This window comes from Terrapene carolina, unplaced genomic scaffold, assembly GCF_002925995.2.
Source record: "Terrapene carolina triunguis isolate 2854851 unplaced genomic scaffold, T_m_triunguis-2.0 Scaffold141, whole genome shotgun sequence".
Classification (NCBI taxonomy): Eukaryota; Metazoa; Chordata; order Testudines; family Emydidae; genus Terrapene; species Terrapene triunguis.
In genome coordinates this window covers 6,571,098-6,642,749 of record NW_020664492.1, presented here as the reverse complement: position 1 = coordinate 6,642,749, position 71,652 = coordinate 6,571,098, and the positions used below count along the sequence as shown (strand labels likewise).

Below are 71,652 nucleotides of genomic sequence, written 5' to 3'. Positions count from 1 at the left end.
GTCAAGTCCAAACTCCCCTGTTCCCAGAATTTTGTTTTATTAACAAAGAAAAGAATAGTAAGATGATAGAAAAATCAGCTCCCTTACTCCACTCCAGCATCTTAGGGCTCTGCCAAGCCCAAGTGCTGCTCTGTGAATTCTTCTACTCCAATATGTACTTGAGCATCTTTTTTTTTTTTTTACTTTAAGTATGTGAGATAATCCAGTAAACAAACCTCTTCTTTCTTTAAACTACCAGTGGAATCACTCTGTCAATGCAGGTGTGTAAAATTAATTGGAGATAGTGATGGGAAAGTGGACCCTGTACTTTGTTTTATTTATTCCTTTAGTTGTCAACTCTGGGCACTTATACACAATTGATCAAAAATGCAATAACCTACCGATCCAGCCTGGCTCCAGAATAGACGGACATGACCTGAAGGTTAGCAAATTCAGGCTATTTTAGCACAAGGACAGGGGTATGTGTTCCAGAGGCAAGAACCCCACATGGAAAATGTTTTGAAACAGCCCTTTTAAACCAGGGACCCATTAGCTCTAGTAACTCTACCAAGTGCAACACAGGGAGAGAGAGGTGAATTCTCAGTTAGGCAGGTTCCAGGCCATTTAGGGTTTCATAGATCAAAACACCACCAGGCCTGACTACAGAGTTCTAGGGTGCTCCTAGCATGAAACATTGCTTAAGAAGCAGGCAAACATATTCGGCTCCATCTTAAATCATTCAAAATAGGCTTATCCCTGGTCTTGTCTGGGTTGAGCGTCAGCCATTTTGCCCTCATCTAAGCCCAGTCTCAACCAGACACTGGGTAAGACATTCAAACACACCAGCTGGGGTAGGCAGAAATAGGGCTTATCTTCACTGCAACGCTAACTCAAGTGATAGCTCGAGTGTTGCTTCTAACTACTCCCATCCACACACACAAACCCTTAATTTGAGTGCAGCAATGTTTTTAACTTGAGTTGGCTGGCCTGCCAGGGGGTAGAGTGTAAAGCTGGAGTTAGCACAACTCATCTGCTGCTAACACAACTACTCTGCAGTGTGGATGCAGGCCGCTTGAGTGCTGCTAGTCCTCCAATGCCTTCCCACAATTACCCCTGTGTGCCCAGAAAGGACAGACAAGTTCTCCCACAATACACTGTGAAAGAATTCATAGAGTGTCTCATCTTACTACAGCGCTAAGAACCATGGGATGGGCCCCCAGAAGTCTTAGTGTCATAAATGAGTGAATGTAGTGCCAGTGTGGACACAGCAACTCCAGTGTTATTTCACAATGTGGCTGCTATCACTTGAGCTAAACTAACTTGAGAGGAGTAACTCAAGTGTAGATAACTCAAGTTAACTCTGCAGTGAAAACGTACCCATATACATATTGAACAAGAAGGGTGACAAGATGCCCTACCCATGAAAACGTTAATCACCCAAAACACTTGTAAAGCGCTCCAGGGAATTCTTACCTTTGTGTCCTCTCTCCCAGATAGCCAACAAAGTACTTTTGCCTCACAAACAAGTATATCAATCCAGCAAAAGCAGCAGCAGCTGAAAGGAAGATAAAGCAACACATATTACAAGCTACCATCCAAGTCTCCCATGTAGGCCTCATTATCCATAGAGGTCCGTATTGCTGTTCATGCTGGATGGGAAAACTGGGGAAAGTCTGCATTCTGAGAAGCAGGACGAGCGGTGGGACCCAGAAATTGAAGAAAATAAATTATGTGGAGAATTGCACGATATTTCCCGCCACCTTTGCAGAAAACATTGTGGGCCAAATTCTGTCCTCAGTTATACCTTAAAGTCAATAGGAGTGCTCCAGCAAAGCATGAGGACCAGTGCTGGGCCCACACGCAGGGCCATGCTCTGCTCTTCAATGAGCGCTGCACTGCATGCGCCCAAGAGCACAATCTGGCATATGTTCTGGTTTCCCCAGAAGCCCTGAGTACAGGGCAGCAGGTCACTGCACTACCCCAGCAGCAGGCCAGGCACCGTACTGTGGTCCGAAATTCAGTTTTCAGCACAAAAAAGGTTTTCTTTGTGTTTTAACGCTAGCTTTTCCCAGGCCAGCAGGCCAAGCCCCTACTTGAGCCCAGCCAAGAGTCTTCTGTCACCCAGAAACAATGACTTACCCTGGGGTTCAGCAAGGCACTCAAGTGTGTGCCTGACTTTAAGCATATGAATACTCCCACGGAATTTAATGGGACTGCTACTCACATGCTTAAAGTTAGAAATGAAGGCTAGTCTAGAAGGCAGCAATGAGCAATGCAGCTTTCGCAAACACCCCTACACGCTGGGCACCATTTCCCAGCAGCAGTCTGACAGCAGTAATCTCCTTTGGCAGTGTCCTTCCAATCTGCCACCAGTGGTGGATTATAGGAGGTTGAATGGATTGGCTACTTTGGGCCCTGTGCTCTGAAAGGGGTCTCCCAAAATAACCACGCTTCCATTAGGAACCCTCACTGCCTCGTCCACCCCACAGCTGGGAACTGGTGCCCCGGGTTCCTGACCAATCTGAGCATGTTTAACCATGAGCCATCCCTGTCTGTAATGTAACTCACAGAAGAGTGAGCAGCGAATACATTAGCAACTCGAGGCTGCAGGCCTTGCCTCTCTGCAATCTGGCAGAGTAACCTCAATCTGTCCCTTGCTGAAGCGTGGGGAGGAGGGGTCAGGTCGTGAGCCTTTTTAAGAGACAATATTAAACTGAACCTCAGAAGACACACAAATTATATATATAGAGAGAGTTGAAGTACGTGTTACCTTGGCTACAAAGCAGCCCAGCACACCAAAGCACAACAAGAAACGTCGGGTATGCATCTCTGCAGTTTTGGCTAGGAAGGAATTAAAAAGGGGGAGTTAAAAACATACTGAGAACAGGAAAAATATCCTTCTGCCTTGAAAACACAGTTACCAGCTTACATATGGAGCATCTGGAGATTTACCTCCCTGTTACCTCGGGACAACGAGGGGTGGCATCCATCCACCATGTCAGAAATAGACAGCAGTGCAAAATGGATGGCGTGTGTGAAATCCATCTCCTGAACTGCCGCGGTTAATCATGTCTCATATATTAAATGCCTGATGCACTGTATCAGCTTGGGCAACTCTTGTAGCCCCGGTCCATATTAATCAAATTATTGACAGTCAAAACTCAATAATAAGGCAAAAGAGAGGATGGGAATCACAGCAAAGACGAGGCTCTTGTAAAATCTGCCTGTGGTTTTTTTCTATAGCTTACTAAAAAGGAATTATTTACGCCACTTTGTTCATAAGGGAATGTTGCTGTAGAGGGAAATATTCCTTTATAGGGCCTGGGATACACACCCATGCAGGGGAGTATATTTATGTATTGCAAAGTACAGAGCACATTGCCAGTGCTTAACAAATAAATAATTATTTAATTTTCTTTTCTGTCTTGGGTGGCAGTGAAATTCCCCTTTTCAAAGACAATCACAAGTGACCGCAAGAACAAAGCAGCCTGGTCTAGTGGCTAGAGCACGGGTCAGGGACTTGAGAGACCAGAATTCTATTCCCAACTCTGCCACTGACCTCCTGTTGGTCAGTTCACCTCTCTGTACCTCTATCTTGCCTGTTTAGACTGTAGACTCTTTGTGGCAGGGACTCTTTCTTACTATGTGCTTGTGCAATACCTACTATGATAGATTCCTGATCTTGCTTGGCGCCCCGAGGCACAATTATAAAATAAATAATAATGATAATAAAGTACGAGGGCCTGAGCCGACATCAGTGAGGCCTTTCCATTGACTTCAGTGGACTTTGGATCAGGCCACAAGCGAAGGCAAAGATTAAACTCAACAGCGAAGGTCTTGCTTTCTTCCCTGCCCCTCCTGTGTGGTTTGCATACTCACTTGGCAGTGAAGACACGCTCAAAGGCCGAAGATCCAGCCCGCTGGAAAGTCTTGCCGTTATAGTTCTTGCTTTCATGCTCCACTTTGGTTGCAAAAAAGGCTGTTAAAGAAAGGCAGGGTTTGTTTTGAGGGTTAAACTGGACACGTTGTGCATGCTCAGTATAACGGGCTGCGTTCTTCACTCGACAGCCCTGTATCCCTCTTGGCACCAGAAGGGTGTGCTGGTGTAAACAGAAGCAGAATTTGGGCCAACACAGTCTCATCTAGGTTTAACCAAGCACTTTAGTTCACAGATGTGACATGTAGTCCCTTCTGAAGTGCTTACATGTTTTTCTGGGGGGCCTCACTTCTGAGCCCAGTGCTCACAAAGGAAAAAGTTTATTTGCTATCTTGTCTCCACATCACACAGCTCCATAATCAAACTGGGGGAACATGCCTCAAACCCTTCCCTGAGTTACCTTTCACATTCCTGACATGTTGTGTTAAGCCCAACTGTCACCCCTCATTGGAAGAGACATCAGATTTTACTGAGCTCTGAGAATCCGTCCTCTCCCCGGTGATATGGAGGGTGTTTTGCCCTTTATCTCATTGGCTTCCATATGGGATTACTGGTCACAGCACCATCTCAAGGCTGGATTAACAACACAGCGGATTTGGGCTGGTTTTGCTAGGGCAGGCACCTGCAGATGAAACGGCCATAACTGATGGAGTGAAGATCAAAGCTTAGCTATATCACAGTGACCATTGTGTGGTAGATTCCCATTTCCATTCATTTGGGTGGAAACAGGGGTCTGGGTGGCAGCTACCCTCAGCTTTTACTTAGCCCTTAATTGGGAAACTTCCACTTAAAATCAGTGAGAGTTCCTCTGAGTCAGGGGTGAAGAAAAGCTGAGAAGGAACCTGAGGATTTGGCTGTTAGGTATCAGTGATCTGTGTTGTACATCTATGGTACAGAGATCTCAAACACACACCCCTGAATTGTTTTGGGCTTGTGTTGGATCTCAAAGGACCTCTACCATGAACCCTTGCAAAAAAGTGGAACAGATTTTTCTTTTGCACATCCTCACCTGTCCCACCCTTATAATTTTGCTAATTTATAAATGGACACAGATTTAAATTTACTACTAGACACTAGAGTCACATCTAGCCTGCTTTCCATGAGGATCAAAGACCCAACTGGTTTTTAAACACTGACGCTTGTATATCCTGGGAGGGCCATCCACTACCACACTTTGACCTGAGTCATAAGAGTAGTTCAGCAATGACAAATGGATGTAGTGTTATGCCAAAAAGGTGCTGCTGGCCTGCCATCAGGAGTCTTGTATGGAATCACAGACTTCTGAAAATAAATGGTTGTGCTAAAGCACTTCCCTTTGTGCCCAACAGTAGGTGCATCTGAAATCCTGGAGTAGTGCACAACAGCAGGACACAAAGCAGGGAGCTAGGTCCATGTGGCCAAGGGGAGGGTGTGGTGCTAATGGGGGTTCCCAGGTCAGAATGAAGTGATGCTGGCTGGAAAGATGAAACACTTGGCCCAGACATTGTCTCCATTGAAGGCATGCAGCTCCTATTCACGAAAGTGGTGTGAAGCCTCTGGGTCCTGGCCAACTCCTTGCTAAGTGTGGACAACCAGGTAGCATCAGTTGCCAAGAATACTTTCTTTCACCTCCCAGGTTGCTGGGAAACTTCACCACTTCCTCGTGAACCTGGCCACAATGATCTGTGCATTTGTCATCTCCAGGCTGGATTTCTGTAACTCACTGTACATAAAGTTGAATATGAAGACAATATATAGGCTCCAGCTGATGCCAAATGTGGCTGCCCCCCTGCATGGCTCAGGCCACTGTAAGAACATCAGGCCTGTGCCCACATTTGTCCACTGGTTCCCAGTTAGCTTCCAATGACAGTTTAAGGCTGTGGTCCCAATTTTCCAAGCAATTAATGGATCAAGCCCCAGACACATCAAAGAATTAATTTCAATCTTGAACCACTGTGACTGATGCACCCTTCTGGGACAGTGCAGATCTCAAAGCCCAGGATGAAGCATGGGAGAGCTGGGGTCAAAGCTCTCTCTGTTGTGGGGATTCATCTATGAAACACTTACAGAGGTGATCAGATGAATCCAGAGTCTGACCATCTTTAGGAAATACTGCAAAACCTCTCTCTTTGAGACAGCCTTTCCACCTCAAGTGACACTCACAATACAAATACCCTTAACAACCCATTAAACCCTCTCCCTCTCCTCCCCAAAAAGTCCCACCCCAGCCTATCCCAATTAAAATTCTGACCCCGTAAAGGCAGAAATGCCAGAGAGACTCCATTGAAGTCCACTCGGGACTTCATTATTGATATAAATTTTACATGGAAGGTGTTCAGATGCTGTGGCGATGAGTGGCAGTATAGATAGCTAGATACAGTTGCCATATGACCTTGTTAAGAAGCAGAGGCAGAGAGACTGCCTCTGCCTGGGCACAGCACTGGCTGGAGTAGCTGGCTTGGGATTTCTGGAACAGCCTGTGTAATGGATGTTTCTACTGCTGTTCAGTGAAACAGGACTTTGGGTATATTTCTGTGTGAAACTGATTTCTCATCCAAATGGAACCACCCAAACATGCCTAAGAACTTTGCTGAACTGGAACATTAACATAACTTCTCCCAGGTGTGTTGCTTGTTTTTTAATCTCATATTCCTATAAGCTATTTTTTACTCCATTTATCATCACTTTCATTATGGGGCTAACACCATAGATAAAAGACTTTGGGGGAGGAGGAAGGTATACAAGTCTGCCCTTACACTGCCCTTGATTGGTGGCAGAGAGCCGCAACAGAACACAGAGACGGGACCATTGTGAGTTACACACAAGGGTCAAGTGCAGTGTGTTGCATGCCCTGAGTGTGTGCTAATAACATCTGAACACGTTCCAAGGAATCCCATTTTCCTTTGGGTGACCTCGTAGGTAAATATGGGGTAGTGCTGGTTCCGGGTATGAAATGCAAATTCAGCTCACTTTACCACTTTTATGATTATGCATTTATTTTTATACACACACACGGGTTACACACCTTGGTTCTTGCTACGTCTCCTTTGTGCCACTTCGTGGAGCAAAGAAGATATAGGAGAAGACTCACCTGTAGAGATCTACTGCACATCCCCACACCATATAGCTGTACTGGGGTGTGCCGAGGTGTGACCATAGCACCCCTCAGGCAGTTCTAATTTGCACCAGGAGCCAAATTAAACCTTGCTGCCCCCAGAAGCAGGGGAGGGGAAAGATGGCTTTCAAACCACATTTCCCCTTCCCGCCCCCCAACTTGTCTTACCTGGATCCTGTGCCAAGCATAGTTCTTGCCAGACCCAAGGGTTTGGATCAATAATCTGATGGTCAGGTTTCAATGCAATATAAAATGTGCATGGAGTGGAACAAGAAAAGACAAGTTTCCTGGATGGATTAAGTAAAGGAATTGTATTGGAAATATAGGTCTTTGGACTATGTCTCCCCAAACTCCTCTGGTAAAATAACTGGAAACATACCTGGGCACATCTATTAATGGATGTGCCTTGATTACCAGGGGCCAAATTCTGCCATGAAAGGTGAATGCACAACACAATTGATGATGGTTATTTACTTGCCAGTGCTGTACAAAACAGAGTAAGGCACAGTCCCTGCTCCAAGATCATCATCTCAAAGCCTGTTCCTGCAAACGCGTAGTGCCTTCATCTGAAGGCAGAATTTGGGTATAAACCACAAACACATTGCTTTTGTGAGAGATAAGAGCTCTCTGTCAGACTGCTCAGCTGCATTTTCACTCTGAATGGTGCAGCTCTGCTTGTGCTGCACCCACCCCCGCTGCCAAACTAAGTAGCCCAAAAATGATCTACCCCTACATGAATTCAGTTCCTAAAACTGCACGTGGTGCCTGATCCAAAGCCCATTGAGCACCAGGGTCATCTTCCTACTGACGTCACTGGGCTTTGGATGAGGCCCATAATGAGGAGGTCAGGTATCCATGTCTCAGGTTGCCATCTCACAATTCTCCTGGAACTTGGGGCAACATAAATGAAATCATTTTTTTTTAAAAAGTCACCCATCTGTGTGTCTCCTGTGTCAAGTTTTAGGGGATCGAATATGTATAAGACATGAGTGCCAAGTAAAAAGTTTGCAGAAGAAAAACATTTAGTTTGCCTAAGGAACCTTAAAAGAAACTGAGCTAAAGAGATAGCATAAGATAAGTTCTGAAATATCAAATTCCTCTGATGAAGGATGTTTATAACTTTCTCAGCCATGAAGGGGTTAAAACTAGCAAACTGAAAGACGGAAGAATGAGTTTCAGGAAAGTAGGATAACTAGTTAACCTGAAAAAGTAACCAGGCCAGAATCTTTGCTGGTATAATTCAGTACAGTACTCTTGATCATACTCGTTTACACCCGCTGAGGATCTGATCCACGTTTCATGTCAGTCGCTCAACTTCCCAACCTCTTTCACATCCAAAACCAGGTCTCTGCTCTTGGACATATTTACAGAGGTGCAGATAGTGGCTGCTAATACTGACATATATTTAATAACCTTACTATAGAAAATCAAAGATCAGTATCATATCACCGCTAATATAGCCAGCCACTAGTACAAAAAACCTGTATGCTAAAAAGGGAAGGGGATCAAAGAAGTTCTGAAACCAAGCTTCCTCATATATGCACACACACATATATACACACAGAGCCATATACAACAGGAGAAAAACGTATTAAAAATAGGTCAATTTACATTTCATATTCAATGCACAATAGATACTAGGAATTCTCTACCCTCTTTCTCATCTTCCTCTTTCCCCCTAAAATAAATGGTTATCTTTTCTTACCATTTTGGAGAACACTGATAAGGCTGACTATTGCTAGGAGGACAATGCTCCCCAGCACTTCATGGTCCATTTTGGCAGCAGGCTTGTCAGAGTGGACTCTGTAGCCTTTTCAGCAGCGCAGCCCCAGAAAGCACAAGAAGAGGAAGTGACAATCTATCTTATCTTGCATCATGAAATCTTTCTGATGGCTTCACAGCACGACACCACAGCCCCTCTTATTTAGAAATATATCAGTGCAGCATGGCTGCAGTCCATATCTCACAAGCTCTTTGGCTGCCTTTTCCTCCGTGTGGATTAAATTTATCTACAGATATTGCCCATAGCAACCTAAGGCAATTTGTCCATGATCCATGAGGATAAATACTGTAGAGAGACATCTCCTCTTTCAAAAAGCGGGGTAGTCACGATACCTAAGGTCATCTGTTTGATTAGCTGTGACAATTCTAGGAAATCCAGTCAAAAGCAAATGGAGCTCTGGGCTGCAAGAAAGCAGCTGAGGTTGCCATGTCAGTGTCTGCAGGCATCCCAGTACTATACGAGATATTAGGAGAAAAAGTGCATTATTGAACAGTCAGACCCAGTCATTACTTCATTTTCCCTTATACCCACCTGTACATATTGGGGCAGTTACCCCGCTCCAGAGAGAAAAGGCTAGGCTGATTGGGGAAGCAGCCACAGCTGGGGCCATGCCCCAATCAGGCCACAGCTGGCCCTATAAAAGGGCTGTGAGCGAGGGGCTCAGTTAGTCTCTCTTTAGGTGTGGAAAGAGAAAGACCTGGCTGCCTGGAAGAAAAGGGTACCTGAACTGCAGCAGTGCTGGGGAATACGGCAAGGGAGATGGGGAGCTCTAGCCTGGTAAACCCCTGGGCTGCAGGCCTAAAGAAAGGTACTGGAGATAGGCAGAGGCAGCTGGTCCAAACCCCCTTTTCCAGTGATGAGTGGTTTACAGACTCCTGTCTTCTCCAGTGAGCTGGGGCTAGGTGATGACTGGCAGTAGCCACTGAGGCAAGGTGGGGATAGGAGGGGAGACCTAGAGTGGGGGTACTGTCAGGGCAGAACCCTGAGGTAAAGGGCACTGGGGTCTGGGTGGGACATGGAGCCTGAGGCAGGTGAGCCACTGGCCTGCAGAAGGCACTCTGGGCTGAAGTTGAGCTAATTCCCAGGATCACCAGCAGGAGGTGCTGTGCCAGTGAGTCTCTCTCTGCAACACCACCTCACCAGCCTTGAATACAAATCCAGCAGTGGTGTTATGCATCTCCTCACTCCAGGGACATTAATGGGAATAACCTATAGACCTCAGAGTCCTAAAGCTAGAGCAGGGTGGATTTTTTTCCATCCACATGCCCAACCAGAAAGGAGGCAGGTTTGGTAAGCACAGGTGTAAGAAAGGAACTACAGTGTTCTCAGAAAGAGATTCTTGGCAACTAAAGTGTCAGAAGAAACAATCTGAACAATAGACACTTAAGCAATTATGCAATAGAGTCAGATATTCTGTGTCACTGTATAAAGCAGGGGAGGGCAAACTTTTTGTCTGAGGGCCACATCTGGGTGGGGAAATTGTATGCAGGGCCATGAATGTAGGGCTGGGGCAGGGAGTGTGGGGTGTAGGAGGGGATGTGGTGTGCAGGAAGGGGCTCAGGGCAGGGGGTTGGGGTGTACAAGAGGGCTCAGGGCAGGGCCTTGGGTTGCAGGAGAGGGTGCAGAGTGTGGCAGGGAGTTGGGGTGCAGGAGGGGTTTAGGGTGCAGGCTCCTGCCCAGCACCGCTTACCTGGAGTGGCTCCAGGGTGGCAGTGGCATGCAGCGGGGCTAAGACAGGCTCCCTGCCTGCCCTGGCCCCGTGCTGCTCCTGGAAGCAGCACATCCCTGGGGGAGGGGGGGCAGAGGGCTCTGCATGCTGCCCTCCTCTGCGGGTACCTCTCCCGAATCTCCCATTGGCTGTGGTTCCCCATTCCCGGCCAATGGGAGCTGCAGAGGGCAGCGCCTGGAGGCGAGGGCAGTGCACAGAGCCCTCTGTGTGCCCCCCCATGGGCTGCAGAGACGTGGCGCTGCTTCCAGCAGTGGTGCAGGGCCTGCAGCGCCACGGGGATGGCAATCCTGCTGGCCAGATCCAAAGCCCTGACAGGCTGGATCCAGCCCACGGGCTGTAGTTTGCCTAACCCTGGTATAAAGCAATAGTCGTGTTTTTGGTTTGTACTGGCAGCCTCCTTGCATGAAGAGAACCCCATAACTGAAGTAACAGGTAATGGGTGACACTCAATCTTTTAAGAGTGAGTAAAAAGAGAGAAGATGTAGATCAATGCCATAAACATGATGGCTGTGCCCAGAAACACCCAGTTATTGTTCGAACCTGATCCTGCAGCCATTACTGTGTAAACAGCCTCTGAAAAGCTTCTTTTAGCTTCTGTCAGATTACTTTGACTCCTTCTCCTAAAGTGTTAGCCTAGAAAGGCTGATGTGATCTGACAGACACTGTCTGTAATGATTCTGATACCTTCAAATTAACAGACCTATTCTCATGGGAAACAATTTCTTAAAAATGTTCACCCATGTAGGGATTTAACACTAATGCAGACATGACTTTTAATGGATTTATGCCAGGGATAAATCTTGCCCTGTCTTTCTATATATATTCTTATATGATCCTCCTCACCATAGGAATCATAAGATCTGAATGGCCAAAGCCATGTTGGGACTAGCTAGCTATGCCTTTCTGGTGATGGCACAGCTGTGAACCAGCTCCCAGTGGAAGCATAGCTCAGGGCTGGTCTATACTACACAGTTAGTTCGACATACGGCCGCTTATGTCAACCTAACTATGTCAGTGTCTATACTACAGTCTTCCTCCCAGTGATGTAAGTGCCCTACTACACCGGCATTATAACTCCACCTCTACCAGAGGCATGAACTTATGCCGGTGTAGTTAGGGCAACACAATGTCTATGCAGACAGAGTCCCTTAAATGGGCTTTCTTGTCCATTTCATGGCAGGAGCTGTGAAATGGACAAGAAAGCCCTTGCTCCCCTGAAGAGCTGGGTGGCTGGACCCTGCTCCCAGCTGGGAGCCAAGGTGAGAAGCAAGGGCGGATTTGGACCCCTGGGGTGAGAAGCCTGAGTGGCCCCCTGCCTATTCCCTGCCAGGAGCTGGGCAGCCTTGTCAATTTCATGACTAGGGGAGTGGGCAGGGAGAGGCCGAGAATCCAGGGTGGCTGGACCCTACACCTCAGTGGCGAGGAGCCCTGGGCAGCTTCCCCAAGCGCCGGGTGGGAAAGGGGGGGTGGGCAAGAAGCCCAAGGGCAGCCAGACTCCTGGCAGGAGCTGAGACTGGGCTCTCAGCTCCCAACGCTGCTGCTGAGGACATGCACCACCGACCCAAGGAGCGTAGGGTGGACATGCGCTACCACAGTAATTACTGCTGTGTCTGTAAGTCAACCTAATATAGGTTGACTTAGGTTTGTAGTGTAGACATGCCCTCAGATACTTTTGCTCTACTCTGACTGTAGAATTATAGGATCCAAAGACTAGCTAGGTGTTTTTATCCAGACTAGTTACTCAAATTCAAAGTATGAACAGGCACTTCAATAGCCTCCCTCATACAAAACACCACGGAGAGCCTCAGAATGGTCAGGTATGCAAATGATCAGCTCTGCTGTGGTTTTTGCAGCCAGAGCTGTGGTAGAGAGGGAAGAGTTGTACAGTACCCGCCCTGAGGCAGTCACACCACTTCTGTGAACAGTGTTTTTGCACCTCTTTATAGAGGTTCAGCATGGGGACGATTGATGTTGTCATCCCAGTTTTCCATGACAACAGCCCCATTAACTGTCCTGCACAGTAGGGCACCCAGAATGTTCACTGATCCCTGGCTTGTGTGGGTACCTTTGGAAATCAGACCCATTATCTGCAGTGAGCTGGTGCTATCAGGGCCGGCTCCAGGGTTTTGGCCGCCCCAAGCAGCCCAAACAAACAAACAAAAAAAGCCGCGATCGCGATCTAAAAAAAGCCGTGATCGCGATCTGCTGTGGCAATTCGGCGGGAGGTCCTTCACTCCCAGGCGGAGTGAGGGACCGTCCGCCGAATTGCCGCCGAATACCTGGAACTGCCGCCCCTGTCCGGAACCGCCGCCCCAAGCACCTGCTTGAGAAGCTGGTGCCTGGAGCCGGCCCTGGGTGCTATGCAGAAGGAGTGGATCCTGCCAACAGATGGGCCTAGGGTGACCAGATAGCAAATGTGAAAAATCAGGACAGGATGTGGGGTGTAATAGGTGCCTATATAAGCAAAAGCACCAAATATCGGGACATCTGGTCACCCTAGATGGGCCACTCTCCCAGGACCTGGTTGATGGGAGCATCCTGTGTTATACCTAAGCAGGGAACTCTTTCCTGCAGACAGAAGGAGCGCTAGATCCTGTAACACCATCTCCCTGAATGGATCATCGCCAGCAGGCACTGAATCTGGGATCTCTGGATCTAAAGCCATAGGCCTCTATTGGCTGAGCTAAAAGACCTCTCTTAGCCAAGAGTTCTGTAGGTTCATTCCCCTCTTTATGTGGCTCAGAAGGGGATGGGTGCCACATTGAGTTGCTATAGGTTACACAGTAACATAGGTGGTCAAGGCCTTGAGGTACTTCCTGGAGCACCATATACCTTGATCACCAACCATGGGCCTCTGGAATGGCTGTAAATGATGGAGACCAACCCCAGCTGACATGGTGGTATATGGCTCTGCAGCCCTATGCTTTTTCAGTGCACCATACGACAAGCAGAACCCACAGGAGTACAGTCTGTATTTCCCAGGTTGAGGGAGGCTTGCTGATTGAAGACAGTCAGGGCCATCTTCCAGCGGGTGGGGAATATACACATGCCATGGTAAATGCACTGCAGCCTGTGAAGGGTTACTATATTGCTGCCTGTCACACGGTGCAGTGGAGAAGGGTATATAAGAAGGGGTCATAGATGAGGGTGTATCCTCTTCCCCTATTTATGACAGGGAAAGTCTCTGGGGTTTGTTACCCTCATTTCAACTGAGTTTTTTGGTTGTGCCCACTTTTTCTGGCCAATAAACAATGCCCCTTGGAAAGTGCATTACTAAGGACTTGGGTGTGGTGTTTGATCCCCTTCTTTGATTTATCTGTTTGTTGCGTGTGTGTGTGTTGGTGGGGGGAGTATCAGCGTTGAGTATATTTTTTTGATATGGTGGAAAGACTTTTTTTGAAACTTTTTAAAACCTGAACTTCAGATCTCGACTCCTGAACACAGCTGTGCAGGGAGCATGCTGCAGCATGGCTGGCACTTGTGTCCTGCTCTGTGTTGTGCTGCGCATGCAGCACATCGACCATGTCTCGCTCCGCTGCTCCTTGTCCAGTGGGCAGTGTGCCAGCCGGGCTCTGCTCTACTGTGCTTCGGGCCATGAGCAGCATGCCAGCTGGCTCCTGCTCTGTGTGCAGCATGCTGCTGGGCCCTCATCTGCCACCGGCGGCTGAAACCAAGGCAGTGGCTCCTTGTGGTGTCAGGGACAGTTGGTCCTGGTAAGCAAGATGGATCCATCAACTGAGGGTAGGGTGACCAGATGTCCCGATAAAATCGGGACCATCCCGATATTTAAGTATTTGTCCCGTGTCCTGATTGATCTTCGGTCGGGACGCTGCACTCTGCTCTGCTTTTTTTTTTTTTCTTCTCCTCTGACTGCCGGCAGCATTCAGCTGTTCCCCGTTGGTTTTTTCCCCCCCCCCTCCTGAAAACCAGAGGCTGAAGGTATGCATAGCTAAGGGAGGGTGCATAATCTCCTATGACTGCCCGCAGCACTCGGCTGTTCTCAGCTCCCGCCCCTGGCTGCCGGCAGCACTGGGCCACAGTAGGGAATTGGGAGAGGGAGCTGTTTGTGTCGTTACACCGGCAGCACTCGGTTTTTGGGTTTTTTTTGCTCTGCCAGTGGACCCCCCCACCCCCCCCATGTCCCGATATTTTCTTCCTGTCATCTGGTCACCCTAACTGAGGGCCAAGATCTCACCAGCAGGGAGGTGAAGTGTCATGTTCTGGGGCGCAATGCAGAGCAGTGAGGGGTTGTCACCACCTGCCCTGTAACACTGGGAAGCCTGAAATGCTCTGCTGCTGTAGTTCACAGTCCGGACACCAGCAGACAAGCATGCCAGTCACCAGCGGCGGCTCCAGGTACCAGCGCTCCAAGTGCGTGCCTGGGGCGGCAAGCCATAGGGGTGCCCTGCCGGTCCCTGCAAGGGTGGCAGTCAGGCAGCCTTCGGCGGCATGCCTGCAGGAGGTCCTGCGGATTCGTCAGCAATTCGGCGGCGGGTATGCCGAAGCCGCGGGACCGGTGACCTCCCGCAGGCATGCCGCTGAAGGCAGCCTGCCTGCCGTGCTTGGGGCGGCAAAAAAGCTAGAGCCGCCCCTGCCACTCACACTCTGGGAGCAGCAACTCTGGCCCCAGCAGCCTGCCGATAGCACAACAGGGCCACTGGCTTAGTTACTACTCCAGCACACTCCCCCTCCTGAACTATCCCAGAACTGTGTGCCCCGAAGTGTCCAGCCTCTACTGGATCACTCAGAGAAATAATAAGGTTTGCTTGCTCCTTTAAAGAGATAACAGCACATCCCAGCTTATTAACTTAACTGGGATAAATACACCCTTCCTTTTAAACACAGCACTGGCTTGGTTTATAGTAAAAATAAAACAAATTTATTAACAATGGGATATAGGTTAAGTGATGCCAAGTAACAGGACTAAAGTTAGAAAGGATACAAACAAACACAAAAATACACTTTTTAATGGCAAAGACCTAACTTAACACGCTACAGCCTTGGTTCAAGGTAGATTTCTTACCACTCTGTTTTCTTTCCACCCATGGCTGACTTTGTCAGCCAGGACCCACCACAGAAGTACAAGGTGCTGGCTTCCCTCTTCTGCCTAGGTGAAAGATCTTTGCCCAAGCAGGTTTCTCACCTATGTTCAGTTCCAGAGCCCCCTTCTTTCTCAGCTTGCAAGAGCTCTGGCCCCTTGTCTGTCTAGACATGGATGCCAGGTACGGCTTTTGTCTTTGCTTGTATCTTCCAAAGTTCAACGCCCTTGTTTCAAGAGGCAGGGTGATCTCGTGCTGTTCTTCTCTTCCTGTGGCCTTCCCATTCCCATGCTGATTTCAATGTAAATGCGGCTTCTATTGTTTTTGGTCACACCTTGCTTAATTTCTTTGGAGACAGGTAGATAGCTGCCTTCCTTCCTGTCTGGGTAAAACCTGTTTCTCCCTTTGTTTGGTCACAGATTGTAAAGTATAATATCAATAATACATTTCCTTATGTAGTGTTAATATGTACGTTTCACACTGATATTAATCAGCATTATTCGTAAACCAGCTCACTCAATACCAGGGGTGAAAGTAACTTAAAGGACTTACCAGTACACAGGGCGTCTGGTGTAGAACCAATGTGAATGAAATTGTTTTTAGTTATCCTGTACCATTGTAACTTCTGTTCACCATTTCATTACACTTGCCATTTTGCCTACATTGTAACTTTCATTACACTTGCCATTTTGCCTACATTGTAACTTTCATTACACTTGACATTTTGCCTACATTGTAACTTCTGTGCCATATTGTAATTCAAACCCCATTTTAAAACGCTTACTCCATTTTGTAAGGGCTTGCTGCAACCTTCATTGTTGCAAACCCTGCTGTAATTTTATTAGTCTAGTTGAGATGTGTGAATGAGGGATGCATGGGTGATAGAATCAACCTCCAGCACCAGCCCGTCCTGATGAGATAAAGTTCAAATACCAACGGCTGAAGAACTAGACAACAGCCCTAACTCAAGCAAGAAGCATCCACCCTAAAAAGAAACAACAGAAGGAAGATCAAAGCCAGGTCCCAGGCTGACAGTCACGCCTGCAATTGACGGGTGATCAAGCACCAAACCCAGAGGCGGCGTGACACAGCGAGACCTAGGAACTTTGAATCCAAACTAAACTCCTATAAAAAAGGAAGGGTGAGAGGAGAGACTTTGGGTAACGTTCTGCTATCAACATCAAGGAGCATCGGTGCGCGCCCGACAGAGACCCGGCTCCTCCTCGTGCTCAGCTTTCCTGGCCAGTTAGCTGTCACGAGCTACGATCCCAAGCTGCGAACTCAAACTACAATCAGGACTGGTAACTATCCAGCAGCTGCAGAACATTTTGGTGTGTGTGTGTGTGTGAGTGTATGTGTATAAGCATTAAGGTATTTGCTAATAGTTACAGATTAATAATAAATGTGGCATCTTTGTCTTGACCCCTAAAACGATCCTGTGTAAGTTTGTGGGACAACACTGGGGTACCCTGGGCAAAGGGGGAGGGTGGCTCTGAGCCCCTGGAAGGGGTGGGGCCTCAGGCAGAAGGGGTAGGCTGAGGCCAAACTCCCCCAGCCAGCCCTTCAGTGCTGCCTAGCCCGTGCCGCCTGGGGCTTTGTTGGCAATTTAAAGGGCCAGGGGCTCCAGCCACTCTGGGGAACCCCAGGCCCTTTTAAATTGCCGGCCCCAGGGAAGCTGCCCCTTTTGCCCCCTCCCATCAGTGGCCCTGCTGGTACAGTTGGCTGTGTACCAGCGGTCACTTTCTTACTGGTATACTGGACCAGACCGGACTGGCTTACTTTCACCTCTGCTCAATACACTTTTATAATACAGTAGTAATGTAGACCATCAGTTGATTCAATTGCTTATCACTTGAGGTTCAGCGCCTGTCTTTAGGCCAGTAAACCTTTGCAATATATTATTGGAAAAGTAAAACCCAGGCCAAACTTCTCTCTCCCTGCTGGGGTGTGGACATCAAGCTGTCTCCTCCCCCACTTGTTAGCATGATAGCTGTTTTCTGAATATGTAAATGGCCTTCATTGTCTCTCTCTGATGACCAGGCTGGTCAGAGAAGCAAACACATTCCTTTGGCCTGGTCTACACTACGGGATTAATTCGGATTTAGCAGCGTTAATTCGAATTAACCCTTCACCTGTCCACACTACAAAGCCATTTAGTTCGAATTAAAGGGCGCTTTAAATCGATTTCTGTACTCCACCTCGACGAGCGGAGTAGCGCCAAAATCGATTTTGTTAATTCGAATTAGGGTTAGTGTGGCCGCACACCACTGAATTAATGTGGTTAAAATAAATGGGGTAGTGTGGCCGCACACCACCGAATTAATGTGGTTAAAAACCGAATTAATGTGCTTAGTGTGGCCGCGCACAATCGAATTTATACAACCTGTTTCCCAAATTCGAATTATATAAATTCGGATTAATCCCGTAGTGTAGACATACCCTTTGTCTATGGCAATCCTGTTTATCAACTCCCCCTGACATGCCTTGCTTAAACACGGGGCATCTTATCTCCACCTGCTTTAAAACTGTACATTTCTTTAGTTTTGTCCCCTCCAAAATGGATTCTCTCCCACTCCCCATTTTGGTGATGGTGCAGAAGGGGAAGTATTTCCCCTTGTGTGTGTGTGGAAAGTTGGGGAGCAGGGAGAAGTATGGAGGTGGGAAGGTGTTCCCCTTGCCTTCCTCCTACCCCCCAAATATAAAGTTGCTTCAGGGAAGAGCAGGAACTGGTTCAGTTGCAAACACTGGCAGATCAGGGAGAGGGAAGTAGAGGGACACTCTCTAAGCACTCACGGCTGGCAATATAGCAGTCTGAGGTGCATGTGCACTAGAGCCAGGAAACAGGCACAGGTTAGCAACCTTTGGAATAAGAAATGAGGTAAAGTTACTGAAATAACATGGATTGATCACATCTATTCTATTGGGGAATCAGAAAAAGGGGCCAAATACATTGAAAAGATGTCAAAGTAAATTTGACTTTTAGGTTTCAAGTTACATCCCTCATCACCTGAAGTATCTATCAGATCATCTTATTCTTCAGAAAAGTGAACTGGTTCTGAGTCATAGGAGCCGGAGATGGTAAGGCTGGGAGGTGGGGTTATTGTATTGGGAGGGATTTAGCTTTAAATACTGCCTCTTTTCATTGTACTTATTAGAACCATCATGTCGATTTGTGGTGATGCCCATTGAAAAGTGAAAACCGTATAGAGCTTTGTGCCCCGTCAATCCACAGTTATTTTTTAAATATGTTATTTTAGTGAGTGACTTATTTTGTGAAAGCGTCTTCCTAATTGCCGAGTAGTTCTTAGTATAGGTTTTACTGCTTCAAATGTTGTATAGCACTGGCTGAAAATTAAAATATGGGTGTTTTGTTTGCTATATAAGCAGATTCCACTTGGAGGATCTTCACAGTAAGAACACTACAATTTAGCATCATCTTGTTAACTTGCTTTAAACCATGCATTTGCATTTGGGGTTATCAGCAGAAATAATTACAGTAATAAGATTAGGTGCAATGTATAAACTGTATCTCCCTTGCCGTTTACTGTGACAGCTATAATAGAAAGCAGTGTTACAACACGGTCAATATTTCATTTAATTCTATTTTTCATTTGGGATTTTTTTTTGGCAAGTCTGACAAGGAAAATTAAACAGCAGCAGATTGGAGAGTCTTCATCCTTATTATAAATGATAAATCACAGAAAAATAGACAATAGCCAAATTTTACTTTTTTAAATGCCTAAAAATCCAAGATTTTTAAGGGTCTAACTAGCCCTTGGACTTCTGGAAGGTTGTTTTTTTTAAATAGTAACATTCAGAGCCCCCAAAATACCCACTTCCCCCTAATAATGGACCCTAGAATCAGCCTTGATGTTGGTCTATGCATAATGTTGTGGCCCAGAACAAATTTACCATGGGATGATATTTTTTGGATGGCCTTCAATGCAGACAGGGAGCTAAGTCTAGATAGGTGTGCTAGTGTAAGCAGCTGGTGCATAAAAGTATTTTATATCTAACTGGCCATCTGTTTTGTTTTTTTCCAGGTTTTCTCTTGTTAAATTTGGGTTTTAAAAAAAATCAGGTGAAATAACCCAATAGCAATTTGAGAGGGTTTTTTCAGGCTAAAATTCTTTATTTTTCCCAGGAAATATCAGCTAGATTAGGTCTCAGGAGTTATAGTTTGTAGCCTATAGACTCCCAGACTGCAGATGGTATTTGGGGATGGAACAAGGTTGTTAAGCAACCTTTAATCTTAGAGTGAACAGACAAACCCATTGCTTAAAATGGGTATGAGATTAAGTCAAAAGGATAGTTTTGTAACCAATATATTGCCTAAGAGGAAACCAGTGCAATGAACAGGAGGCAAGAAGTGTATATGGAGATTTCTCAGTATTGTTAATTTAATACTGTAGGAAGTAGCTACATATCCTTAACAGGGGAGGAAGCAAATAGAGTTACAATAGTTACGGAACACATTCCATGACATACAGCAAACATTCATTCGAGTGCATTTAGTTATTCAGTGAGCAGAACAAGAAACTCATCTGTTTTTACCATACGTGGACTTTAAGATCAGCTGATGTGAGCAGGATGGGCCTTGGAATGCAAAGAAAAGTCCCAGAGTGCAGGAAAGACTTAATGGAGTCAGTTATGGGACCTGAGAGAGGGTTTCTGTGTCTCACTGCTCCGCATTCTGCCACTGGCTTCCCATAGAATTTCAAATCAAGTTTAAGGTTGTGGTTCTTATCTTCAAGGTGCTCTATGGCCAGATGGACTGAAGCTCTGAGATTAAGACCGTGTTCAACAATGTCCCTCCTCTGGCACAAGATAACTCTCAACAATAAGGGTAAAGCATGTGTGTGAGAGACAGAACTTTCTCAGGGGCTGGTCTGAGACTACAGAATAAACTCTCCTGGGAACTAAGGACCATCACAAACCTCACCACCTTCTGCTCTAAGTACCGGGCACATTCCTTTGAACTTGCACATAGCAACATGCATATTAAAAAAACAACCCTAAAACCCTATCAAACAAGAGGCTGAGAGAACAACCAACATGTGGCAGGTGTGTCTTTATGCCCTACTGGAAGGTGCTCAGATACTATAGTGATGGGCTTGGCATAAGAAGCTACATTGAACAGTATAGAATATTGGGATGGGGGCGGGGAAGGGGGAGAGAGAAGCAGCTGCCTCCACAACCAAGAAGCTCCTTCAGATGAGGGTTCCCATGCTGTGGAGACCTAGTGCATTTTCCAGGAGATGAGGGAGTGGGCCAGTTAGCTGCTCCCTGCAAAGACTTTGGGCTATGGTAAATGTGGTGCTGGGAAGAGAACTTAACAAGCCCTTTCTGAAATTCAAGAAGTGTTTGGTGTGTGGGATTGGCATCAAGTAGATTCTTAGTCCCCAATATTTGCACTGAAGGGCATGAGCTTCTTTATCAATATTATGGATGATTCTCAGAGGTATGGATGGTGTCTGGCAAAGCAGGGGGGGCCCGTTCACCAGAATCAAGTCAAACGTTGCCTTTGTAACAGACTGCAGCTCAGCCTGTCTTTACTTCAGATCACAGAGCTCAGCATTGGCAGTGCTCTTTCACCATCCCCAGCAGCCCTTTGGCCCCTTTCTGTGCTCCCTATGATTTCACTTCATGGGCTAACCAGAGGAATTCCACACATTGAGCTGGAGGTGTAATTTCTAGCATGAATAACCATACCTGCACTAACTTGAATGGAGCTAGCACACTAATAAGAGAAGTGCAGCTCTGGCATCACAACCTGCAGCAGGGGCTAGCCAGCCGGGTATGATCCTGTCTGAGACTTTAGTTAAGTGCTGGGGCAGCTAGCCCCTCCCACAGCCCTGACTGCACTTCTGTTTTTAGCATGCTAGCTTGACCAGAGGTAGGGTGGGTGTGTCTACTTGAGCTGGACATTACACTGCCAGCTCAAAGTATAGACATACCCCAAGTTACAACCTGCCAAGCAGCTTTATCGTCAGGTGCTGAGAGCGACGCTTGAGGCAGGTATAGCTTTCACAGTCTGGAGGTGGGTGTGACCTTGAGGCAGTCCTTCCTACCGCCATAGCGCCTGACTCTCCTCTCACTTCTGCCAGTTTGACACTAGCTCCACTGATTTCAGTGCAGTTACTCCTGATTTACACAGGTGTAAATGAAAGTAGGATCAGACTGATTTAGGGACTGTAAACCTCATGCACTAGAAACTCACACCCCCTGCTGCTTTCAAAGAGTTGCAGGGGGCTTAATTTTTGGCAGGACATTCACATTAAAGGGGAGTCAGCCTGTTAAACTGTCAGGGATTGGGGCTCAAGGCTGCTCTAATTTACCAAAGGGGCTGAACTAGGTTTTATGCATGGTGAAGGATGGAGCCATTATCTACGTGTCCAGATCTCTATGTATTTTCTTCTTTCTCTCACTGCTCCCTATCTGCTCATTTCATGCCCTTTCCCATCACTTTCTCCTACTCCTTGGTTTCCTCTCACTACTTTCTTTTTTTCCCTTTTCACTCTTTCCCTGTTTTCTTCCTCTTATTCCCTTGGTTTACTTTAAGGGTCTGATCTGTCAAGGTGCTCAGTACCTCCTGCAAACTCGTGAACACCCCAGCTCTTCCTGCAAGATCAATGTGACAGGAGGAAGATGTCAGCACCTTGCAGGATTGGACCCTTAACAAGGAGCAGCCGCTGTGATATAGTTGCTCTTCCTTTTTCTCCCAGCTTGGAAACCAGACCACTCACTTCCTCTTCTTGAGGTTTCACTTGAAATCATTAGTCACGTACACACAAAGGAAATGGGGCTTTCCAAACTGCCTGTTCAGCACTAGGACAGGAAGCAGAGCTACATACATTCTGTGGCTGACACTTATTGGTGTGACAGAAAGAGACTGTGCTGTTAATGCCAGAAATACTTACCTAGGAAGCTAAACCAGGGGGGAGCCATGGAAATACTAATTCTTCCCCCCTTGCAGCTATATGATTTTCCATTTTAGAACCGGGCGCTGAGCCTTGCTGCTTCTCTAGAGAAGCCTGGTACCTAATGAAGGCTCTGCTGCAAATGGATTCTCAGCAGTGACACTCGCTGGGTTTGATTCAGAATTGGGTATGTTGTGCCTTCAGAAGGGACTTCTATAATGAAGAAAAACAAAATGGGGGGGCTATGCAACCAGGAAGTGGGTCTAGATTTGCCAACAAGTCTTGAGAGAGGTTGCCGCGCCTAGCATTGCTCTCGAGCTGTTCCAGGAGCAGCGCTGATGGGCTCTAGATAGAACACCACAGCCATTCTTTCAGACCCAGAGGAACATGCTGCTCCATGGATGTGGAAGATCTTGCAACACCCCCTTTCCACACAGCAGGCCTTGGATCCTGTTTCCCTTTAAGTCAATGGCAAATATCCTCTGACTCTATTTGATGATAGCAGGGTTAGGTCCAAAGAAAACATTAAAAATGCTGACACTCAAACACAAGATGAAAGACAACGGACCTAGAGAAAACACAGTTCCTATTCTGGAACTTCCTGAATGGACTCCTGTGCATACAGGGAGAATGGCTAAGATTCATTCCCTGTGTGGATGGGGGCTTGCCTGCACCAAGAGACAGCAAAACATTAAAGTCAGGATCAGCCACGGAGATTTGAGAGCAGAGTTTTGCCCTAATTCTGCATTAAAGGAGCTTAACAATAAACTGACAATTTCCAAAGACACTCACACAATAGAAAAAAACAAGATGGTGTGAAAGACTGTAATACTGACTTAGAGAACTCAAAGATTTATTGGGATGCTGCAAACAACAACTCCAGCACACACAGGCACAACTCAAACCTCCTACCATCACCCTGTCACCCAGATCAGGTACAATGACATACTAATGTACAAGCCAGTTTAACACTAAGTTAATGATACAGCACCCTCTATTGGTGGAGGTTCTGCTTACACTGATCCCCCACAAGATGGTGAGATGCAACAGGGCCAGAGAAGGGTTCTAATTCTCCACACCATTACCTCAGGCCTGGTCTACACTACGAGTTTAGGTCGACTTTAGCCGCGTTAAATCGACTTAAGCCTGGACACGTTTACACTACGAAGCCCTTTCTGTCGACTTAAAGGGCCCTTTAAACCGGTTTCCTAACACCACCTCGACAAGGGGATTAGCGATAAAATCGGCCTTAGGGGGTCGGAATTGGGTTAGTGTGGACGGAATTCGACATTACTGGCCTCCGGGAGCTATCCCACAGTGCTTCATTGTGACCGCTCTGGACAGCACTCTCATCTCAGATGCACTGGCCAGGTAGACAGGAAAAGCCCCGCGAACGTTTGAATTTCATTTCCTGTTTGCTCAGCGTGGAGAGCACAAGTGACCATGCAGAGCCCATCAGCACAGGTAACCATGATGGAGTCCCAGTCCCAGTCCCAGGATCGCAGAAGAGCTCCAGCCTGGACCGAACGGGAGGTACAGGATCTGATCGCCATCTGGGGAGATGAAGCAGTGCTCGCCGAACTCCGAAACAGTAAAAGAAACGGCAAAACATTAGAAAAGATCTCCAAGGCCATGAAGGACAGAGGCCATAACAGGGACGCGCGGCAGGGACGCGTGAAAATTAAGGAGCTAAGGCAAGCCTACCACAAAGTCAGAGACGCAAACAGAAGGTCCGGGGCAGAGCCGCAAACATGCCGCTACTACGCGGAGCTGCATGCCATTCTAGGGCGTGCAGCCACCACTAGCCCAAGCGTGTTCTATGAGTCCCTCTCTGCAAACGGGGAAGCGGGTTCGGCGGACGAGGAAGATGAGGATGGAGAGAACATAGATAGCTCACAGCAGCAAGGAAGCGGAGAAACCAGTTACCCCAACAGCCAGGATATGTTTGTCACCCTGGACCTGGAAACAGTAACCCCCGAACTGACCCAAGACCCTGAGGGCACACAGGGGACCTCTGGTGAGTGTACCTTTGCAAAAATTACACATGGTTTAAAAACAAGCGTGTTTAATGATTAATGATTAATTTGCCCTGGCAATCGCGGCCAGTACAGCTACTGGAAAAGTCTGTTAACGTGTATGGGGATGGAGCGGAAATCCTCCAGGGACATCTCCAGAAAGCTCTCCTTCATGTACTCCCAAAGCCTTTGCAAAAGGTTTCTGGGGAGGGCTGCCTTATCCCGTCCGCCATGGTAGGACACTTTACCACGCCAGGCCAGTAGCACGTAGTCTGGAATCATTGCATAACAAAGCATGGCAGCGTATGGTCCCGGTGTTTGCTGGCATGCAGACAACATCCATTCCTTATCGCTCTTTGTTATCCTCAGGAGAGTGATATCATTCACGGTCACCTGGTTAAAATGGGGCAATTTTATTAAGGGGACATTCAGAGGTGCCCCTTCCTGGTCTGCTGAACAGAAATATTCCCCGCTGTTAACCACGCGGTGGGGGGGAGGGGTGAAGTGACCATCCCAGAGAATTGGGTGTGAGGGGGAGGGGAGTTAGTTGGGTTTGTGCTGCATGTTAAACCTGAAATCGCAGCCCCTCCTTTTACATTGCAAACCCATTTTAAATGGCCAACCCAACGGGTGCTTGGTATGGGAAATGAGGGCAGAACTGTTTGAAACCATCCCCACATGTTAAGAAGGTTAAAAAAGCCCAAAGACTATATGTCTTACCATGGCTGCCTGCAAGCTGAAATCTGTGTCCTGGCACTGCGTGAGTGATCTCTCACACCAAACCAGGAGACTCTCAATATAAGAGGAAAAATGCGACCTTGTAACGAAAGCACATGTGCTGTGTGATGTTGTGAACAGCAAAATCTAACGTGAAAGAGTCTACCCATTGTTCTCTAAAATGTATCTTTTTTAACAACCTCTCCCTTCTCCACCAGCTGCAAATCTTACTCCTTCGCAGAGGCTAGTGAATATTCGAAGAAGGAAGCGAAGGACGCGTGACGAAATGTTTACTGAACTTCAGACTGCCTCCCACGCTGACAGAGCACAGCTGAATGCGTGGAGGCAGTCAATGACTGATTTTAAAAAAGCCCAATATGAGCGAGAGGAGAGGTGGCGTGCTGAAGAGGAGAAGTTGCGTGCTGAAACGCGGGCTGAAGAGGAGAGGTGGCGTCAACTTGTAATCAGAAAGCAAGAGTCGATGCTCCGGCTGCTGGAGCATCAAAGTGATATGCTCCTGCGTATGGTTGAGCTGCAGGAAAGGCAGCAGGAGCAGAGAACGCCGCTACAGCCCCTCTGTAACCAGCAGCCCTCCTCCCCAAGTCCCATTGCCTCCTCACCCAGACGCCCAAGAACACGGTGGGGGGGCCTTCGGCCACCCACTCACTCCACCCTAGATGATTTCCATAGCAATAAGTTTTAAAGTTTTAAATTGGAGTGTGTCCTTTTCCTTCCCTCCTCCCCCACCCATCCCGGGCTACCTTTCCAATTATCCCCCTAGTTGTGTGCTGAATTAATAAAGAATGCATGAATGTGAAGCAACAATGACGTTATTGCCTCTGCAAGTGGTGCTCGAAGGGGGGAGGGTAGTAGGGGAGGGTGGGGTGGTTGGTTTGCAGGGAAGTAGAGTTAACAGGGTGGTGGGGGAGGGGCAGAGGGTTCATCAAGGAGCAACAAACAGAAGTTTCACTCCGTAGCCTGGCCAGTCACAAAACTGGTTTTCAACGCTTCTCTGATGCGCACCGTGCCCTGCTGTGCTCCTCTAACCGCCCTGGTGTCTGGCTGCGCGTAATCAGCGGCCAGGCGATTTGCCTCAACCTCCCACCCCGCCATAAATGTCTCCCCCTTACTTTCACATATATTGTAGAGCGCACAGCAAGCAGCAATAACAATGGGGAGATTCTTTTCGCTAAGGTCTGAGAGAGTCAGTAAGCTGCGCCAGCGCGCTTTTAAACGGCCAAATGCACATTCCACCACCATTCGGCACTTGCTCAGCCTGTAGTTGAACAGGTCCTGACTACTGTCCAGGCTGCCTGTGTACGGCTTCATGAGCCATGGCATTAAGGGGTAGGCTGGGTCCCCAAGGATCACGATAGGCATTTCAACATCCCCAATGGTTATTTTCTGGTCCGGGAAGAAAGTCCCTTCCTCCAGCTTTCGAAACAGAAGAGACTGCCTGAAGACGCGAGCATCATGTACCCTTCCCGGCCAGCCCACGTTGATGTCGGTGAAACGTGCCTTGTGATCCACCAGGGCTTGCAGCAGCATTGAAAAGTACCCCTTGCGGTTTATGTAGTCGGCGGCTTGGTGCGCCGGTGCCAAGATAGGGATATGGGTTCCGTCTATGGCCCCACCACAGTTTGGGAATCCCATTGCAGCAAAGCCATCCACTATGGTCTGCACGTTTCCCAGAGTCACTACCCTTGATATCACCAGGTCTCTCATTGCCCTGGCAACTTGGATCACAGCAGCCCCCACAGTAGATTTGCCCACTCCAAATTGATTCCCGACTGACCGGTAGCTGTCTGGCGTTGCAAGCTTCCACAGGGCTATCGCCACTCGCTTCTCCACTGTGAGGGCTGCTCTCATCCTGGTATTCTGGTGCTTCAGGGCAGGGGAAAGCAAGTCACAAAGTTCCATGAAAGTGCCCTTACGCATGCGAAAGTTTCGCAGCCACTGGGCATCGTCCCAGACCTGCAACACGATGCGGTCCCACCACTCTGTGCTTGTTTCCCGGGCCCAGAATCGGCGGTCCACGGCATGAACCTGCCCCAGTAACACCAAGATTTCCACATTGCTGGGGCCTGTGCCTTGTGAGAGGTCCATGTCAATTTCCTCATCACTATCGTCGCCGCGCTGCAATCGCCTCCTCCTCAGCTGGTCCTGGTTTGGCTTTGGCATGTCCAGGAGGCTCTGCATGTTTTCCAGGACAATGCGCGTGGTGTTCATAGTGCTCAGAATTGCCGCGGTGATCTGAGCGGGCTCCATGATCCCAGTGCTGGCTATGGCGTCTGGTCTGAAAAAAGGCGAGACATCACAGTCTATATGTATTATGTGTGCTGCCAACCCTGACATAACAACATCCTCCCCATACTCTGTATGTTCCCCCAATGACCGACAACTGACTCCTCAAATCTTTTGTACCGTTTATTTTTAAATATTCTATAATAAAATTTATATCTGACGGACCAGGGGAGGGAGAGGGGGAGGGAGGGAGGGGCGAGTGACGACATGGCGTACAGGTACAGGGAATTAAAATCAAGAAAGGTGGGTTTGCATCAGGGAGAAACACAAACAACTGTCACACAGAATGCCCCCCCCCAAAGATTGAACTCAAAAGCCTGGGTTTAGCAGGAGGGAGGGGGGAAGCAAATGAATACAGAATAAATCTATTTTTTACATCTTAAGACGACGGCGCAGCATGACTGATAGCCCTTGGCATTTTCTGGGTGCTTGGCAGCAAATACTGGGCGCTTGGCAGTAAGCCTTCAGGTCTACTGCACAATATGATGCCCACTGCAGTGTGACAACGACGGATACCAGTCATAATATACTATCTTCTGCCCAAAAGGCAAGGGGTTGCTGCTGTGTAGCAATCTAGCCCCACGTCTGCCAGCCCCATGTCTGCCAGCACCCAGATCGCCATCGGCCTCTTCTGGGTGCTTAGCAGACAATACTGGGCACTTGGCAGAAAATAGCATACTACGACTCTGCTAACGTGCAATGAGTCAGCAGGGCGCCTGGCAGAAAATAGCATACTACGACTGATAACCATCATTGTCTGCCCGGGTGCCCATGATCGACAGCCACTGCAGTACGACGACGACGGTTACCAGTCGTAATAAACCATCTTCTACCAAAAGGCAAGGGGCTGGTGCAATGCAGCACCACGGCTGCCAGCCCCACAGCTGCCTGCACCCAGATCGCCAATGAAGGCTACCAGTCATGCTGCACCGTCTACCGCCAAAAGGCAGTAAGCTGCTGCTGCTGTTTAGCAATGCAGTCCCACGTTTGCCGGCACCCGGAAGAGATATGGTGACGGTAAGCTGAGCTGAGCGGGCTCAATGCTTGGCGTGGTATGTTGTCTGCACAGGTAACCCAGGTAAAAAGGCGCGAATCTATTGTCTGCCGTTGCTGTGACGGCGGGGGAGGGGCCTGACGCAATGTACCCAGAACCCCTCGCGGCACTGCTTTGCATCATCCGGGCATTGCGATCTCAACCCATAATTCCAATGGGCGCCGGAGGCTCCGGGAACTGTGGGATAGGTACCATAGTGCAATGCGCCGGAAGTCGACGCTAGCCTCGGTACTGTGGACGCGGTCCGCCGACTTCATGCACTTAGAGCATTTTAGGTGGGGACACACACAATCGGCTGCATACAACCGGTTTCTATAAAACCGGCTTCTATAAATCCGACCTAATTCTGTAGTGTAGACATAGCCTTAGTGGAGTTATGCTGGCATAAAAGTGGTGTAATCGGAGGTGAAAGTGGGTTGGTATGGGACAGTATGGCGTACCGGTAAGAAGTGGCCACCGGTACCGGCCCCTACACAACCCATGTTAAAGCACTGCTGCGGCAGCACTTTAAGGACCCTCCTTAAAGCGCTGTTGCAGCAGTGCTTTAACATCACTGCCCCTTTTGCCCCCCCCAGGGCCGCCGACATGGGGGGTGCAAAAGGGACAGCTGCACTGGGGCCTGGTGATTTAAAAGGGCTTCTGGCTGCCGCTGCTGCCCCGGGCCCTTTAAATTGCTGCTGGAGCCCGAGGCAACGTGGGCCAGGCAGCCTGGAAGGGCTGGCTGTGGGAGGCTGATCCCCAGCTCTGCCCCTTCTGCCTGAGGCCCCAACCCTTCTGGGGGCCCAGAGCCGGGCCCCCCGTACTGGTAAGTCTTTTATCTTACTTTCACCCCTGGGTGTAATGGAATGGAGAGTCAGGCCCAGGTAGGATTACCATACGTCCTGGTTTTCCAGGACATTGCCTCTTTTTTGAGCCTCCGTCCTCTGTCTTGGAGGATTTTTCAAATAACAGGAGTTTTGCAGAGTGGATGCTGTAGCTCAGAAAGACCCCTGATTGGTCTGCTTCCCGATTGGTCCCTCCCTGCATCCGCAGCTGATTGGTTCATTCCCCTGCAGCCTCAGCTGCCAGATCCCGCACACCCACATCCCTGGCTCTCAGCCCTGGGGTGGGGATTCCCACAGGGAGGCGCTAACTGAAGGTTGGCGCTGTGTCCTGGGCTTGTGCCAGCCGCGCTGCCACTGTAACAGGGAGCAACACTGCCCCCCACCTCAAGAGTGAGGTCCCAAGTACCTCCTCCCAGTACACACACACCCCTCCAGCATCCCCCCCCAATACCCCCACCAGCTCTCCCTCCCACTCCCCAGCAGTGTCCTCTTTTTGGGAATCCTAGGCCTAGGTAATTTTACCTTTTGAAGCCTGGGGGTGTTGTACTGGCTGATAGGATGCAGGAACTCTGTTGCAATTTGGGGATGGCAAAGTTCTAGGCTACAAAGGATTTAACTGAAGCTTAAAGCTCTCTGAAAATGGCTTCCACCACAGCTGCATATAAAACTGTCTTCATTTCAGCAATAAGCATGCCAGCCCAATGAAATCTCTTGTTTCTCCTCTTTTTAGCTCATTATATACCAGAGCACCTACTAGCAAAATCAGGGTTAGGAACCAACTTCTATCTACCAGAAAGAGCTGCTTTATGCAGTGGCAGATTAGCCACTGGGCCTCTGCCCAAGGGCCCCAGACAATTGGGGGGGCCCTGGAAAAATGGGTGCCCCGCTCCCCAACCCGCTCCCCCCACCTGGCACTCCTGCTGGGGAGTGGAGTTGGGGCCACTTGCTCTGGCCCACAAACCCCTAATCTGCCTCTGTGCTACTCATGCCAATCAATAGCCCTTGCTCCTATTGTTGCAGAATCACTCTAAGGTAGTTTGACACTGTTCATTACAACTAGAACCCAGCCCCTACGGCTGCCTCAGCTTCTATTTGAAATTCACTTTTTCCTGTTTGAGGGCAATAAATCTGGCAGTGTAGGAGTAGAGCCCATGGAAATGTATAATTCTGGAAAGTTTTTCCAGTTGTGCTGTAGGATTTCCAACACATTAATCCCCCTCTTTGGACATCTTTAAGAGCGATTCAAAATAATCCTTTAATGTAATAGTAACACTGAATATGGACACACAGACCTAAAATGCCTACTGGTAGTATTCATCCCCTCTCTGCTTTCATGTGCTACTACTTGATAATTAGCTTCAAGGACTCAGGTAAGATGCTTGTGTATGATATTAAAATATGCTCAATTGAATTTATTATAATTTCAAATGGTTTGTAGGCATCATGTTATGTCGCAAATATAATGCAATGGACCCCTGACTAATTTGTTTATGTTTGCATAGTGCTTTGAAAACATAAATCAACACGTAAGGGCCAAGTACATAAACACACTCTCCCCTTATAGCTTAGCCTGACACTACCCAAATCAGCAATAATAACGTAGGCCTTTACAATGTATGATACACACCCAGAATGAGGAACATGAGAAAAACGGCTGCAGTATAACATGAAATAATAGGTGGTGCTATTTCTTTAAACATAAGGTCTTTAGTGGCTGCAATATCCAGGCTCAGGATTCTCTATGTCACTATGTTGCAGAGTACTGAAAACGAGGTCTTGTGTGGCATAGCAGGAAATCTGGTCTAACATGAGAGTGACCTGTTAAATTGGGGAATAGCTGTGGGGAATGGCCCTACCTCCCTTCCAAAAAGTACCCAAAGCTGTGGTTAAAATGTAGCAATGCCAAAAATAGATGCTTGGAAACTGTGGTTACAGTCGGAACGTATACTATGTAAAAATGGCACCTTCTTACTAAGTAAATCTGGGGCCACATTCCATGCTCCTGTCATACAGCCAGCCATGAGAGGGTCACCCCAGGAAAAAGAAGGAAAGAATTAATATCTGGGTACAAAAAGAGGTGTAGGAGAAGAGGTGAAACTACAGGGCTAAATTAATTCAGGGGCTCCACCAGCAAAGAATCCTCTAAGGGGCAGTTTTTTGATAAAGCAGCTCCACTTCCCCCAGTGAGTGGTGCTGGGCAGGGACGGGTCATAGAGGCCAGCCAAGATGCACTGATTCAGCCCATCCCCATAGCAGCTTTTCCCAGTGGGGTTCCTAGGAAGCCGTGGATATAATTTAAACCATCCACAAAGCAGCAACAAGGGAAGATGTGGCTGGTGTTGTCTGAGCCTAAAAAATTACACTGCTTTCTGATTGGATTTTATTTTTTAACCTACCATTGTTACAACTGACACCTAAGATTCCTATAACTAAAGCAGAGGTTGGCAACCTTTGAGATGTGGTGTGGCAAGTCTTCATTAATTTAAGTTTCGCGTGCCAGACTGGGGTTCTGTCCGCTGGCCCCTGCCAGCCAGGGTCCCAGCTGCCGGCCCCACTCAGCCTGCTGCTGGCCCGGCTTCTGTCCATCCAGGCCGGTAGTGAGCTGAGCGGGGCCGGCAGCCGGAACCCCGGCTGGCATGGGGCCGGCGGCCAGAACCCCAGACCGGCAGCAGGCTGAGCGGCTCATCGTGCTGCTGGTCTGGGGTTCCGTAATCCAGGCCAGCAGCGGGCTGAGCGTGGCCAGCGGCTGGGACCCCAGATGGCAGCAGTGTGCCACTAAAAATCTGCCTTTGGCATGCATGCCGCAGGTTGCCGACCCCTGAACTAAAGGAAGGACATTAGAGAAAAATAGTCCCTCTCTTTATTTCAGTTGTGTATTTGACAGAGCTTTGTGTATAGTCAGTTTCATTGTTTCCTCTATATATTCTGTTAGGCCCTGCTCCAGCAAACACTTAAGCAATATGTAGCTTTACTCATCACCAGAGTAGTCTTATTGACTTCAACTATTTACTCACTGGAATTGTTCCAATACCCCAAACTGTAAAATATTTGCAAGATTGAGGCCTTAGTTTCTCCTGCTGTTTGTGTGGCTTTTCAAACCGCAACAGGGAGAGAAAAACAGGTTAAAAAATAGAAAAATGTGGTTCCAAAACCACAACAATTGGTAGGGTTGCTCATAGTCAGGTAACTGAAATTACTTTAAACTAATTGTTTTTTATGGACTAGATTTCAAGTTGATTGTGTCCCTTTCCACTAATCACAGTGTTACAAAGCCTTCCCCTGCATTTACTTTTACCAAGCAGATTGTTCACAGAATGTTTTCTTGGCCAAACTAATGAGACAAGCATAAAATATTTAAAGTAATCATTCTAAAAAGACTTTAAGGAATTTCCCTCCTTTCAGTTGTTACCTTTCTTTTCAGGGTTTTTGTGATGCATTTTACATCTAACTCATTCAGAGGAGAGATCTGAAGACCATGTTTAAGGCCACGTCTACACTACCCGCCGGATCGGGTAATTGATCCCTGTACTCCACCTCGGCAGGAGGAGTAAGTGGAGTCGACAGGGGAGCCGTGGTGGTCGACTTGCTGCCGTGAGGACAGCCAGGTAAGTCGAACTAAGATACTTTGACTTCAGCTACGCGAATAGCATATCTGAAGTTGCGTATCTTAGATCAAACTCCCTCCCCCTCCCCCCCAGTGTAGACAATCCCTTAGTATGCTCTGTGGGATGGGATATAAATTCAGGACTTCATACTCACCTCAATCCTTGCCAGATTTCCCAGTCATGTCACTGGGAGGTTTGCACAGGGATTAATAGGTGAATACAGCCATTATGTAGTGACTACTCTTTTATTATTTATTCAATCTCTTACTGTCATGCTTAATACTCTGTGTAAACTTCTGCCCTTTGTTTCTCTTCCTTTCTCTCCCTTTTTTCGATCTTTGTGAATCTCTTCAGTCCTTCCCTTTATATTTGCTTCCCTGCAGCAACTTCCAGTTCCCACCCCTGTTCCTGTTCCATTCCCCAAAATGATCAGCAATGATACTGGTAATGGTGACAATGAAGTGTCCTCACTGCGCTTTAGAGTTGCCTCGGGATTGAGATCAACAGGGTAAGGGTGGTTCACCCCTCTGAATCAGTTTCAGGTGGTCTGGACTCAAGCAGACAACATGACATTAGTGTGCATGTTCTCCATGCTTGGAAGAGTCACCCTGCAGCCCTAGGGGCCTAGAAAGGTACTTTTCTTTTTTATAAGAAAGCTTAGGCCTGGTCTACACTAACCCCCCAAGTCGAAGTAAGGTACGCAACTTCAGCTACGTGAATAACGTAGCTGAAGTCGACATACCTTACTTCGAACTTACCGCGGTTCAGACGCGGTCCACACGCGGCAGGCAGGCTCCACCGTCGACTCCGCGGTACTCCTCTCGTTGAGCTGGAGTACCGCAGTCGACGGCGAGCACTTCCTGGTTCGATTTATCGCGTCCAGACCAGACGCGATAAATCGAACCAGGAAGTTCGATTTCCAGCCGCCGAACTAGCGGCTAAGTATAGACCAGCCCTTAGATTCTGCACAAGCTGAGTTCCAGTGTAGCCACATGATGCTAAGACCTTATATACTGTTTGCCTCTTCAGAGCCACACTTGTAACCACAGCTGTGCCACAATCCATATACCTGCTGCCCATCCTCCCTTACTGTCCTGGAGTATTGTGACTCACTCACTAATCCTTTCATCTGAATGAACACCCACCTCACTATTTTCTGGACCAGTATGTATATATTTTTAAAAACATCTCCATTTTTACATTTCTAAAGAGTTGTAAAGCATTCTGCTATCCCTAAAACCATCCATTCCCTCAACTCAAGTCACAGTTGCTGTGTGCCTCATGTTGCTGTGTGCCTCATGTGAGGGAAAGGACAGGGTTAGGGTTAGGGCATTCACAAAAGGTAAAACCAAGGGCAACAATTTTCTCTTCCAAACAGCAATGCACATCTGTACTGATTATGCAAATCTCATGGACATCTTTAGACCTTGTGTTTGCAGGCTGAAAGAAAAACACTCAGATTGAAGACTGGCAACATGAGGAATTAGAGCACAGGATTAGGAGACAGGACAGTTGGTCTCTGTTTGGGATCATGTCACTGAGTTGCTCTCTGCCTCAGTTTACCCACCTGTGAAATAAGATACTGATTCATAAGCACTTTTTTGAAGCATGCTGACACCTCTGGATGAAAAATACTACATAAATGCAAAGCATTATTACTGTATTGCCATTGTTTGCTAAACACTTCCTGTAGGATGGGACAGTCCTCAGTCTCCATACAGCCCCTCTCTCTCCTTATTCAGCATGTCTCTATGATTCTGAAATGTGTAGTACTGCAGTATGGATAAATCAGATTGGAGAGAAGGCGTGTTAAGTGCTTTAAATCTATAAAGGACAAATTCCTTGCCTAAGGAAGCAGTAATTCATTTCTTAAATTCCTGACCGGGGGTATGTGTGTGTGTGAGAGAGTGTGTGCGCGCTCCTCGTCCTGCGCCCCCATTTTCTTGCCGGGCCCCGTTCTCCCCCCATGGACCCCTGTCGCCATGGCGCCGCCTGCTTCTCCCATCCCTGGGGCACCCCCCTCACCCCAGTCCCGTGCAACCGCACAGCAGCCCCCCGGCTCCCTGCTCCCAGCCGCCTCCAGCCCCGCCAGCTCCCGCCAGCGCTCAGGGTCCGGGGCTCGCGCTCACCGCCCAGCCGGGGGCGCGCCTCATTACCCATCACGCAAGATGTTTTCCCGCCTCGGTCTCTGTGGCGCAATCGGTTAGCGCGTTCGGCTGTTAACCGAAAGGTTGGTGGTTCGAGCCCACCCAGGGACGGGGGTGGGAGTGTTTTATTCTCGAGGGGCGGGGGGGACTGCTACCACCCAGCACGGGAAGAGGGAAGCAGGTGCTGCTGATTGCACTGGGGGCGGCTCGCTCTGCTCCCGGCCTGGCACTTTTTATTATAGAGGCTGGGCCGGGGTTGGAGCCGGGCGGGGGACGGGGTTGGAGCCGGGCGGGGGACGGGCTGGGAGCGCAGACCAGACATTGCCCCGCTGCCGGCGCCTGTCTCCTGCTGGCCGGAGGGGCGCTGCGCTGCGCTCCCCGCCCGGAGCTAGCTGGGGGGGGGGAGCAATGCGCACCCGGGGCTGGCACCCGCAGAGCGCCCTCTGCCCCCGCTTTCCTTCGCGCGCGCACTGACGGGGGGGAGTGTCCTGTCGCTAGCGAGCCTGCCCGAGCCGGGCCGCTGTGTCCTGTGCGTGCCGCGCTGTGCCAGCCTGGGGCGGGGGCGGTCGCTTTGTGAGCAGGAAGGCCACAGATTTAGACACTGCATTAAGTAGCGTCTGTAGCTGGAGACCATATTCCTGTGCCTTCGACAAACGTTGTGGCAAAAAAATAGAAGCCCCGTGACACCAAGTAGTTTCTGCATCTGGCAGTGCACAAACCTACACACCAAAGTATTGATAATACACAACCACGCGTCTATATAAAGTATAACAGAGACCATGGGAGGGCTGTAACTAAGCTGGGTTTCCGTAGTGTAGTGGTTATCACGTTCGCCTAACACGCGAAAGGTCCCCGGTTCGAAACCGGGCGGAAACAAGTCACTGTCCCTTTTTCTGACTCCTCTCCTGCATTTTTAGTCTTAGAACATTGAAATTCTACTTTGAATTGTATCAATGACAGGGCCGGCTCCAGGCACCAGCTTAACAAGCAGGTGCTTAGGGCAGACAACGGAGAGGGGCAGCATGTGCGGCAATGCGGGGGTGGCAGGTCCCTCACTCCCTCTAGGAGCAAAGGACCTGCCGCTGAACTGCTGCCACCAATCGCGGCTTTTTTTTTTTTTTTTTTTGCGCTTGGGGCGGCAGAAATGCTGGAGCCGGCCCTGATCAATGATGAGCTAAATAACATGGAAGCGCTCTCTAAATTATAGTCCTGGGTTCCTTACCCTTTCAGCTGCTATGATAAATTAACATTTTTGTTAGGGGCGGGGGGGGGAGTTTTCTTAAAGCCTTTAATAGGGACTAAATTCTATCTACTACTCTGAAATAATCTTAACATGGCCTATAGAGTGCAATCCTTCGTTCTGGATTTGTCATTCCACAAGCTGTCACACAAAAACCAGGCGGTGTTAACCCAATTTTAAAAAGAATGAAGTTGAGTTATTTAGTAGAAATTGTAGGGTTTTTCCAAATGGCATCAAACAGCAAAGAGACTTTAGCACAAAACTGACCGGAGGTGCACCAAGTTTTCCCATTGCCCAGGGCCCAGTCTGGTAGAGGATCAGCCCATAACAGTGGCATAGGCCACTCACCGTTTATAAGCATCGAGTTTCTTTGTTGTTACTTGGACAATCACTGATTTCATTTAAGTAAAATGTTGAAATGCAGCAAAGTGTGTTATATATCAGTTGCACAACTGGCTTTGCTGGAATCCAAAACATGTAACTTTCCCCATATACGACCATTGTTAAACTAGGACAAAAAACTGTTCTTTTTAATTACTTTGTTAAAAGTCGTTTTAAAAAGAGCTGCAATTGAAATGGCTCTAGTACGGGTGTCCTCTTTAAAAAGACAAAAGCAAATACCAGCTCTACAGTCAGATGATGGTGCTTGGCATAATTTTCTCCAGTTGATTAATCTCTGCAGTGGAGGAAATGCTGTTTAGCTACACCCCAGGAGCCCAGTATAATGGAATTACCTGACCAGATAATGGCTCTTGTATATTTTGAATTTGCCTACCTCCAGGCTATGAACTTTCACTTAAAAAATTAAATCTTTGCTCTTATCATTAGGAAGATAACACGCACAAGGAGAAATTAGTGTAAACTTAAGTAGCGATGTCCGCCTGACTCAGCAGACATTTTGGAATAATAGCCTTCAGAGAGAGAAACTGTCTCCCTAGTAGCAATTGTGTTTTTACTCTGAAGCCTAATGTCAGCATTGACCATTTTATGGCAATTATTTCAGCAGATTCCCAGCCAATTAACTTAATTCCGGCTGGGTGTAGTGGAAGATACTGGAACTGAGGACAAAGGGAAAGATTGTTGCTACTGTATTACAGTTTACTGGGGGGCAGGGCCGGCGCGTCCACTAGGTGACCCTTGATACCAGAAACCTCTGTGTTCTTCGGGAACCAGAGTGCAGTATCCAGCCTGACTCATGAAAGACACCCCTCCTCCCCCCAGCCTCTGCTTAAACCAAAACCCATTAGAGGGGGGAAAAACTTGCAGAGAGCAGTGAAGGGCGTTGGGAGACACACCTAGACCCCTCTAGCATACAGAATGGAGAGCAAAGACAACTCCCCTAGCCTCATATGCATGAAAGATGGGACAGGGAGACATCTCAATTTACATACAGAATGGAGAACAGAGAACCGCACTGAACTCTGGGACCAGAAAAAGCAGGGAAGCACTGCATCCTGGGAATCTCTGCTCCAGATGCTAATGAACCTACACCTGCACACACCCAGCTCAGCAGTTATCAGACCAAGTCTAGTAAGGAATCCTTAATTGATATCCAAATACTGAAGCAGCCTAGTTGCATTGTGAGCTCCCTGGAAGAAAACACCACCCCTAGCCAAGAGTGATCAGCTCCTATTGTCTAGCCTAAAGAAAACCCTTGAGTCATCAGCTTACCTATAAACAAATCTAATGTTCTCCCTTGAACAACTGTATTTTCTCTACAAAATCCCTACTCACCCTCTAGTCAGGGTTCTGATGCTTAGATCCAAACTATGCATCAGTTCCACTGGAACTCCATCTTCTCCTGCCTGATCGTGCTGGGGGGTCTGCCTGTCTCCAGCATTCAGGACCCTCCGCTACCACCATCATCTGGGAACCCTGACCAGTTCAAGCCTCATGGAGTGGGTGAGATCCCCCCTTTTTCTCTCTCTCTGTTTTCCTTTCTACCTTAGGTATTAACCTTTAATCATGTATGTTATGTTGGTTTAGTCCTCCTTGTGTAGTTATCACTATTATTCAATAAATAACTTTTATGGTTAACTTGGTTGCTCCTCTCTCTCTTGCTGAACTTTACTCGTTTGTGTTTTAGCTTCCCCCATTCACTTTACAGCAACGCTTCTTTTACCTAAGCTAAAGATCCCTGCAGCGCCCAAAATACTGTGGGGTTTGCTCATCAAGTAGGTTACTGCCAGTACAATTGTGATGTGAGAGTGGGGATAGGGACATGCTGAATCTGGGACGCATAAGGGTAACAGCTTGAAAGTGCTGCTTGACCCAGTCCATGGAGCCCAGGGGCATATAAGGAGAGGCAGCTTGAAAGTGCTGCTTCATCCATCCCAATGAGTCCAGAGACATATAAGGGGTCAGCTTGACAGTGCTGATTGACCCGGTCCGTTCAGACTTGTTCTGTTAATCTATGTGTGGGTGTGTTCATACGGTTTTGGGGCTGGAGAAACCCAGCCCTAGGGAAACTAGGTCCTGCAGGATAGCTTCATTGGGAGGGGACTTGCACAAGGAAGAAGTAGCGCTCCATATGAAAAACACAAGTGACACAAGCAGTACACAGATAGGATTACAGAATCCCCTTCCCCAGAAGAGTAACCCGAATAAATGAGCATACCCCAGAGTAATGGGCAAATCTGGTAACACCCTAGGTGGTTGCCTAGGGTGGTAGGGTTTGGGGGGCGGCGTTTAGAGAAACTACACCTTATTTACTAATAAGACACCCTATTTACTAACCACTCCAGGTGTGGTTAGTGGCATTTTTCTCACCAGTGCAATTCACAGACAGATGAACACTGCACCAGATGTATTCATGCTGCTTTAAATGTAAAGTCATTGGTGCTTGTTTTTTCCTTATCCCGACACATTAGTAAAGACACACAAAACCAAGGAGAAGCTCAGACCCTTGGCAAGAACTGACTTTTGGTTAAAAGAGAGAAACAGCCCCTGCACGGAGTGCTACTTTGATGTACATAGCCATATTTGTTACAGAAACAGTTTGACACAGAGTCCGTTCAAGGTTGCTGGCCTGATTTTTCAAAGGCTGCATGGAACTGGCCCAAGCGATCCAAGACCATCTCTCTTTTTGTAGCCATGTCCTGTGATGAGAGTTACATTCCACTGTAACTACAGGGACTATGGGGAGGCTTGAAATAGCAGGAGACAGATTTAACTCTGGCAGCTGAAATATGAATGACCATTAATGTCACAGCATAACTCACCATCACTCAGGCTTTTGCACAACAGTACCCTCATGGTCATTCTTATATGTCCAAAACCAACCACATCAGCCTTTTAAGAGTGCAGAAAGAGAAAGATCATTATGGCCTTTTACTTGGGGGAGAGGCCATGAGAAACTGGATGGATAGATAGAAATGGAGTACCAAGGGATAACTGCAGAAAAAAGGTCCGGCTTTTCTCATTAAAAATGACTAAATTCATAAGAACAACAATGATGAAATCAAATCCTCACTTCTGCTTTAAGGGCTTGACTACACACAAAATTGTACTGCTTTAACTGTACTTGGATAGTTAAAGTGGTACAACCCCCTATTATGGATGCAGTTATACTGGTGTAATACTGCTTAGAGCAGTATAGCCTATTCTAAAAAGGAAGGGAAAGGAAATAAGTTATACTGGTGACAAAACACACCCATGTTCACACCTTACACACTATTGTAATAATCTTTGTACAAGGTATGCCTTATAAGTTAACATGTGAAAACTCAATTTGCTGGTCAGTACTGTCCTGGTAAAGTATGTGTGGCAACATAATATGTGGCATTTAAGATTCCCTCATATGATGTTAACACACATTCCAAGCCCCATAGCCCAGCCCAGGCAGAAATCCAGTCTTGTCCTAAACAATGGAAGCAATGTGTGCTTGCCTTAATTTGCATGTAAGCACTAAACAGAGTTATTACGCAGGGAGATAAAACAAAAGAAGTTCAAACAAGTGAGGGGAAAAAAACAACAACCCAGCACGGAATATCTTTCCACATAGACTGTCTCCTGGATCTCAGCTGGTAATGTGTTTTCAAGAGGGGGCTATAAAACTAGAACTATAAAAAGGAGGGACAAACACCCCACAGTACCCCTCTCTCTCTACCCCTGCCCACCTCATTCTCTGCACCTGAAGAGACAAAGGAAGCAGCTCTTGGACTCTGGGGAATGAGTCCTGGCCTAAAGAGTTTGGTCAGTAAGACTGCTGAAAGCACGTGGAGAGAAAACATTACTTTGAATCTAATATTGCTGAGTTAGGCACCAGTAAGCATTTTCATCTTTATTTTTCTTGTGACCATTTCTAATTTTTATGCTGCATTGCTTGTATTCACTTAAAGTCTCTCTCAAAACAATAAAACTAGTTTATTAACTGTATCTAATCCAGTATGTTCAAGTTGAAGTGTGTGGGTAACTCCATTTGGAGTAACAAATTGTGTGCATATTATTCCCTGAAATGAATAAGACTCAATCTATTTGTGCTGTCCAGGTGAGGGCTGGATAATGCAGGACGTAGGTTTATGGGGGAAAATTTGGGATAGGAGCATGTTGGTGTAAGCTGTGGGAGTGTTTAAGGCTGGTAAGAGGCAAGGTGTGTCTGGCTGGCTGCAGCACACAGACATAGCTGAGCGTAACTTACATGCTGGAGGCTGTTTGTGAGCAGTCCAGTTTGGAGGCTGCAGCAGCAAGGCATTGTAAAGGGCACCCCAGGTTACATGGCAGGGGTGACCCAGCTACTCATTGGTCTGGATTGCACCCTGGTATGTTGCTTCTCGGCTCTTTGAGCTGTGGCCAAGTGAAAAATTCTCTAAGGCAACTTTATATCAGTATAACTGTCCACAATGTAATTATTTTGGTGAGGGATGTGATTATTTTTTTAAAAGAAATTACACCACTATAAAAAGTGTACAGACCAGACATTGGTTTTTGTAATTTCAGTGTACTGTGTTCATTCCTTTTCCTTTTTACAGTGGAATTGTAGGGATATAAAAGAAGGTACTAACAGTGACCCCCCCCAAGTGACAGTGACCCCCTCATAATTTGTCCCCCACACTTTAAAATCCAACAGTTTCACCAAGTACAAAAATCTCTTGGGTCTTCTGTTAAAACTTGTAAGCTACTGTCTGTAGAAACCATTGATTGTATCTATCCTATGAAAGATACTTTATTACTATGTAAAACTTACAAACAAGTTAATTGCCTTTGCTCTTGAAGTAATTGATACAATGTAAACAAACACTATAAGCCGTTAAGTGACTTTCACTTCATTCAACAGCTCCTAGGACAGACCCCCACCCTCTGTGATTAAAGGGCCAGGAGTCTCAAATGAATTAGCACACACCCTGAAAGTGGTGGAGACAGTAAATTAAAATATGGTTAAGATATGGAATGTATGCTGATGAATGCTTGATATACATGGATGGTTAGGGAGGTGCCAGCTTAGAAAGGGAGTATCCATCGGCCGAAGAATGTGTCAAGTAGGACCACCAGACAACCCCCCTGAGGGTAAACTGGGATCCACCCCATCATGTGGAAGGATGAGAAACACAAACTTTGGACAGTGTGGAGCCACCAGGAATGTGCTACTTTGGACAGAAATGTGCCATCTGCTGATTGAGTCAGCAACAGCAGGATGAAACAGTTCCCATAGACTAACATAGGAATTAATTCCTATAAGAATGGACTCTAAAGACTGATGACTGAGTCTCTGGTTCTGCTGCCAGCCTCCAGGAGCATCAGGTGCATCTGACACAGACTCAGCTCCATCCTCATGACCAAGATACCTGGCCAGTAACTTGGCATGAGCAACTTCTAGGCTGGTAACTATAACACCTATACAGAACTTGAATGGATGATTATGTGAATGAACCTCTCTCTATATGTGTGTATAAGAAATAAGTAGTCAAACAACGTTGTTTACTTTTATCTTTTGCTTTATCATTATATTTACAATAAATGTGGCATCTTTGCCTTATCCCTCTTAATAAGATCCTGCTGGTTTTTATTCTATTAGTATAACAGAATAAGCAATATCTCTAGATCTAAAAGAAAAGGCAGTCAGAGAGAATGGTCTGAAACCATTCAAACAAAACTGTCTGTGTTTTAGTACAGCCAAATGCAAAGTTATATATGTAGGAACAAGGAAAGCAGGCCCTTCCTGCTCACCGGGAAACATGAAAAGGATTTAGGGGTCATAGTAGACAAGGAACTCAATGTAAGCTGCCACTGTAATGCAAGAAGTGCTACTGCAATGCTAGGATGTATAAATAGGAGTAGTGAGGTGTAGGAGTACGAGGTGATTCTACCTCTGTATATAGCTGTGGAAGCAGAAAAAGAACTGTCAGAAAAAAACTGCAATGCATGACAGTTTGTTAGCAAGAGTCAGGCTAACTGTAGCCCTGATAACGCGAGATTTGTAGAAGCAAGGATTGTGTGAGGCGGGTGAGAAAGAACTGTGTGAGAAGTTATTGCGACCTTGTGTAGATAATATGGAATGTAGACTAAGAGTCTACATTAGTGAGCAAAACAAGATATCAGAATGACCTATGTATAAACAAAATGCAGTTGTTGCTCATTATTGTCTGTAACAAAAGGTATAAATGCTTGCTGTAATTGTTTACTGTTGAGAGAGACCTGCTTAGCTCTCTCCCTCTGCACAATTGTGAGAGTTAATAAAGCTTCTGACTTGCTGTACCCAAACAAAAAGTGAGAACTCAGTTTTTCTCCGACATAGCACTGGCAAGATGTTTACAGATACTTGAGAGGTGATTTGAGTGCCTTATAAGTACCTTCATGGGGAAAAAATACCAGGTACTATCAGGCTCCTTAATCTAGTGGAGAAAGGCAAAACAAGAACCAATGGCTGAAAGCTGAAGTCAGACAAATTCATATTAGACACAATATAACAGTGAGGGTGATTATCATTGGAACAACATGCCACGGGAAGTAGGGATAGATTCCCTCTCTCGCTGGAAACTGGATACCTTTCTAGAAAACATGCTTTAGCCAAACAGGTTATTCTTTAGTCAAACAAGTTATTGGGCTCAGTACAGGGGTAACTGGGTAAAATTTAAGGGCCTGAGACATTCTAGTCTGAGCTCCTGTATATAAAATGGTCCCTTCTTCCCTTAAATGCTATGAATCTGTGTTCAGGAATACAATGAATGTAGTATTTAGGGGACTACTAAAAAATTGTTAAATATTTTTTATTTTTCATGTCTGAAAAACATACAGCTGACCAAATTAGGGAATGGAATAGCCTCAGTTCAATGTGTGAGACTGTAGGACTCCCATTAGTGGCAATAAGAATCAAACAAATCAAGATGAAACTTATTTTCTTCCTTCTTACTGATTTTCTCCAACTTCCTCCATTCTCTCTCCCAACTAACCTCCTCTCTCCCTCATCCTGTTTTCTCTCCTGTATGGCAGAAGCATACAGATCCAGCCAGGAAAAGTCAGTGATGAGAGAAGTGATTCCTCATTTAAAAGATAATTCCTTAGAAAGCATAATTATCTGCAGAAGTGAAGCTTTTTTTAATATTAACTCACAAGGATATTTTAAGTGTTATATACAACCATTAAAATGAGATACCATATGTTAAATCTTATTTGGTGCTGCAAATTCATGGCCAAACCCTATCTACCTTAACTGCCCTAAATAAGGTGTGCACTATTATGCTTGCTCGTTTACCCAGAAGGTAAGCCCTAGGATGCACTATCACCTTATAAGGGGAAGTCTCTGCTTTCAAATCCCCCTTTCAAGTTAAAATTTGAGTAGCATTTACATAGGTAGATCTTGTAAAACAGCAGCTGTGAAAATGGTAAAGGAACTCTGCAGAACACCCTTGAAATGTCACATTATTTTGCCTATTTAAAACCGACATCAGGAATCTGGATAGTTTGACAAATAATCCAGTAATTTATAGGTATTACTCCTGTGGTCCAGAAAACTGAAGGTATTTTATTTCACCTTTCTAAATTAACACAAAAATGCACATTGAAGCAGGGGGAAAAAAAATAAGATTAACGCTCATTAAAAGATTCTGTGAAAGATCAACTCTTCCAATTAAATAACTGATTGAGAAAGTTAAACAAGACTAAAAATCTTATTCAACAGCCACAATGAAATGTAAGACGAATACTTCAGATTTTCAATGTTCAAGTACAGCCAGTGTGCAAATAAACTAGTTTGAAAATATAATTTAATAGTACTTTGTATGAAAGCTGATATACAAAATTCTCAAATGTTAAAAACAAATATTACAACAATTCAACAAGTTTCAAAGAGAGTTTCATCAAAATGAGGTAAATCTATGTCACCCGCTATTGAGTTCAACACTGCAGAGGAGAACAGGTCTTCAAGAATATCTTCCTTTGTGGGACTTTCAAAGGAAAGTCTTTTCAAGCAGGATTTGTTCATTAGTGAGTCTGTATGACCGTCATACTTGCTTTCTTTCACAGGACTGTAATAATTATGGTCTTCGCTTGCCACAGTGACGCATGTGAGGTTGGTTCTCTCACTATGCACTGGTGCTGCAGTATTGCTATCCACCATTTCCAAATATCTACACTCATCTTCATCTTTTGGAAGCTCCGAAGAAGCAACAATCGAAGTAGGAGACAATAAGTCTGCCAAAAACTCTGCATGACTCTGGCTACTGCATAGTGACATATTGGAGTTTGTACTATATACAGATTCACTATCTGCAACATCAATCTGATACTGCAGTTCCTTCAATAAGTTCTGTACTGATTCACTTTCATGATGAGATCCAAATTGTAAGAGATCTTCTACACCTCTATTTGGAGAGCTTCCATTACACATCTGAGTTTTTGCCAGCCTATCAAGTGAAGCCAACTTGTTCTTTTTAGCCTTCAGTTTTTTAAGCAGTTTTAAACGAAGTTTGTGAGTTTGGGCATTTGATTCTTTATCTTTCACATCAGATTTGTGATTTCCATTTTCCCCATGGCTACGTTTGGAATTAAAGATGGGGGTGTTGGGCTGAATTACTTTACTCCAGGTGCCCAATGAGCTTCCAGACTTATTCAAAGTTGGACCATCAACTACAGGGTTTACTGCAGGTAGAGGAGCATGTCCAGAAGGACCAGTGATGTTTGTTAACAAAGGAGGAAGATTTCCACCTTGACAAACAGCTGATTTAGGTGCCCCCTCAGTAGCTGTAGTTGTTTTGCTTGTACCTTTGGCTTGAAAGCCACCAAAATTAGCTGCCCCCTTAGTAGGGAGATGCAAGTCAGCAGCTCTTAGTAAAGGATTTTTGTAACTTTTCTTATGATGGGTTGAGGCACTTGAAGGCATGAAGGTATTATGCTTGCTTAATAACCCCTTTACCCAACTTCCTACAAATCCTCTCTTTTGATCTTTATGCAAAGACTGGGAGGAATTATTTGTAGCAGACAAAGTTGCAGCCTGAGAGTCTGCTCTAGTTTTGCTTGTGTTTCTGGTGTTAGAGGATTTCTGCATAACATTCTCCATTAATGGTAATTTCTTATTCTGCAAGAGTTCTGGATTTAACAGGATATTCTCAGTGTTGACTGGGCTAGCTTTGGCCTCTGCCTCTTGAGCGTGTGATGGCGTGGACGAGTCATTACAATGGTTTGTGGGAACAGCAGATGTAGTATGCGCTAGGTTCAACGGTCCGAGATGTAAGGAAATACAGGCATTTTCAGACGGTGTGCACATGTTGCTGGAGGTAGTCTGACTACAAACATCTTCTGTACATGGAGTTTGATCTGAACAAGCTGACCCCTGCTCTTTCAGCAAGCCTGTTTCAGCAATTAGGTTATTTCCCAATATCTGTCCATTGTCCAGTGGTTTACCTTCAGAATCAACTTGAATTTCTACAAGTGTCAGAGTTATAATATCATCATCTGCCAAATTTTCTAAGCCAGAAAGCAAGCTATTTTCATTCTCTCTGGCCACTTTTTGTTGTTCATTAGCAGGAATGCCCACAATCTCCTTTTCGTAACATACTGTAGTTATTGTGTCTACGGCATTATCACTATCACAATGTAACACTAGAGAAGAACTTGACTGTACATCATTAAGAGGAAGATTTTCAGATTTTACACTTTGGACCTGTGAGCAAATTTTATCTGGCACTTGGGATGCTTTCCTTTCCCAGATGACAATGTGAATCTCTGAAACAGGAACTTCAAATCTCTCACGTCTTTCACAATATGGACCTTTGATGTCATCACATTCAAGCCAAGTTTCTGAAAAATAAAAAATGAATAGTTTAGAGGCTCAAAGATGCACAATGGCCATTGAAACTCAGATCATTCTTTTTGGGTCTCAAAACACCCATTTTATGTGACAATGCTACATACATCCTGGTGAACAAAGTTGATTTCTTTGTTCCTTCACTTTCCCCAAAGAAAAGATAGCGGTCTTTCACTCTGTAACTAGGCCACTTGCAGCAACAGAATTCACTATTAGGTCCTAGTAACATGACCAAGATGGAAAGTAACTCATTTTCCTTAGCCACACTGATGCTCTTGGCCTAGATAGTGATACTGACATCCTGTTTGAGATTATCTGGACAGACCTGACATACAGACCTCTCTCATTAAGAGTTAATGTGGGGAATTATTTTTCATAAAGATGTGGGGAAGGGGCTTAAGGGAGAAACTGATCATATAGATAATTCCCTCCCAACCATCCCAACAGTTAAAACAACATTGTAATCATTTTGTTAGTAAGGATTCTAAAGAGATACACCCTAGGTGTCATGTGTTGCGTAGTGTACACAGCAAAAGCTGTGTGCTGGCTAGCTGGTTTGAATCCAGCTCGCGTGGATAACAGCAGCACTGGAGACCGCACAACATGAGTGTCACAGTGGGCTAGTGAGCAGAGTACGTACCCAGGGGCTATGCCAGACTTGTACAACCTGCACTGAAGTGCACGCTGAGCTGCCTTCATTGTTACGGTTACCCACACTAGCTGGATTCAAGCTAGCTTAGGTAGGCTAGCCTGTGGACAGCTTTTGTTGTGTAGACATATCCTACATTTATTGACGGTTAGTGGGATGTTTCTCATCCTCTCTTTTCTTCATGCAACTCTGGCAGTTCAATTTAAGTAGACAACTTTTCAGCTGACCAGGATGTTTTGATTAAAATGGTGATCGCTTCTCTCTCCTCCCTCCGTGGAAGCAGGTTTCCATGAAGACCAAAATAATCTCAACTATTTTTTCCTCTTTGAATTTTGGGAGTTCCTTCTCGGTTGTACTCTATAGTTCAACAAATCAAAACAGCAACTTACTAGTTACTCTTAAAAGAATTGCAAAATTCAGGAGGAGGAAGAAACTGAGCATTGACAGCACTGCGAGTCCCATGGGAACTTGCTTTTCCCATGAAGAGACATCTGGTATCTGTAACAGGGTAGCTTGCCCCTTAAGGGCTGGAGGCCTAGGGCAGCCAACCTTGATTACTGAAGGAGCCACACCTGGGAGAGATCATGTGACTGCCCTATAAAAAGCAGAAGGGAGAAGCTCAGGAAGCTGCATCAGACTATAGCAAGTGAAAGGCTTTGGCATTGAAGACCCTGACACTGGGGAAGTTGAAGTCAGAGCCAGGAAAAGCCTGGGAATGACTGCTGACTGAGGACCCACCTCTGGGAAGGAGAGCTGGGGACTCCCTACCTAAGACGGGGGAAAGAGACAGACACTCAACTGGGGTGGGCCTGGAGGACCAGTGTGTACCCAGAGGACTGAATAAATTTAACCTCCAGAAGGGAAGTGTTTGGGTTGCGTTTTGAGTTTGAGGAACCAATGAGAGAAATTAAGGCAGGGCACCTGCACAGCAAACTCTTGTCAGAGGAGGCGTTCAGGAGGCAGCCGACCCTACTACAATACCCATGTAATCTGAATGCCCAAAAGAACTAACAGTGTGCCCAGATTATGTTTCTTGTAATTTTACCAAAGTTTGATGAGAAAATGATCATGTCCAATTGCCTTTTTCCAATGAAGTTATCAGTAAGCATGGCAGCGAATTACTGAGTTAGTCAAATCAGAGGTTTTTTTTAAAAAAAGACCAAAGAATGTAAACGTATTTGCAAATATTTAATACCTAATTTAGATTATACATAAAAGAAAACCTTTAGATAGTACAGTGATCATTATAACCCCAAAATTAGTAACAGAGGCAGCTTTATCTAGGATGATAATAAAGTTGTAATAGTTACCATCAGGATTCAAAACCCAGGTTTTGAAGTGTTTTGGATCTTGTTGATACTGAATAACAGCTGTTATTTCGTAGAAATCTCCTTCAAATTGAAACGAATAGTTCTTCAGCTCGTTATGTGGTAAACCTTCTACGAAATGTATCATAAATATTGAAGGTACTCTATGATAAAGATATAAAGCATCTTATTGGAATAAAACAGTGGCTCAAGGTATTAATGAAATCACAAGCAATGCATTTTGAGAATGGTAGTTCTCAGTGCATTACTGTTCTACTGCTGTTTATTAATCTAAGGTTGCTTTACAAATTATACACAATGGCTGGGAGCTCACAGGAACAGGGCACTCCAATTTTAATACATAATTCCACTTTGAAATAAGCTTTTAGTGAAATAGAGGTGTCATCTTATAGCTTAATTTGCTATGGGGGGGGGGGACCTATAAAGAAAATGTTGTTTTGGGACAAAGACAGAATAATAAGACAGTTCTGCCAAACCTGGAAGGCTGACAACCACAATTCAGACTAAAACATTGAACATTATAAGGTGGTAGTTTTATCATCCCTCAATACCAGATGCTCTGGAAAGACTAATATTCAGTGTTGGGCTTTACAACTTGGCTCAAATGAAATGTCTGCTTAGTGTGTTAAGCTGAACAAAAATACTCCACATATATTAAAGATTTCTAACAACAACATCCCTGAGAATTTTCAGAATGATCTCAAAGCTGGGTACTTAAACATTTAGTGGAAACTTCCTGAACACGTCAAAAAAGTGACAGAACGTTGACATTAAGTTTATCATGTGTAGATTTAAACACTAATGCTCTATTTTAGATTCAAGATCTCGAGTGGTTCAAACTTACTTTTCCAAAATCATTTTTCTTCTTTGAGATTTATCATTACAATTATTACATGGAGCAATATGAATAGCATTAAGCGGGTGCCAGTCAGGAATTATATTTGTAAATGTTGTTAGTGTCTTCCTACACCTGGAAGGAAGAAAAATAAAATTCGATCAGTTGTCTACCTGAGATACTCAAAAAAAAAAAAAAAAAAGTACTACAGTACTAGCATTTACCAGAAAGAGGTCACAAATTAACAGGCTACATGCAGTGTCCACTTACACCTGGCACAATCCCACTAACATCCCTGGCACTTCAGTGGCTTAATATAAACTGAATTTGCCTCAATCTGCTAATCCATATCAAATCAGTCATCTTTTATACAGACTATAATAAAATGGAACAATGTACTTTCTGCCATTCATCTGTTCGCCACTTTGAATGTCAATTTTTTATACTCAAATGAAACATGGCTTTAAAGAAATTCCTGAACGTGTTTTTACAGTGCCATTCAGGACACTCTGACGTGTAACACTAAATACAATTGCCATTTAGATGACCTGGAGGAACCTCACCACACCTGCCTTCTAACATTTTAAAACACCAAGGAGTAGAGGACACTTTCACATTTTCCAGTTATGTGAATAAGGATCAGATTTACATTTCTGACTTTATGCAATTTAGATGAATTTATTCTATTTAACCCTGAAAGACATACCTATTTATTGGTCATGTCTGGCATGCTATTCATTAGAGCAGCAGCAATGTGTGTGACTTACAGTGGTCAACATCAAAAAGTCAGCCTTTGACAACAGAATCACCAGTTATTTCTCTTTTTTACACATAGGATACTATTGTGTCATTAGCCATTATACCATACACCACCTGGAAACTGTTGACAAATGCTGGCTTTTTAAAATGGTGACCAGATAACTCCACCATCACAACTCTTCCTCGCCTACCAAATGTACACACTTCGTGCACAACGGTGGTTTGAAGAAAAATATTAAGTGAAGACTGAAAGTACAATAATACATGTAAATAAATGTAAAAACCTAACCTCTCTTGGTGGCTGTAACCACAATGTAAACATTCAAACATCCATGAAAAAGAATGCAGGAAAAGTGTCTCGACTTGGGGATCCTTTCGTAAAAGCAGAGGGAACGCAAATACTGGACTTTCCTTCTTCCCTTCAAAGAGAAAAAAAAAAAAAGAGAATGTTTGCAACTACACAAAAAAAGAGGGAAGACAGGATTATACCTCAGAATGCTATGTCAACTTGCAAGGCTATAATCTCATCCCCACAGTAAATGAGATATGACTGGAATAACTTCATGGGTACAGCTATGGTTACCAAAAGAATAATACACCCCCTTAAACTTTAAACTCTGAAGAAAATGGAGATCAGCTGAATGGAGAAAAATGAGAATCTGCACAAGTCTGAATTATGCTCTTCACATGCGACATGCAGCCTTAACTCTGAATTTTATTTCCAATATTATGAAAAAATAATCAACATATACAATTGTTGACCATTTGCTAATTTAAGCCAAGTTGCTGCAAGCACTTTCCGGAGAATAGGAGGCTGTCAAGCCACACAAAGCCTAGAATGGGGAGAACTTTGCTGCTCTGCCTCCTTTCTGCTGCAGAGCATCCTAAAGAGCATTCATCAACAGTTCTGTACAACTGGAGAGTCCGGGGAAAGGATCTAGCAGACTATGCACATGCTGTTCTGCTGTAGCTGTGGATCTCATGAAACATAAGCTTTCATAAAACCACTGCAGCTCTATTTTTTGCAGTAAATTACTTTTACTATGTTTTCATGTCTTACAGAGAGTTCCATGCACTACCACCAGATCTCCCAGAGACCCTAGGTTATCCAAGTATCTGTTCTCATATTTTAATCTGCTTGTTTAAATTTATGTGCCCGTCTTGTATCACGTCCCTGTATTTGTCATCCTCATCACACTTCTTCCCCACTCCACTTCTTTCCAGTGTTTTTTCCAGTCAAAAGCTCTGAAATTACTGTAACTAAAATATCAGAGGAAAAGATTTCGCTGCTTCTCAGCGTGGTTACTTCGTGAATTTGTCAGTACTATGTATAGTCAGTTTCAGTGCTTTTTTGACAGTCTGCTACACTTTGTCTCAAGCACTAATAGAATTACCATTCCCAATCAGTGGCAGTCAGTGTCATTAAGTATAATTAGCCCTACAGAAAGTCCCTGGAGGCCATCCCACTTAAGCAGAGTACATTGCAGAATGACAACCACCCGCTCCCAATGAAAAAGCACTCTTAAGATCTTGAAGTTATAATCTTCTCCTACATGTATACAAGTATGAATGTTATATACTATTCTCACTTTTTCCCCACTGCCTAAAAGTAACAGTTGTAGGAACTTAAGAAGTGTTTATTACACAAAGATCTCCCCCACTCCCCAAAGATGCATAAGTGTTCTAGTCATACAAGAAACAGGCTTTTGCCTTTTGCAAATTAAATTTCTGATGCCCTTTGCACAACCACAAGTGTTTTTCATCTCTGCATGCACTTTGCAGAATGATTCCTGTGGGCCTGTAGGTATAGGCACTATAGGAAAGAAGGGAACAGAGACAAGATATCAATCAGCTGGTCATTAAGTGATGGTGTGAGAAAGGTACCAACAATTAACTACATCAACAAGTTGGTTGTATTGACTTTCTTATGGAATGCATTTTAAGTATTGACAACAGCAATCTTTGCATTTATAGAACTGGAAAATAAAGACTAAATCGCTTAGTAATTACTTACCCAATTCACACTTAAGCTGGGGTTGAAGTTGAGCAAATATCGTATTTCTGATTTCATTCAGGTGTGACTCAGCTTTTGGAAGAACATCTAAAAGAAAAAAAAATCAGCAAAAAATAAAATAAAAATCTAATTCATATTATATACCAAATACGCAAACCAATTCTCTGCAAACCAAGGCATTTTCTATTAACATTTGTTTACCCACAACATTTGAATGACACTTAACAGTTAAAGTTCTTTCACTTAGGTGATTTGCAAAATTTACATCAGAATATGTAAAGCTAAGTAACGACTTAAAGGAACCAAATTTCTACTATGATCTACTCAATGGAATATTTTTAATGAATCCGGTCTATAACGTGTAAATATATAAATTCATGTGTAATCTAAATAAACAATCAAGCAAAAAACAATATCAAGATTAAGGCTATGTCTACACTAGCACTTTTGTCGGAATAATTTACATCGCTTGGGGTGTGAAAAACAAACACACACACCCCTCTGAGCAACGTAAGTTACACCAGCAGAAGCGCCGTGTGGACAGCGCTACGTCAGCAGGAGATGCTCAGTTTACCATAAAACAATGAAGACATTTTAATGCTCGTGGCCTCAGATTAAGTGGTAGATTTCTTGAAGAACATGGTTTTCAAATTTTTTTTTTGGAAACTCAAAAACAGATTTTTTTGTAGGTTCTCAAAATTAATTCTGTACTCCAACTGCTTCAAATTTGAGAAGGGCATGCTATATTTGTTATATAGAACAAATGCTGCTTTAAGTGCAAAACAGAACTCAATCTTAACTTTGGAGTCAAGACCAGAGCCTCCATAATTAAAGTGAGGACTTCAAACAAACAGTCTTAGAAACTATTTCTTCATTAAAAACTTTATATACATAAATATATAGCTAAACTGAAATATAGCTAAAATCCTTCCGCCCCCGCCCGCCCCATCATGCTCCAGGCACTTCTGACAGATCTTTAAAAACAATCAATAAAAAGTAATAGATATAGCTTCCCTTCTCCGCCAAAGCCAAAGTAAATTGATGGGTTTTGCAGTGTTTCCCAGAAACCAACAGGTTCAAGTTATTACAGACATGGGAGCAGGGGAGACAGTAAATTCAGAGCCAAGGACCCCTCCTAGGGGGAAGAGGAGGAGAAGATGTTGGCTGGACATTCCTTCTTTTAAACCAAGGGGGCTCCTACTCTAATACTTCCCTGCAAATGAAGTAGTATCACATATGTAGAGAGTATCTCAAGTAGGCAGGTCTCTAATGTTATCAGACTTTATAGGTTAACACCAACCAACACTTAAGATGTCCACCCAGAAACCAATAAGCAATCAACATAATCCTGGTGATTTCAGTGCTGATTTTTCATCTCAGATAAACAGGTGTTAATACAAAATCATCATTGTTGTTGTTTCATTCTTTCAAGCAATTTCTCTCAAAACTACAGTACTAAGTTTTTCCTGGGTTGTCTTTTTGACAAAGACTGTGTCTCAATAACTGTTGTGCATTTTAACTACAGGGTCCATGAAAGGGTTGACAGGCTCTAAGTTATTTCTGGCCTGATTAGAAATAATCAGAAATTACAATCTTTCTCAGGACCACCTACCAAAAAGCAGATTTTGGCCAGTAACAGCTCTGCATTAGTTCCCTGCAGGAACATCTTTTTCTTTGGTGCAGACTGCCCTTGATTGTTTCCCACTAGCTGATGACTTTTTCATTAGTTGCTCACCAGGGATAGGAAAGAAAGTCCCTGCTAATTTACAACTTCTTAAGCTGAATCAAGAACTCACAAAATGGTTAAAGCCATACTACTAGTATTGCATGACGGGCCAACTGTTCATTTATACTGCAATATAAGCCATGTTAGAATCCAACTTTTTGGAGGTGAAGAGCTAGTACCTGATCTCAATATGCTAACCAGGAAAAAACAAGACTCAGATTTATATCAACGATGCACAGTTCACTTTCTGCTCTTACTATGATGAAGTAATCCACAAGTGAAATCTTAACACTAAGGGCTTGTCTCCACATATCAGGAGATCAAGGCGTGGCGATCAATCCACCGGGGGTCAATTTAGCAGGTCTAGTGAAGACCCGCTAAAATCAACCGCCAATCGCTCTCCCATCGGCCCAGCGTGGTGTAGACACCGCAATAGTCGACCTAAGGTATGTCGACTCCAGCTATGTTATTCACGTAGCTGGAGCTGCATAACTTAGGTCAATTTAGCCCTGTAGTGTAGACCTGCCCCGAGGATATGTCTACACTACAAGTGCTACAGCAGCAGCTATGCCACTGTAGACACTTACTCCAGTGACCACAGGTGCCGACTTTCCAATGCGCTGGGAGGTTCTCCACCCCTGGCTCTGCCCCAGGGCCCAGGCCCCACCCCACCACTTCCCACCCCATTCCGCCCCCTCCCCCGAGTGTGCCGCGTCCTCATTTCTTCCCCCCCCAGAGCTGCCTACATGCTGCGAAATAGCTGATCGTGGTGGGCAGGAGGCACAGGGAGGAAGGGGGAGATTTGTTAAGGTTTATCTGTTGTGCCAAGTTTCAAGAATGCTTACATGGATCAGTCATACCATTTTACTATTATAAGGCTTTTTAGCATACAGTGTGTTTTCAAGTTTCATTTCCAATATGTTTACAGGCTTTTCACATGAACACTGTTCCTTTATTACCAGGGTTGACATCAAAATCAAATACATCAGAAGGCTCAATATTAACACCAAATTTGCTGTAAGTGAATGTTTACAAGTATCTTGGTCATACCATGCCTCTTTTTTCAGTGAATCCCTTGGTTGGCCAGGTGTGTTCTCTGTGTTAACAGCTATCGGGCAAATCTTCCCCCTCCCTTGTCATCCAGGTAGATTGTATCAACCCAGACACTAACTTTCAAATTCTCACCTGCTACCAATTTCAAGGCTGGACACTCATTCTTCCCCTCAGCATGACTGGGTCCTGCCTTTCTCCTAGGGGGTTGAAAACGGAACCTCCCTAGCCAGCAAAGGATTCCTGTAAGCAGGTGTGTTCACCAACTGCAGCCTCTCTGTGCTAGGAACATCTACACAGACACTCTCCTGCATGCTTGCTTGTGGATCCACCACCAGCTTAGAGACTGGACTCTTGTTTTAAAGAGATAACAAACAAATCCCAAGTGTCTAGGGGTGAGAGTTTGCCTGCGGTCCCCTGCATCCTTTTGGGTTCAGCCATAAAGCTGTTCTGCTCTGAAAAACCAGTAACCAATCTTTCCTCAGACCCTGAGTTACAGACTAACTCAAAGAATCAGCATGGAGAACACGCTGGCCAAGCCCAGCCATTTTTCTAACAATTTTTTCCCCATCTGAAACCTTCTCTAGGCTATCCACACTGGATCTTTCTAAAGTAAGGTCAGTGGATTTATACCCCTCAGAAAGACTGGCAGTTAGGAACTGAAACAAGTCTCCCAAAGAAACTGTTGCTTTCTCTATACAGATATTCACCTTGAGTTACTCAATCAAATCACTTCCACACCCATCAGTTACAGAAAACTGCTTGCAAAGATTTCTCTCTTCAGTAATCTTTGTAAGGGCTAGTCTACACTGACAACGCTAAAGCGCTGCCGTGGCTGTGTGATCGCGGCACAGCGCTTCCTGCGCTCTTAAAAAACAAAAACAAACAACCCCCTCCCCCCATCTCAACAAGGGTCCCTGCACTGGGGCACCGTTTACACTGCACTCGGGCGGGGGGGGGGGGAGGAGAGTGGGGTTTCACACCCCTGAGCCAGAAAGTTGCAGTGCTGTTAATTGCCAGTGTAGACAAGCCCTCAGCAACAATCCATCTTTTATCTGCTCTACAAAAACATTGCTCTGTGGAGCCACAACAAACTCCTTCTGAGTTTTGCTTACACCCAGAATCAACTCTGGCACATTAGAGGATTTTCACAACTCCCTTTCAGACAAGTTGCTAAACTCCATGGTTGGAGAGACTCTTTCCCTCTGCAACTTTCCTCACCAACAATATGCAGGTTATCCCTCACAAGCTTAGGAACACTTCCTTTTTGGTATCAGGAGGTAGCCGTGTTAGTCTATATCTACAAAAACAACAAGGAGTCTGGTGGCACCTTAAAGACTAACAGATTTATTTGGGCATAAGCTTTCGTGAGTAAAAACTTCAGGTTTCAGTTAAATCTAGAACCACCTCTGGGACAACTGAAATATCCTCAGCCAACATAGGCTGAGAGGCACCTTCTGTCTGCTCCACAAACGAAGGATTGGAGGTACATTCTTCTTCATTAGGTACACTGCTATTTGCAATGTCACTATTCTCCACACTGGTAACAGGTAAGGTATAGGGATACTCATGTTCCACTAACCTTGCCTTCCCAAACTGCTGATTAGACAAAGCCATCAGCTCACAAGGCTGCCTATGCTCATCTAAACTTTCTTTGCCTTTCTCTCCCTTATCCCAGCACCCATGGCTGTTTGCAGACAAATACTGGGAGAGTGGGGCGCTTCCTTAACAGGCTGGTTGCCACTCCCAATGGACAGACAATTGGAGACAGTTTCTCCCTTAACAGATAAACCGCTGTTTTCCACAAGCAGTGGCTCATCATACTGAGCTACTTTAAGCAAAACACTTCTACTTGGTTCAGGCTTACTTCTACAAACTTCAGTTGCCAGCAATCCATCAACCACCAAAAATCTACCCTTACCTTCCTCAATCAGGGTTTCAAACTGACCATCAACATTAATCTGCTCTAAAGAAACGTTTTCCTGAGCTTCTTTCTGTGCTTCATCTAATCCCAGACTCACTTCTGAGATATTAGACAGATATTCAGAAATTTCTTCACCATATAAACTGCTTTTCTGACTGGACAAACTTCTATTTTCCACAATCCCCAAGGCTAGAGAGACTCTCTTCCTTGTTATAGCATACCTAGTTAAATACAACCGCTTAGAGTCATATACCCCCTCTTCACAAATCTCCCTGTTAGTTACAGATGATAGTGGATTTACCTTCATACTTTTCCTGGGATGCATTATGACATTACCCTGATTAAACAGTTACCACATCATTATTAAATATACCAACATCATTAGAAACTGGACTTTCAGAATGTTACAGTTTCTGCTGTTCTTTTATCACTTCAATTTGGAGTTTAAGTCTAGCAACTTCAGTCTCAGCTTGCAGCAGCTCCATTCGCCTCCCGTGAGATTCTCTCTCTCCCCCCAGCTCGCCTGGCTCTCTCCTCAGCTGGGCCAAGGCTTGCTTCTCTTGTACCTGAAGTTCTACCATTTCTCTCTCATGCTGAAGATGCTAGTTCTCTCACAGCTTGCAGTTTTGATTGTGGATCACTCATTGTGACTAACTTTAACCTTTAACACTCTGAGTTTTAAATTCCAATTTTGGAATAGTGTGGGGTTCTGATCCAAAACACAAATGATCTGGTTCTGTGGATCCTGGCCAGACTAAGCCAACATGACCCGATGATGCCTGGGGCACCCCTCACTGGAAATGCCACGGTCAGGGTAGGCTGCAAAAGGGAGAGTGGATACTCCTAAGACTGGTGGGTAACACTGAAGTTAAACTCCCCAACCAGTCACAAACTGTGCTTCTGATCCCCCACACTGGTTATCAAGAAAAGAAATCACATAGCCCTCTTATTGCATTCCAGTTCTCTGGCTCCCAATTAGCACCTAGGTCTAGTATAATGAGAAGTTATTTTAAACTGCTCACATATACAAAAATGTTCTTCTGACCCCAAAGGGTCAGCCACATTACCAGGTCAGTATAGGTTTGGATCTTACCCAAAATACCACACTGCCAGCCAATCCTTTAGTGTCTAAAACTAAAGGTTTATTATAAAGAAAAAAGAAATAAGACAAGAGATGTTAAATGGTAAAGCAGTCACATACATACAAAGACTTCAAAGTCCTTATATCCGGTTCCTAGCAGTATTGGTGAGTTTGAAAGTCACTCTGGAATACATCCACAGCTTGAAAGTCACTCTGGAATACATCCTCAGCTTGGATTGGTCATTCAGTCCTTTGTTCAGAGCTTCAGTTTGCAGCAAAGTTCCTCCAGAGATACGAAGTAGGATTGAAGACAAAATGGAGAAGATGCAGCTGCCTTTGATAGTCTTCTGCCATGCAACTTGTGCTTCCTTTGTTTCAAACACAAGCTGCCCAGCACATGGCTTGGAAGCCTTTTCTGTCCATAGGAATGCCTATGCATGCCTTGCTAAGTCATGAGGTGTATCCCTTGCCTTCTCTCAATGGGTCAATTGTATAGCTGATGTTCCTTAATGGGCCATTAAGCAGGCTAGGCAATGCTGATGCCAAACTGTCTGGGGGTGTCACCCAGAAGCATAGCACAAATTTAAAATACATACATATCTATAATTCATAATACAAAAGGTGATACAAACATTAACAAGATCATATATGGCAAATTATAACTTTTTTTCAGCTCTTACATGGCATATCTGGCATAACTCATTACAATTTTTCAATATTGGTATTCATAATATCCTAAAGTGTCCCCAGATTTCATACAGCGCCACAGCGAGGTTGATGGAAGAACTCCTCCATCAACATAGCTGCATTGACAGAGAGAGAGAGAGAGAGAGAGAGAGAGCGCGCGCGCGCGAGATGGACCTAACTAAATCACACAGGGCATGAAATTATTCACAGCCCTGAGCGATGTAGCCAAGATGACCTAACTTTGAGGTGCAGACCAGGCCTCAAATATCTGCTTTTAGAGAGGGTGCATATTCACCCTTACATAATGTGCAGAGATGCCATCGCATAGTTTCACTAGTTACTGAGGACCAAGAAAATTACATCTTTATCTTGAATTCTATAACAACTGCAGCTCACCCGTAGCAATCTTGAAATAGAAAGGAATGAAAACTTCTGCATACACTATTAAATTCCTCTGCATACTTGTATCAATATTCCTGTACATTCAAACTATTTTGAAATAAAAAGAAATAGCGACAAAGTTACTCACCTTTTAGCTTATTTGTTTGGCAGGCATTCAAGAGTGCAGTCGCTTGGTTATATTTTGTAAACAGCCTCTGGATTACAGATTCTTCAGTGCAAGCTTCAGTCACAGCAATCCTTAAAGTTTTTAAGTGTACCAGTGCTGACAGAATACAGTCTAACCAACATAGAGCATATATGTTCCTCCACTGAAGACACACATGCCCCATGAACAACGAAGGTTTATTTTCTGCATGCAAGATTTCAGATTTTATTGAACAAAGTTCAGAATTTGGCAAAAGTTCTGTTTTGGAATTAGAGTCAGGACTTTCTTGTGCACCACCAACAGTAATAGCAGTTGCCAAGTCCACATTATGCTCCAGAGACTCAGTCGTCCTATTATGTTTCTGCTGATCATCCTGTGATAAATCAGGTAGGCATGGCTGGGTCACACATAAATTATATCCATTACACTTGAGAAGATCAGTATTTAAAGTGTGCTCAGCATCTATCAAATTGTTGTTAGTCCTAGCTTGTTTTGAACATGATTCAATGGGGGAAGCTGTAGGACTGATTTCAAAAATCTTCCTTTTTCTCTGAGTACACTGAGTTTGATGATTTTCTGAATCAGCAGGAATTATTATGCTGTTTAATGGTTTATAGCCCAGAGGGTAGATGCACTGAAGGGAAGAAAGAAGATTACAGTGATGTCTATAAAGTATTTCTGGGTGAAAAACTTGGAAGTTAATACCAACAGTGCAGTTCAACTAGAACACAGAATATTTGTATATTGACACATTATTAAAAATCAGAAATCCAACATATGCATTAAGGACTAGAAGTGCATTTTGTCTGACAGCGCTCTTATAAAGTGATTGTGTACTAACAGAAGGTAACTTGATTAACGGCAATAACCAATATAAGACTCTATATCCCTAGTTCTCTTCATTTCACCCTCTTCCCCACAGACCTCATAATATTCCCAGGAAAGGATTCCATCTCCTATATCCCAGCTAACTCGTAAGGAGAAGAACTCTATTCCTGCAGACCTTCAGAAGCTGAAAAATTACTCTCAAGCCCTTTGTTCTTCCAGTCCCATCTTATGGGTATTTAAAAAGAAAACCAGAATTTACAACTTTAATGTGAAATTATATTTGAGGGTACATTCAATTAACCTATGGGTAACAATTCTCACAAGACCACTGTAGCTTGTGAAAAAACAAAAACAACCCCCGCCCCCACAACTCCAACCATACCCAACTATTAAAAAACGAGAATTCAGCTAAACTTAAAACAAAAATACGTGGAAGAATGGACATCTATAGTTGTTTCCAAATTATTTGCTATCCACCCCCAGCAGATACAAGCCTCCCATCTTCCCTCCTGGGAGTTGGAATACTGGAAATGTGGAACACAAAACAACAGCTTTGTAATTTGTTTCATACATACATCTTTAGTATTAAATAGGATGCCTTGTCTCACAAAGTACCCTTTGCTCTTTTCATGTAATTCCTGTAGTTTCAAGAACTGTGCCTAGACAGTTAGTACATAAAGACACGCTAGCTCTGTCTAATCACACGTGGATAACTGTCTAGCATATGAACTCATAGGGGCCTGATTTTGAGATGTATTGGGCTGTGGGCATCATTTGAAAGATGGCAAGTGCTCAGATTTAGAGGATGGGGTTGCTAAAAGATAAAGGTCTATATACAATCCAACGACATAGAAAAATGATATAATACCTGTGGATTTTCACAAAGGAAAATAGACTCTTGAAAACTAATGCGGTAAGTCCGTAAAGCTTGTATCTGGCCCTTCTCTTTACAGGCTGGGCAGCACTCATCCGACGTTACTTCAGCAGAATTACAGTTCTAAAAAATAAAGTGCATACAATAATATGCTGTTCCTAAAGAGTAAGGTATAAATGACAGCACTGAAAAACAATTGTTTTTTTTCATAATGCAGTAGCTATGTATTTAAAAGTTAAACTTGACGGTTTAGGATTTTATCATAGCAAATAAAATATACAGAGGAGATGGAGAGTTCTAAATTAATTTGTCTCCTGGCTATCATTTTAAGTAAGAGTTTTCATAAGGCATTTTGTGTTAAAAGCTTATGTATTGAAATGGTGCTCATTTTATTTGCACTGAACAAAAAGTTATTCACTGCCAGTGAATATAAACTCTGAACTCTCAGACAAATCACAGATCAAATGCTTTTGAAAATAATGCCAGTAAACAAATTCAATGAGATAAGTATTTAAAACAGAACAATCTTTCGCCATTGCTATAAGATTTCCGTGGAAAAATAATTTTGTAAATTTGTAAAATTAAGACCAATTTAAAAATCTCTCAAAAAAAGAGAAAAATGAACTTTGCACACATGAAAAATAAGTTTCAACTGACTTTTCCCGAATACCCCACCATGTGGAGTGCAGATATCCCTATACCAGTCCCTTGTCCAATCACTTGCAAACCATTTCCAGTCTTCTGGGAATCCATCATGCTGTGCCATTGGCTAATTTATGTCACTTGTAACATTGTCAAGACCACTAAGGATTTTTCAAAGAACTCTGAAAAATAAGAAGCGAATACAAACAGTTAAATGAAAATTGTATTAATTGGATTTAAAATCTGAATTAAGATTAAAGCATATTTTATATTTTCTTTGAGAAATCATGGTGCTTTTCCTGATTAAGATGAACTGTTGTGGGTTTAAAACTGAAACTGGAAAATAAAACAGCACCTAATTGTGATGTTCACATTCATTGCAAAATAGATGAATAATTTTAGGCCGTGCTCCTGCAAGCTTCTCCATGTGGTTAACCCTGAGACCCATGCAGTGCCCTACTTATTTCAGAAGTACAGTGCTCTGCCCAAACATAAGGGTCTGACTGTGGAGAGCAATTTGCAGGATCAGGTCCTAAGTGGGAAAGAAGGACTATTTTCTAAAGGTGCAGACTGACATCAGAATTAGCAGATGTAAAGAATTCACATTGCTGTCGCTCATCAAGCGAGGAGCATCAAAGATCTGCTACGGACTTTCCAAATGCTAAATTTAATTTGTGTCCATAATAAACTAAGAAGTTGCTCCTCCAAATGTGACTGTTTGCCTCCTAACTGCAGAAAGCAACTCTGAATGTTGCTAAAATCTGGATTTTTCTTACACTTTCACTAGTAATTCAACAACGCTACAATAATACTCTCTCACATCTTACAACAGGGAGTAACATTTTCTATTGATATAGCATCTTTCATCTCAAATAACTTTACAAACCTTAGAGTCAATTTTTGCCTTTTTCATAAATGTAGGCAATCTCCCACAGAAGTAATTAAAATATGTTTCTATCGGCAGAGTTCAGTATAAGACACATACACACATCAGAAAGCATAATCTAGCCCTGGGGTAGGCAACCTTTCAGAAGTGGTGTGCCGAGTCTTCATTTATTCACTTTAATTTAAGGTTTCGCATGCCGGTAATACATTTTAACGTTTTTTTAGAATGTCTCTCTCTATAAGTCTATATTATATAACTAAACTATTGTTGTATGTAAAGTAAACAAGGTTTTCAAAATGTTTAAGAAACTTCATTTAAAATTAAATTAAAATGCTGATCTTATGCCGCCAGCCTGCTCAGCCCGCTGCCAGCCTGGGGTTCTGTTCACCTAGGCCGGCAGCGGGCTGAGTGGGTCCTGCGGCCGGGACACTGGCTGGCAAGGGGCCAGCAGCCAGGACCCTAGACCTGGAGGGGTTTTTTTTTCCAGGGGTCAGGGCAGAGGGCTGGGGATGTGGTTCAGGGGTCTGGGCAGAAGGCTGGGGGGGTTCAGGGCAGAAGGCTGGGTGTGCGGGGGGTTCAGGGGTCAGGGCTGAGGGCAGTGGGGGTGTGGGGGGTTCAGGGGTCAGGGCAGAGGGGGTGTGGGGGGGGTTCAGGGGTCAGGGCAGAGGGCTGGGGTTCTCGGCTCATGGGGGTGCTCCCAGCCCCCTGCCCTGAGCGGCTCATGGCAGGGGGCTGGAAGGGAAATGCCCTGTTCCACCCCCTTCCCCAAGGTCCTGTCCCTACCTCTTCTCTGCCTCCTCTATGGAGCAGCGAGCACTTTGCCACTCGTCCCCCTCCCCCTGCAAGGGCCATCAGCAGGCAAGGAGAGAAGGAGGGGCAGGAAAGCACCACACTGGGGGAAGAAGTGGGGGAGGGGGAAGCTTGGCTGCACAGGACCAAGCTTCTGCCTCCTGCCCCCACAGGGGAGAGCAGTGGGCGGGGGGGTTGAGTGGGACTGGGGGCCGGGACCGCGGCAGGCAGCAGCGTGCCACTCAAAATCGGCTTGCGTGCCGTGTTTGGCACGCGTGCCGTAGGTTGCCGACCCCTGATCTAGCCCTTACGCTGACACATTTATGCAGAAATCACTTCATCCAGCAGTGAAATTCATCCATATCTATGATGAAAGGTAGCAGAACACATCAGTTTAGACAACAAGGTCCCAGTACTGCACCCACAAAAGTTAACTAAAATTCCCTGAGTTCAGCAGGTGCAGGACTAGACCAAATGTAAACAAAATATCATATCCCTTTAAACTTTCCCTAAAACTTCAGGTAGGTGAAATATAACTACCTACTTTGGATTTTGTCCAGGTCAATGAGGTTAACACCCTCTCTCATTCCAGGGCTATTTTTCTTTTTTAATGTCACACCTGAAACATGACATTCCAGCAGCACAGTGCCCCCCACAGCTACCATGCTGGGGCACTCATTTATTTCTGACTCCGAGGAAAAGGTGCTACCTACTAAATCACCAACTCCACTTCCTCCAGCACCTAAGGGTTCTTTGGAGTTTCATCCAAATACCAATCCAGCCCCAAATCATTTAGCTTGTGAGGTGAGAGCTGTGAGGACCATCACTTAAAAAAAGTACAACTACAGGCCATAAAAGCATTTATTCTCTATTTCAACTCCACAACAGCAGTTCTGAACACCACCACCATCAGTTATATGAAATTAAAGCATATGCATGTTGTGAAGAATGTTGGGATTAAAAATAAACTATGATCAGAAAAGTATAAGAAAGAACGCATTGCTGGACTCACTCAAGGTAATATCTTAACGAATCAACAAGAGAGCAGCTCTGCTGGACTACAAAGCAAGCCAAGCTCTCAAACTCTCCATCCAATGGCATAATATTACCAAAGTACATGCTTTCACGGATTTATCATTGCTACATACAGGGAAAAAAAAGTCATGTCAGTAATTTTCAACTGTTTACCTCCCAAGATCAATATCAAAGCCTGGAAAAATGTTAAGCAGAGCATGTACACCAAGAAAAGCTTCCTGACTGGCTCAGAGATCTATAATTATTTAGTCACACTCCCGACCGATAGCATTATCTTTCTAGAACTTCATCTTAAAAAACCCTCCAAACCTTGTAATTCTTATGAAATTCTTGACCAGACAGACATCTAGATATTTCTGATTAAAGTTCAAAAATATGTATTACCACCTATTTTGGTTTGGTTTTCATCAATATTTACCCTTAGCTTAATAAATGTTGAAGTCTACCTCAGTGGAAGTCCTGATCTAATCAGTGTTCCACTTTCCTGAAAAAGCAACTTCAGGTTCAAAAGCTTCCTGTGTACCTCCTCATCCAGTACCATCACCCCCTTTAAAAAAACCCACTGAAATGCTGTTTTGTAACGTACATCACATCACAACAACCCATCTCCAGCAATGATATACTAAAATGTGCAGTAAACAACATGGGCACACACACTTAAGAGTGGGTACAATATATTTTAACTACAAATATCCGTTTAGGATGGGGCAGGCAGAACTAACAGAGTGGGCTCTGCAATTTTTTTTCTCTTCAAAGTGTGCAAAACAAAACAGTGTAACATCAGCAATGATATTGGAGTGGCCTCCTCATAAGATATTGGCAATTCCATGTGAGAGGTTGGTGTACTGGATAAAGATTGGCTGCCGCTGACATGATGCACAGTGGAAAAGAATACTTGGAAATAGTTACACTTAATGTTGTCCTAGTCTCACCATCACCTCAATATTGCAAAGACATAACTAGAGGGAACCTACATGATGTATTTTCAGACTCATGAGGCCTCATTTTTAATCACCTGTTCTCTTTTCTTTCCTGCTCAGCACCGGCACACACCACTTGCCAAACATGATACTAGAGCTATACCTAGCTCTTCCTACACTGATATAAGCAGACCCTGCATTTAAAAAAAAAAAAAAAACAGGACACCAATAAGGAGAGGGACACACTTTAAAGACTTTTTTTTTAAAAAACAGTAATTCATAAATCATAGTTTACATCTCAATATATATCAAATATATCTGCAAATAGTAACACAACCATTGTAAACTGAAAAAAATTTAACACAAATATACTGTTTGCATTTTAAAACTATTACCCCGGTTTCTTTGTTTTAGAAGCAAGACAAGTTTATTCCGCAATGTAGGATACTGAAGCTTAGTCTATACTACAGAGTTAAGCTGCCTTAGGTCAGTCTATGTCTAACTAATAATGTCAGTGTCTACACTAAAATGCTGCTTCCACCGAAGTAACCCATTACACCAAAATAACTCCACCTCCACAAGAGTAGTAGCGCTTAAGTCGATGTAGTTAGGGTGATGCAATGTCTGTGTAAACAACGCATTACTTACATCGGCTGGTGGCTGTCAGTCCCAAGTAGGCTGACAGCTGGAGGCCCCCCCCAGCCCTGGTGCTGACAGCCTGAGCTGTCAGTGGCTCACAGCTGTGAGCCCCTGCCCACTGCTGACTCCTGGTGAGGGATGGGGGCAGGGGGAGGATGACAACCTGAGCCCTATCACCACCTAGGCTCTCCTCCACACCAATCCCTCACCAGGAGGTGTCAGTCTTGGGATTCCCCCCACCACCCCGGCAATCCCTTGACTGGGAGGTGGCAGCAGGGCTCCTGATGTCAGTCCCAGCAGTGGGAGCTCTCCCCCCAAGCCTCAGCAATGACCGTCTGAAGCCCCGCTGCCGTCTCCCAGTGACGGACTGGGGGGAGGAGAGCCCAAGCCTGGCCACCATCTGGGCTCTTCTCTCCCTCCCCCCTTCCCATCCCACACTGGGAGGCAGCAGCAGGAGTCCTGGCTGCAGCTCCATTTCACAGCAGGGAGCCTACCAGCTGTGAAACTGACATTCTTGTTAGTTTCATGGCTGCTATTATTTCACATTTTGGTTCTGGCTGTCAGTCCTGGAGTCTGGGGGAGGGAGGAGCACGCTCCAGCTGTCAGCCCCACATGGGTCTAACAGCTCGGGATGTCAGCCCTGGGGTGGAGGGGGCCTCCTTTTGTGAGCCCCTCAGAGGCTGACAGCTGGAGCCAGAGCCCAAATGTGTAATAACAGCCGTGAAACTGATAAAAATGTCAATTTCACCGCTGTAGGCTCCCTGCTGTGAAAGGGAACCCAGTGCTGGCTCAGTTTCAGCTGTCTGCATGGGGGCAGCTCACAGCTGTGAGCCCCATGCCTACAGCTGAGGTTGTCAGCCACAGGGCTGCCTGGCTCCAGCTGTCTGTGTCCCACAATGCCCCACTTCAATCAGAGGAAGCACTCCTGGTGAGGACATGCACCGCCAACAGAAGGAACAAGTGTGGACATGAACCATCGCTTTAATTACCGCAGTGGCTGTATGTCAACTCAAGTTGATTTAATTTTGTAGTGTAGACATACCCTTAGTTGGAACGTTTCAGCCCCAGATCTACAAATTAAGAGTCCCTTGCAGGCAAAGTACAAATCCTAGGCCAAGAATCTCCATCAAAGATCCCAATGACCAGTTCATCGAATATCTGACATTCTCCTCTCTACTGTCTCAAAGTTAAAAGAATACCAAGAATAAATTTCCTGCAAATGATCTTGTTATTCTTCCTGCCCCCTCCCCCACTTTACTTTTAAAGTAATCTCAATCAGAAGGTATGGGTGAAAGGAGAGGTACAGAAAGAAAAATAAAACCACAAATAAAGCCCCAGTGGAAAAAATTCAACACTTATACTGACCATATTAACAACAAGGAGTCCGGTGGCACTTTAAAGACTAACGGATATATTTGGGCATAAGCTTTCGTGGGTAAAAAAAACCCTCACTTCAGATGCAACCGGACTCCTTGTTGTTTTTGTGGATACAGATTAACACAACTACCCCCTGATACTGACCATTTTATTAGTTATATATTCATTTTTTATGCAAAAGGAAACTGGATAATTCAATTTTCCCCCCTTTGCTTGGAACACACAAGAAATCATTCATCAACTAACATATTATGATTTGAACAAACAATATTTTAAAACATGGTCACTTCAGGAACATAACCACAATTTACTTTAAGTGCAAAACGAATGAGACTGTTATTGTTGATATTGCATAAGGTATAACACAGGACTTGTCCTATCCTGTATACACTACAGTTCAAATAGCCTGCCACAATCGAGATTCCTTCTAGGAAAAGGTAAACACAGGCCTTGATCCTGCAAGCTATTTTGTAGATTCACACAGATTTGGGGTGGCAGGGGGTAGGGAACTATAATGAACTGCAGTATAAACTGGCTCACAACACCATGCAATAGTCTAAGGGCGTGTCTACACTGGCAAGTTTTGTTGCCAAAAACTGCCTTTTGGCAACAGAACAGCAAGAGCACACACACTACAATGGGACTTTTGTTGCAAAAAACGTCCAGCTTCGGCGACAAAAAACTTCCACCCCTAGGAGAGACTTTTGTCTTTTCCCCTCCCTTTATTGTCGACAAAGAGCCAGTGCAGACACTGCTGATTGTTTTGTCGAAAGAACTGGCTTCTGCCAGTATCCCACAATGCCTGCCCTGATGGCTCTGCTCAGTGTTTTGATCTTTGCTGCCCTGCAGGCATGCGCCCCTCCCCTTTCAAAGCTCCAGGAAGTATCCCTGTGCTGCTCCCTTTAGGGAGCGAACAAAGAGCAAATCATGGGAATGCTCCTGTTCTGCCCTGCACTAGGAACAGAGCAGCAGGCAGACTGCTGCTGCAGGGGGAGGGGGACAGACTGCTGTGCTGCTTTGCCATTCCTCAGCACGGAGAGCTCACAGAGCTACTCATGATGCTGCTCTCAGCAGCTGAGGGGGCTGTGGGAGAGAATCCCAATATGAGCAGCAATCAGCTCTTCCTTCCCACAACACTGCACTGCATTGTGGGATACATACCCACAGTGCATTGCTCACCCGTTGATGATGGTGTCCCCAATGTGGACATGATCTGTCGACAGAGGGAGCAAGTATAAACACCCCTGGGAGATTTTTGTTTTGTCAACTTTTGGGTGGCAACATAAGTTTTGTCAACAAAACTTGGTAGTGTAGACAAGCCCTAAGTGTGCCCAGAAGCTCCATCTACACTGCTAAAATTGCTTGTAACATGGGAAATTATGGGATTGTTAGGACAGGCAGGGATTGAGCCTTTTATTGACATATGATCTAGACCTGTTCCAAGCAGGATTAGTTCACAGTGGTAAAAACAGCCCAGTCTATACTAGTGTACTCAACTGCAGCTGGAGAGAACAAAGGTGGGTGATTTTGGAAAAGGGTTTAGTGCAGGCACCCCCATATTTTAGGACCCCAATCAATGAGGTTAACAAAGAGCATCTGGACAATTCTAGCTAGTGGAGTATCAAATACATTTTATGGCAAAACTGTTACGGTCAAGGTATTCTAGACTCTACCCCCTCTACAACAGCCAGTGAGTGTGTTAGGCTGTGTCTACACTGCAAGCACTACAGCAGCACCGCTATAGCACAGACACTTGCTACAGCACCAGAAGGGGTTATTCTGTTGCTGTTGTAAATCCACCCCCTTGAGAGGTAGTAGTCAGATTGATGGAAGAATTCTTCTGTCAACGTAGTGGTGTCTAAACTCTGGCTGGGGTCAACTTAACTGTCTTTCAGGGAATGTGAATTTTTCACACCCTTGAGCAACATAGCTAGGTTGGCCTAGCTTTTAAGTACAGACAAGTCCTTAGAAACTGATTTAGATGGGATTATGTTGAACAAGTTCCCTGACTTGACTTCTAGCCCAGTGTAGACTTGTCCAGAGACATGGGAAGGATTCTAGGGGAGAAGCATAATGTTATAAACTGATGAGAACATAACAGCCTTTACACATGACAGAAACTACTAGCACCAGGATTAAACACTGTTTCAGTTGACAGTTTGAACAGTAAAAGAAGACCTTGAATGTGACATGGCTATTGATAAGAAATATGCAGTCGGCATTTGAAAACACACAGAAGTAAATAGTCACATTTCAGCACTACCCTATATAGCATTGGTCTCCTGGAGCTAGGGCTGGTAATGAGCCGAAATGAGTTTATACTGGCACCAGGAGAGATGCTGTAACCCAAGGCAGAGTTCCCACGCGTTCAGCAAGCCCCAGCCTGGCTTGGGAAGCTTTCCCAGAAGAGACGCACTAGACACGATCGATATTTGCGGCAGGTCCCAGCCTAGCAGCCGATCTCCCCAGCACAGGGGGCTGTGAACACGGGGAGGCCCGGCAGCGGCTCCAGCTCACCTGCTCACGCCAGCACAGCGGGTTTCGGCTTTTCCCCTTCAGCGGGCGCGGCCCGCCCCGCACTCCGCGTGGCCGCAGGCGCCCATAGTGTCTGCAACCAAAGACAAGCCTTGCCCTGAGCGGCTGAGAGGCAGGGCCCCACCCCGGCGCGGGCGCGGGGCCGGGCAGACACGGCACTCCAGGGCCGGCTCACCACAGGCCGCGCGGGCCCGGCCCCTCAGCCACGCCCCCGCGCCCCGGCACCAGGCGCACGTGGGACCCAAGCGGCTCCCTAGGGGGGTTGCTCGCGCCCCTCACTTACCGGCCGCTGTAGAGCGAGGCCCCGGTAGCCCCGCCCCCTGCAACGTCCAGTCGCGTCCCCGGCCTAGGCCGGCCGGTGCGACTGCGTAGCTTCCGGCGCGTCAGCTTCCGCCCGCCTCCGGCACGTGGGAAGCAGCGGCCCCTGGGGAGCGAGTGGGCAAGGTCAGGCGCAGTTAAGCCGGGGGATGCGGGGGGGCACGGTCACGTGCAGCTCCGAGTGCGTGACGTCACAAACCACGCCTCTCCATGGGTCATACGCCCCGCCCCGCCGCTGCAGGGAAGTGACCGGAGGTCCCTGCTCCTCCTCCTGGAGATCCCCCCTCCCCCTTCCGGGCAGCGACCGAGACCCGGACCGATCCTCGCTCCCCCCCCCGCCGCGGGAAGGGACAGACCGACACCCACCCACGGGGGACAGAGATCCCGCTCCCCCCGAGCACAGCTGGGCGGGGAGGACACGGGGAAAATCGCCTTCCTCCCCCACCCGCGCCTGGAGCAGGGAGCGAACCGCTTCCCTCCTCCCCGCTGCCCGGTTCAGTCAATGGCGCGTTATTGGCTTGGCAAACTGTACCGACTGAAAGAGGGTGGAAAGCGCTGGTCTCTGCGGGGGTGGAATACATCAGCATTTGCCCCGGGGACCGTGTGTTTTGGGTTTAACCCCCGACCCATTGAACATCTGCGGGGGACAGCCCCCGGGACTAGGGTGACCAGACAGCAAGTGTGAAAAATCAAGGGGTGGGGGGTAATAGACACCTATATAAGACAAAGCCCCAAATATCAGGACTGTCCCTATAAAATCAGGCCATCTGGTCACCCTACCCGGGACAGGACTTCCCTCTTGGTTTTAATACCTTGTATTCTTTGTCATTCCTTCCCATTACTGATTTAGTGGCAGCTGACAGGCTGCTTCTGCCAATCCTCCCTCTCCCAGACTTCTGCAAGTTTTCTTCATCTCTGTTTAACTGAAAGTGTGCATCATATCAGATATTTTAAGGAAATCTCTCTCACACACTTCAAATTTTGAAGACTGCAGGAGAAAATGCTGCTCAGTCTCAAGCTGGCCTTTGGAATTGGTTGGAAAGCTGTCCCAATATCACTGTGCACAGAATTTTTTCTCTCAGTTTCTATCTGTAGTTTATGGGCACTGCTTCAGTTTTTGATAAGTCTGCTTTAGCTTTGCCTACTGTGGTGAGACAATTTGCTACTGTGATGATTCTGGGTGTGGATTTATAGGTTGTGGATTGTTTTTTCTTTTAAGTTTGTATTTGTTCCTCTCAATAACTCATATTAGTGTTTTAAAGTTTGGTCCAGTGTCCTAAGCTGTGTCCTGTTTCAAAGAAGGTTGTATGCTTCATTTGTCAGAAGGGTAGTGTTGAGGCTTGGTAGTAAGGTTATATAGCATTAGCTTTTTATTTGGATTTGGTTTTTGAGCTTTAGTGCTTTGTGGTGGAGGGATGGACAATATGTTGGCACCAGAACTCAATGCATGTTCCTGTAAATAGATTAGGAGAGGGAAATGACTCAGTTCTACTCTGAAGCTATTGACGTTTGAGTTTCAGAGTGCATAGAGGATTTGTTTGCAGAGCTTTAGATACGGGGTTTGTATCTGTGTTTTGTCTCA

General features: G+C 45.4%; 2 protein-coding genes and 2 non-coding genes across 5 annotated transcripts in view; 2 read left to right on the top strand and 2 right to left on the bottom strand.

Moving 5' to 3' along the window:
- Positions 1-8,794, bottom strand: part of LOC113406832 (arachidonate 5-lipoxygenase-activating protein-like) — a 9,822-nt gene extending 1,028 nt beyond the window's left edge. The window contains exons 1-4 of the mRNA XM_026653607.1: positions 8,716-8,794; positions 3,859-3,958; positions 2,750-2,820; positions 1,453-1,534 (exon numbers count right to left, since the gene is read on the bottom strand). Coding sequence (XP_026509392.1) covers positions 1,453-1,534; positions 2,750-2,820; positions 3,859-3,958; positions 8,716-8,785 — 323 coding nt within the window. The 5' untranslated portion in view covers positions 8,786-8,794. The remainder of the gene's footprint in view (positions 1-1,452; positions 1,535-2,749; positions 2,821-3,858; positions 3,959-8,715) is intronic.
- A 26,390-nt stretch (positions 8,795-35,184) lies between these two features.
- TRNAN-GUU lies at positions 35,185-35,258 on the top strand. Its single transcript has one exon. It is a non-coding gene; the product is annotated as a tRNA-Asn (tRNA).
- A 692-nt stretch (positions 35,259-35,950) lies between these two features.
- On the top strand, positions 35,951-36,023 carry TRNAV-AAC. Its single transcript has one exon. It is a non-coding gene; the product is annotated as a tRNA-Val (tRNA).
- Positions 36,024-44,571: 8,548 nt separating this feature from the next.
- On the bottom strand, positions 44,572-65,694 carry LOC113406803 (SUMO-specific isopeptidase USPL1-like). 2 transcript variants are annotated; one of them, XM_029911987.1, is made up of 9 exons: positions 65,297-65,694; positions 61,587-61,753; positions 60,924-61,052; positions 59,210-59,861; positions 52,213-52,299; positions 50,488-50,617; positions 49,449-49,574; positions 48,587-48,747; positions 44,572-46,620 (listed from the first exon to the last, which is right to left on the bottom strand). In XM_029911987.1, exons 2-9 carry the CDS (start codon positions 61,683-61,685, stop codon positions 44,657-44,659), a joined length of 3,348 nt encoding a protein of 1,115 aa, XP_029767847.1. In that variant the 5' UTR covers positions 61,686-61,753; positions 65,297-65,694; the 3' UTR covers positions 44,572-44,656. The 2 variants fall into 2 exon arrangements, with proteins under 2 accessions (XP_029767847.1, XP_029767846.1); XM_029911986.1 differs by lacking the exon at positions 65,297-65,694 and having other exon boundaries at positions 61,587-62,616.
- Between the last annotated feature and the right edge of the window lie 5,958 nt (positions 65,695-71,652).

Coding starts and splice junctions, on each gene's coding strand:
- LOC113406803 (XM_029911987.1), bottom strand. CDS start 61,685: ATGATGGATTCCCAGAAGACTGGAAATGGTTTGCAAGTGATTGGACAA. Junction 61,053..61,586: donor TGGTGGGGTATTCGGGAAAA/GTCAGTTGAAAC, acceptor TTTATTTTTTAG/AACTGTAATTCTGCTGAAGT. Junction 59,862..60,923: donor TCCTTTGTGAAAATCCACAG/GTATTATATCAT, acceptor TCTTCCCTTCAG/TGCATCTACCCTCTGGGCTA.